Here is a 72,089-nt window from a genome sequence, read left to right as displayed (position 1 = left end):
GTCTTCCTCATCACAGGTTCGTACAAAGCTTATTTTCCACACACTAATAGATCATACATATTAGAGAGAAATTTTTATTGCTTGCACCGATGACAACTTACTTGAGGGATCTTATTCAATCCATAGGTAGGTATGGTGGACTCTCATGGCAAAACTGGGTTGAAGGTTTATGGATGCACAAGTAGTATCTCTACTTGGTGCGGGAGTTTTGGCTAATATGAGGTGGAAGCAATCGTCACATGCTAAGGGATCTCTAATCATATAACATTGTTTGGAACAAAGCAAACACAATTCATTATGTTGTCTTCCTTGTCCAACATCTACTCCTAAGCATGTAATAGTTTGGTGAGTGCTCACAATTGTAAAAAGTGTCTAAGATGATATATTTATATGTGAACCTCTCTTTCCTTATTACTTCTTATTAATTGCAACAACGACTGGGGTCTATGTTGATTTATTCTCAACAAGTTTCAATCATCATATGTGTCATATGTGAAGCTATCACTTTCGATAAGATCATCTCATGATATTTCATGCTATCGTTCTTTTCATACTTTTGATCACGACACAAAGCAAAGCCCTTGACTAAGATACTCTTTATTATATAGCTCGCAAGCTCGAATACATCGGGGGAGACACAAGGCAAAAGACTCAAACTTAAACACTAAAGACTTATTCTACTAGGAGAAGAAATAAAAACTGAAAAGGAAAGAACTAAAACAAAGGTAAAAGCAAAAGATATAAAGGTGATACGATACCAGGGCAACTCCCCCAAGCTTGGCAAAAGCCAAGGGGATTGCCCATACCAATGCTTAGTTGTCTTACTTTGGTGGTGATGGTGGTGGAGTTGTTGAAGCAGTCTGATTCTCCGTCTTCCAAGGCATAGGTGCTCCATCATGGCAAGATGAAGGAGTCGCCGGAATCCTCAAATCTGCAGCCAACCTTATTGATTTAAATCTATACTCATACTCACAGTTTTGGTTCTGCAGGTCATAGATCTGGCCCTGAAGTTGGTCAACCCTGTCATAGAGCCTGGAGAGGTGTTTCCCAATGTCAATGGCATCCATCTTGTGATTGCTGGTGAACTCCGTGATCATCATGTGGTTGGCGTTGAGTCCACGCTTCACCATCCCTTGGCACTTGAATACTTGTTGCTCCATTGCTTCGAGCCTCGTCTTCACGCTTCCGGTCTTCTTAGGCCCCTCAATATCACGGATGTGCAACATCCCCTCGCTCATCTTGATAGATTGAGGGTGTTTCAGCACTTCCGTGAGGTAGGGATTGATGACCTTCTTCAAGATCTTGTCCTTAGGAGCGTTTGGGGAAGTCATGATGATCTAGATCTGCCACAGAAAGAGGCTCGAAACGAAAACAGAGAAAACTACGCGATACGGAGATCAAAACCTTCGGGGTATATATAATGATTTTTTCTGGACCAGAAGGAGTGCTCCGCAAGAAAACGGAGTCCGGGAGGCACACGAGGTGCCCACAAGCCATGTAGCCGCCGCCAGGGGGTAGGTGGCGGCTACCAAGCTTGTGGCCACCTCGTGCGCTCTCCGGACTGCTTTTTATTTTTCTAATTTTCCAGAAATTCCAAAACGGAGGAAATTTCCTATTGGAAAAGCTTCGGAGTCCAATTACTTACCGAAACAGATACCTCTTCGTTTTCAGGGTCTGAAATAGGCTCATAAACATCCCTTATGTACTCCTCTGGAGTTATGATATTGATGATATTGGCCTCAACATTTATGGGAGTACCGGAGATATAATGTTTGATTCTTTGCCCATTTACCACTCTAGGAAAATGTCCTTCCGTGTTATTGATTTTGATAGCACCGGAACGATATACTTCCTCGATAACGTAAGGACCTTCCCATTTAGAGAGAAGCTTGCCTGCGAAGAATCTTAAGCGAGAATTGTATAGCAGGACATAATCACCTACATTGAACTCTCGCTTCTGTATTCGTTTATCGTGCCATCTCTTAACCTTTTCCTTGAACAACTTGGCATTCTCATATGCCTGGGCCCTCCATTCATCTAATGAGCTGATATCCAACAACCGCTTCTCACTGGCAAGTTTGAAATCGAAGTTGAGCTCTTTGATTGCCCAATAAGCTTTGTGTTCCAGCTCAAGAGGTAAATGACATGCCTTACCATAAACCATTTTATATGGCGACATGCCCATGGGATTCTTATAAGCAGTCCTATAAGCCCATAGTGCATCGTCAACTTTGCTAGACCAATTCTTTCGAGATCTATTGACAGTCTTTTGTAGGACCAATTTGATCTCCCTATTAATCAACTCCACTTGACCACTAGACTGAGGATGATAAGGACATGCAACTCTATGGTTGACATCATACTTAGCGAGCATCTTGCGGAAAACACCATGAATGAAGTGTGAACCGCCATCAGTCATCAAATATCTAGGGACTCCAAATCTTGGGAAAATGACTTCTTTAAGCATCTTAATAGAGGTGTGGTTATCAACATTTTTAGTGGGGATAGCTTCTACCCATTTAGTGATGTAATCCACAGCAACTAAGATGTGAGTGTACCCATTGGAACTCAGGAAGGGTCCCATGTAATCAAAGCCCCGGACATCGAACGGTTCAATGACAAGTGAATAGCTCATAGGCATTTCCTGACGCTTACTCATGTTCCCTATTCTTTGGCATTCTTCACAAGACAAGACAAACTTACGATCATCCTTGAAGAGAGTGGGCCAATAGAAACCTGATTGCAATACCTTATGAGCAGTTCTATCTCCAGCATGGTGTCCTCTGTAGGCTTCGGAATGACACTTCTGCAGGATCTGCCCCTGTTCATGTTTAGGCACACAACGTCTAATAACACCATCTACTCCTTCCTTATAAAGGTGAGGATCATCCCAAAAGTAGTGTCTCAAATCAAAGAAGAATTTCTTCTTTTGTTGATAGGTGAAACTGGGTGGTATGTATTTTGCTATGATATAATTTGCGTAATCAGCATACCACGGTGCACTATGTGAAGTGCGGATGACATTTAATTGCTCATCAGGAAAGCTGTCATCAATAGGTCGTGGGTCATCAAGGACGTTCTCTAGCCTGGACAAGTTATCTGCTACAGGGTTATCGGCACCCTTTCGGTCAACGACGTGCAAATCAAATTCCTGTAGCAGGAGAACCCATCTGATCAGCCTAGGCTTAGAGTCCTTCTTCTCCATAAGGTACTTAATAGCAGCATGATCAGAGTGAATAGTGACCTTGGAGTCAACTATATAAGATGTGAACTTTTCACATGCAAACACGACTGCTAAAAACTCCTTTTCTTTAGTGGCATAGTTTCTTTGGGCACTGTCTAGAGTTTTACTAGCGTAGTGAATAACATTCAATTTCTTGTCAACTCTTTGTCCTAGAACAGCACCAACAGCATAATCACTAGCGTCTCACATGATTTCAAAGGGCAAGTTCCAGTCAGGTGGTTGAACAATAGGTGCGGTTATCAAAGCCTTCTTAAGTATTTCGAAAGCTTCCTCACAATCCTCATCAAAAACAAAAGGAACATCCTTCTGCAAGAGGTTGGTAAGAGGCCTGGAAATCTTAGAGAAGTCTTTAATGAACCTTCTGTAGAAACCAGCATGACCTAAGAAACTCCGTATACCTCTGATATCTGTGGGGAAAGGCATTTTCTCAATTGCATCAACCTTAGCCTTATCAACTACAATGCCTCTTTCAGAGATTTTGTGCCCTAAGACGATGCCTTCATTAACCATAAAGTGGCACTTCTCCCAATTCAAGACGAGGTTGGTATCTTTGCATCTCTGTAAGACTTGATCAAGGTTGCCGAGGCAATCGTCAAAGGAAGACCCGTAAACGGAGAAGTCATCCATGAAAACCTCGACAATCTTTTCACAAAAGTCAGAGAATATAGCCATCATACATCTTCAAAACGTGGCAGGTGCATTGCATAAGCCAAAAGGCATACGTCTATAAGCAAAGGTACCGAAGGGGCAGGTGAAAGTGGTTTTCTCCTGATCAGATTGTGCAACAGGTATTTGCGAAACCTGAATAACCGTCTAGAAAGCAGAAGTGTGTGTGTTTGGATAGCCTTTCTAGCATTTGGTCGATAAACGGCAAAGGATAATGGTCTTTCCTGGTTGCCTTGTTCAGTTTCCGGAAGTCTATTACCATCCTATAGCCTGTAATAATCCTTTGTGGGATTAATTCATTCTTATCATTAGGAACGACGGTGATACCTCCCTTCTTAGGTACGCAATGTACTGGACTTACCCAATCACTATGAGCAACAGGATAAATGATTCCTGCTTCCAGAAGCTTTAATATTTCTTTTCTAATGACCACTTTCATCTTAGGATTTAATCTCCTTTGATGATGAGCAACTGGTTTAGAATCAGGATCAGTTTTAATCTTGTGCTGACATAGAGTGGGACTAATACCCTTAAGATCATCAAGAGTATACCCAATAGCAGCACGGTGCTTCCTTAGAGTTTTTAGTAACTTCTTCTCTTCGTGCTCTGAGAGGAGAGCACTAATAATAACAGGATATATCTCCTTCTCATCAAGATAGGCATACTTAAGAGTTCGAACACAGGATCACCCTTTGGTGGGGGAGGATCCCCAAGCAGTTCAACAGGCAGATTATTCTTGAGAATAGCATATTGTTCTAAGAAAATTTTATCTATCTCATCTCTTTCCTCCATATGCATATCATTTTCATGCTCAAGCAGATATTGCTCTAAAGGATCCGTAGGAGGTACGGCAATAGAGACAAGAGCAATGATTTCATCCCTACCAGACGACTCTTTTTCATGGGGTTGTCTTCCAAACTTGGAGAAGTTAAATTCATGAGACACACCCTCGAAACTAACTCTGACAGTGTGCTTAATGCAATCAATGTGAGCATTGACAGTGTTGAGAAAGGGTCTACCGAATATGATGGGATAAAAGCTATCTTGTGCAGTACCAAGGACGAGGAAATCAGTAGGATACTTCTTCTTACCACACAGGACTTCTACGTCTATCACAATTCCCAGAGGGCAGATAGTGTCTCTATTAGCTAGCGTAATAGTGACATCAATGGGTTCTAGCTCAGCAGGTGCAATCTCATCTTTGATTTCATCATATAGGAAACGGGGTATTGCACTAACACTAGCTCCCATATCACATAAACCATGGTAACAGTGATCTCCTATCTTGACAGAAACAACGGGCAGGCCAACTACAGGTCCGTATTTGTCTTTCGCGTGAGGTTTAGCAATTCTAGCGGAGTCCTCACAGAATTTGATAACATGCCCGTCTATGTCTTCGGCTAAGAGATCTTCGATAATAGCAACACTAGGTTCAACTCTAATCTCCTCAGGGAGTGCAAGTGGTCTAATGTAACCCCTACATATCACAGTTGGAGCTTTAGAATAATCCTTTTTCCTAGCAGAGTAAGGTGGTTTCTCAGCGTAGGCACAAGGAACAACAGGATCACTAAAAGCAATGACTTTCTCCTCAACTAGATTGGTTTTTACTATGTTGCTTTCTACAGGAGGATGATACTTAAACCACTTCTCTTTGGGAAGATCGACATGAGCAGCAAAAGATTCACATAGAGAAGCTACTATCTCAGAGTCAAGTCCATACTTAGCGCTAAAATCTCTAGAAGTGTTTGTCTCAACAAAAGATTTAACGCAATCAAACTGGAAATTCATACGTGACTCCTTACCTTCTTCCAGCTCCCAATCTTCAGAGTTACGTTTGATTCTTTCCAATAAATTCCACTTGTGGTCAATATCCTTCTTCATAAAAGAACCGGTGCAAGAAGTGTCAAGCATGGTACGATCTTCATGAGAAAGCCAAGCATAAAAGTTTTGAGTGATAATTTCTCTCGAGAGCTCATGATTGGGGCATGAATATAGCATTGATTTAAGCCTCCCCCAAGCTTGAGCTATGCTTTCCTTGTCACGAGGCCAAAAGTTATAAATAAAGTTCCGATCACGATGTACTAAATGCATAGGATAGAACTTTTGATGAAATTCCAATTTCAACCGATTGTAGTCCCATGATCCAGTATCATCACATAGCCTATACCATGTCAACGTGTTATCCTTCAAAGATAAAGGAAAGACTTTCTTCTTTACCTCATCCTCGGGCAAACCTGGAAGCTTAAATAAACCACAAACTTCATCTACATAGATCAGATGCAAGTCTGGATGTGAAGATCCATCTCCTGTAAAAGGATTAGCCAGCAGTTTCTCAAGCATACCCGAAGGAATTTCATAAAAGATAATTTCAGTAGGTACCTCAGGTTGAGGAACAACCCCTCGTGCTTCCGTTCGTGGTGAAGATACCCCGAACAAACTCCTCAAAGGAACAGTTTCCATAGTGACAAGTGACAATAAATTTCAGCACAGTATATAAATGTTTCCTTACCAAAAGCACTTTACCTCCCCGGCAACAGCGCCAGAAAAGAGTCTTGATGACCCACAAGTATAGGGGATCAATCGTAGTCCTTTCGATAAGTAAGAGTGTCGAGCCCAACGAGGAGAGGAAGGCTCTGATAAACGGTTTTCAGCAAGGTAATAACTGCAAGCACTGAAAGTAGCGGTAACAAGTGATGATGTAGCGAGGTGAAACGTAGCAAGTGAAAAGTAACGAGTAACAAGTAGTAGAAATGGTGCAGCAAGTGGCCCAATCCCTTTTGTAGCAAGGGACAAGCCTGAACAAAGTGTTATAGGAGGAAAAACGTTCCCGAGGACACAGGGAATTTCTGTCATGCTAGTTTCATCATGTTCATGTGATTCCCGTTCGTTACTTTGATAGTTTGATATGTGGGTGGACCGGCGCTTGGGTACTGCCCTTACTTGGACAAGCATCCCACTTATGATTAACCCCTCTTGCAAGCATCCGCAACTATGAAAGAAGAATTAAGACAAAGTCTAACCATAGCATTAAACTAGTGGATCCAAATCAGCCCCTTACGAAGCAACGCATAGACTGGGCTTTAAGCTTCTGTCACTCCGGCATCCCATCATCTACTTACTACTCCCCAATGCCTTCCTCTAGGCCCAAGTATGGTGGAGTGTTATGTAGTCGACGTTCACATAACACCACTAGAGGAAAAGACAACATACAACATATCAAAATACCGAACGAATACCAAATTCACATGACTATTATTAGCATGACTTATCCCATGTCCTTAGGAACAAAAGTAACTACTCACAAAGCATAATCATAATCATGATCAGAGGTGTAATGAATAGCATCAAAGATCTGAACATAAACTCGTCCACCAAGTAATCCAACTAGCATCAACTACGAAGAGTAATCAACACTACTAGCAACCTTACAAGTACCAATCGGAGTCGCGAGACAGAGATTGGTTACAAGAGATGAACTAGGGATTGGAGAGGAGATGGTGTTGATGAAGATGTTGATTAAGATGCCTCCCCTCCGACGAGAGGAGTGTTGGTGATGACGATGGCGACAATTTCCCCCTCCGGGAGGGAAGTTTCCCGAGCAGGATCGTCCTGCGGGAGCTCTAGATTGGATCTGCTCAAGTTCCGCCTCGTGGCGGCGGCGAAACCACGAAAAAACTCCCTCTTGATTTTTTCTGGAACGAAACACTTCATATAGAAAAAGAGGGGGCCAGTGGGCCGTCAGGGAGCCCACAAGCCTTGTAGCCGCCACCAGGGGGTGGTGGAAGAAATATGCCCTAGAGGCAATAATAAAATGGTTATTATCATATTTCCTTGTTCGTGATAATCGTCTATTGTTCATGCTATAATTGTATTAAGAGGAAACAGTAATACATGTGTGAATAAATAGATCACAAAGTGTCCCTAGCAAGCTTCTAGTTGGCTAGCTCATTAGTCAATAGATGATCATGGTTTCCTGGTCATGGGCATTAGATGTCATTGATAACGGGATCACATCATTGGGAGAATGATGTGATGGACAAGACCCAATCCTAAGCATAGCACTAGATCGTATTGTTCGTATGCTAAAACTTTTCTAATGTCAAGTATCTTTTCCTTCGACCGTGAGATTGTGCAACTCTCGGATACCGTAGGAGTGCTTTGGGTGTATCAAACGTCACAACGTAACTGGGTGACTATAAAGGTGCACTACGGGTATCTCTGAAAGTGTCTGTTGGGTTGATACGAATCGAGATCGGGATTTGTCACTCCGTGTGACGGAGAGGTGTCTCTGGGCCCACTCGGTAGAACATCATCGTGATCTCAATGTGACTAAGGAGTTAGTCACACGATGACGTGCTACGGAATGAGTAAAGAGACTTACCGGTAACGAGATTGAACAAGGTATGGGTATACCGACGATCGAATCTCGGCCAAGTTCTATACCGACAGACAAAGGGAATCTTATACGGGGTTGATTGAATCCTTGACATCATGGTTCATCCGATGAGATCATCGTGGAGCAAGTAGGATCCACCATGGGTATCCAGACCCCGCTGATGGTTATTGGCCGGAGAGGTGTCTCGGTCATGTCTGCCTGTCTCCCGAACCCGTAGGGTCTACACACTTAAGGTTCAATGATGCTAGGGTTATAGGGAATTGTTATACGAAGTTACCGAAAGTTGTTCGAAGTCCCGGATGAGATCCCGTACATCACGAAGAGCTCCGGAATGGTCTGGAGGTAAAGATTGATATATAGGACAGATGGTTTCGGACACCGGAAGTGTTTCGGGCATCACCGGTAACGTACCGGGACCACCGGAGGTGGCCCCGGGGAACCACCCAAGGGGGCAACGACCCCGGGAGGCTATATGGGCTAAGTGGGGAAGGGAACCAGCCCCTAGGTGGGCTGGTGCGTCCCCACCCAGCCCATGTGCGCCAGAGAAGGGGGGAAGGGGGGAACCCTAGGCGCGGGGGAGGCCCAAGGCCCACCTAGGGCGCCCCCCCCCCCCTCTTTCCCTGCCGTGGCCGTCGTCCCCCCTCCATCTGGTGGCTGCCGCACCACCTAGGGGGAACCCTAGGGGTGGCGCACCCCTCCCAATCCTCCTATAAATAGAGAGGAGTTTTGGCCCTTGGGAGACACACTTCTCCCTCTCCCTCGGCGCAGCCCTGCCCTTTCTTCCTCCTCTGTGCCGGTGCTTGGCGAAGCCCTGCCGGGCGACCTCGTCTCTCCATCGACACCACGCCGTCGTGTTGCTGGAGTTCTTCCCCAACCTCTCCCTCCTCCTGGCTGGATCAAGGTGCACGAGACGTCACCGGGCTGCACGTGTGTTGAACGCGGAGGTGTCGTAGTTCGGCACTAGATCGGAATCACACCGCGATCAGAATCGCTGCGAGTACGACTCCATCAACCGCGTTCTAGCAATGCTTGAGCTTAGCGATCTTCAAAGGTATGAAGATGCTCTTACCCCTCTCTCGTTGTTGGTCTCTCCATAGGAAGATCTGAATATGCGTAGGAATTTTTTTTAATTTATGCTACGTTTTCCAACGGTGGCATCCAAGCCAGGTTTTCTATGCGTAGATTCTATGCACGAGTAGAACACAAAAGTTGTGGGTGATGATTTGTCAATTTGCTTGCCTCTACTAGTCTTATTCTTTTCCGGCGGTATTGTGGGATGAAGCGGCCCGGACCGACTTTACACGTACGCTTATGTGAGACTGGTTCCACCGACAGACATGCACACCGTGCATAAAGGTGGCTAGCGGGTGTCTGTCTCTCCTACTCTAGTCGGATTGGATTTCATGAAAAGGGTCCTTATGAAGGGTAAATAGCTTTGGCATATCATCGTTGTGGCTGTCACGTAGGTAAGAAGGCGTTCTTGCTAGAAACCCAAATCAGCCACGTAAAACTTGCAACAACAATTAGAGGACGTCTAACTTGTTTTTGCAGGGTTTGACATGTGATGTGATATGGCCAAAGTTGTGATGTTGCATGTATGATGTATGAGATGATCATGTTATTGTAATAGGTTTCACGACTTGCATGTCGATGAGTATGACAACCGACATGAGCCATAGGAGTTGTATTAATTTATTGTATGATATGCAAGGCCATGTGCTTACTACTTTTACTTCATTGCTAACGGTTAGCTATAGTAGTAGTGATAGTAGTAGTTGGCATGACGACTTCACGGAGACACGATGATGGAGATCATGGTGTCACGCCGGTGACGATGATGATCATGCGATGCCTGAAGATGGAGATCGAAAGGGCCGAGATGATAATGGCCATATCATGTCACTATATGATTGCATTGTGATGTTTATCATGTTTTTCATCTTATTGCTTAGAACGACAGTAGCATAATAAGATGATCCCTCTTAAAATTTTGATAACGTATTCCCCTAAGTGTGCACCGTTGCGAAGGTTCGTTGTCTCGAAGCACCACGTGATGATCGGGTGTGATAGATTCTAACGTTCGCATACAACGGGTGTAAGCCAGATTTACACACGCGAAACACCTAGGTTAACTCGATGAGCTTAGCATGTACAGACATGACCTCGAATACAAGAGACCGAAAGGTTGAACATGAGTCGTATGGTTGAATACGATCAACATGAAGTTGCTCACCATGGTGACTAGTCCGTCTCACGTGATGATCGGACACGGGTTAGTCAACATGGATCATGTATCACTTAGATGACTAGAGGGATGTCGATTTAAGTGGGGGTTCATACTTAATTTGATTAAATGAACTTAATTGTCATGAACTTAGTCTAAAAGTTGTGTTTATAAATATTGTATATGGCCAACATCAACCTCAATTTCAACGCATTCATAGAGAAAAACAAGCTGAAAGATGATGGTAGCAACTATGCGGACTGGGTTCACAACTTGAAGCTCATCCTTGAAGCCGCTAAAAAGGCTTATGTCCTTGATGCGCCGCTAGGTGACCCTCCCGCTCCCGCAGCAGCCCAGGACATTCTGAATATCTGGCAAACGCGGAGTGATGACTACTCTCTGGTTAGGTGTGGCATGTTATACAGTTTAGAAACGGGCTCCAAAGGCGTTTTGAGCAACACGGAGCATATGAGATGTTCCAAGAGCTGAAGCTAGTTTTCAAGCTCATGCCCGTGTCAAGAGATATGAAGTCTCTGACAAGTTCTTTAGCTGTAAGATGGAGGAGAACAGTTCTGTTAGTGACCACATACTCAAAATGTATGGGTTACACGGTCGTCTGACTTCACTTGGAGTCGAACTTCCGGATGATGCTATAATTGACAGAATCCTCCAGTCTCTCCCACCAAGCTACAAAGGCTTTGTGCTTAACTACAACATGCAAGGGATGGAGAAGACCATTCCCGAGTTGTACTCGATGCTCAAGTCTGCAGAAGTAGAAATCAAGAAAGAGCATCAAGTGTTGATGGTCAACAAGACCACTAGTTTCAAGAAGGGCAAGGGTAAGAAGAACTTAAAGAAAGACGGCAAAGCAGTTGCCGCGCCCGGTAAGCCAGATGTCGGGAAGAAGAAAAAGTATGGACCCAAGCCTGAGACTAAGTGCTTCTATTGCAAGGGAAAAGGTCACTGGAAGCAGAACTGCCCCAAATACTTAGCGGACAAGAAGGCCGGGAACGTTAAAGGTATATGTGATATACATGTTATTGATGTGTACCTTACCAGCGCTCGTAGTAGCTCCTGGGTATTTGATACCGGTGCTGTTGCTCACATTTGCAACTCGAAATAGGAACTGCGGAATAAGCGGAGACTGTGCAAGGACGAGGTGACGATGCGCGTCGGGAATGGTTCCAAGGTCGATGTGATCGCCGCCGGCACGCTACCTCTACATCTACCGTCGGGATTAGTTTTAAACCTTAATAATTGTTATTTAGTACCAGCTTTAAGCATGAACATTGTATCAGGGTCTTGCTTAATGCGAGACAGCTACTCATTTAAGTCAGAGAATAATGGTTGTTCTATTTATATGAGTGATATGTTTTATGGTCATGCTCCGCTGGTGAATGGTTTATTCTTGATGAATATCGATCGTGATGTTACACATATTCATAGTGTGAGTACCAAAAGATGTAAAGTTGGTAATGATAGTCCCACATACATGTGGCACTGCCGCCTTGGTCATATCGGCGTTAAGCGCATGAAGAAGCTCCATACTGATGGACTATTAGAGTCTCTTGACTTTGAATCATTTGACACATGCGAACCATGCCTCATGGGCAAGATGACTAAGACTCCATTCTCAGGTATAATGGAGAGAGCATCCGACTTATTTGAAATAATACATACTGATGTGTGTGGTCCAATGAACGTTGAAGCTCGCGGTGGCCATCGTTATGTTCTCACTCTCACCGATGATTTGAGTAGGTATGGGTATATCTACTTGATGAAGCACAAATCTGAGACATTTGAAAAGTTCAAGGAATTTCAGAGTGAGGTCGAGAATCAACGTGACAGAAAAATTAAGTGTCTACGATATGATCGTGGAGGAGAATATTTGAGTCACGAGTTTGGCACACACCTAAGGAAGTGTGGAATCGTTTCACAACTGACGCCGCCTGGCACACCGCAATGCAACGGAGTGTCTGAATGTCGTAATCGAACTTTATTAGATATGGTACGATCTATGATGTCTCTTACCGACTTACCGCTATCATTTTGGGGATACGCATTAGAAACTGCAGCATTCACTTTAAATAGGGCACCGTCTAAATCCGTTGAGACGACACCGTATGAACTATGGTTTGGCAAGAAACGTAAGTTGTCGTTTCTTAAAGTTTGGGGCTGCGATGGTTATGTGAAGAAACTTCAACCAGAAAAGCTCGAACCCAAAGCGGAGAAATGCGTATTCATAGGATACCCTAAGGAAACTATTGGGTATACCTTCTATCTTAGATCCGAAGGTAAAACCTTTGTTGCCAAGAATGGATCCTTTCTAGAGAAAGTGTTTCTCTCGAAAGAAGTAAGTGGGAGGAAGGTAGAACTTGATGAGGTAATTACACCCCCTCTCGAACAGGATAGTAGCGCAGCGCGGGAAGTTGTTCCTGTGGCGCCCACACCAACTGAAGAGGAAGTTCATGATGATGATCATGAAGCTTCAGATCAAGTTACTACTGAACCGCGAAGGTCCACAAGGGCACGCTCCGCACCAGAATGGTACGGCAACCCTGTGATGGAAATCATGTTGTTAGACAACGGTGAACCTTCGAACTATGAAGAAGCAATGGCGGGCCCGGATTCCAACAAATGGCTTGAAGCTATGAAATCCAAGATAGGATCCATGTATGAGAACAAAGTATGGACTTTGGTGGACTTGTCCGATGACCGGCGAGCCATAGAAAATAAATGGATCTTCAAGAAGAAGACTGATGCAAACGGTAATGTAACTGTTTATAAAGCTCGACTTGTCGCAAAGGGTTTTCGACAAATTCAAGGAGTTGACTACGAAGAGACTTTCTCTCCCGCAGGGAAGCTGAAATCAGTCCAAATCATGTTAGCAATTGCCGCCTTTTGTGATTATGAAATTTGGCAAATGGACGTCAAAACAGCGTTCCTTAACGGGAACCTTAAGGAAGAGTTGTATATGATGCAACCAGAAGGTTTTGTCGACCCTAAGGGTGCTAACAAAGTATGCAAGCTCCAGCGCTCCATCTATGGGATGGTGCAAGCATCTCGGAGTTGGAACATTCGCTTTAATGAGGTGATTAAAGCGTTTGGGTTCATACAGGTTTACAGAGAAGTCTGTCTGTACAAGAAAGTGAGTGGGAGCTCTGTAGCTTTCCTCATACTGTATGTGGATGACATATTATTGATGGGGAATAATATAGAGATGTTGGAGAGCATAAAGGCCTATTTGAACAAGAGTTTTTCAATGAAGGACCTTGGAGAAGCTGCATACATATTAGGCATCAAGATCTATAGAGATAGATCAAGACGCCTCATAGGTCTTTCGCAAAGTACATACCTTGACATGATATTGAAGAAGTTCAATATGGAAAACTCAAAGAAAGGGTTCTTGCCAGTTTTGCAAGGTATGAGATTGAGTAAGACTCGGTCGCCGACCACGGCAGCAGATAGAGAGAAGATGAGTTCTATCCCCTACGCTTCAGTCGTAGGCTCTCTTATGTATGCCATGCTGTGTACCAGACCTGATATAAACCTTGCCATAAGTTTGGTAGGGAGGTACCTAAGTGATCCCGGTATGGAACACTCGACAACGGTCAAGAATATCCTTAAGTACCTGAAAAGGACTAAGGAAATGTTTCTCGTTTATGGAGGTGACGAAGAGCTCGTCGTAAAGGGTTACGCCGACGCTAGCTTCGACACAGATCCGGATGACTCTAAGTCACAGGCTGGATATGTATATGTTTTGAATGGTGGGGCAGTGAGCTGGTGCAGCAGCAAGCAAGAAGTCGTGGCAGCATCTACATGTGAAGCGGAGTACATAGCTGCTTCAGAAGCGGCTCATGAAGGAATTTGGATGAAGGAGCTCATCACCGACCTTCGAGTGGTTCCAAGCGCGTCGGGTTCAATGACACTCTTCTGTGATAACAGTGGGGCCATTGCCATAGCCAAGGAGCCCAGGTTTCACCGGAAGACGAAGCACATCAAACGCCGCTACAACTCCATCCAGGACCATGTCCAGAGTGGAGTAATAGATATTTGTAAAGTACACACGGATCTGAATATTGCAGACCCGTTGACCAAACCTCTTCCACGAGCAAAACATGATCAACACCATAATGCTATGGGTGTTCGATACATCACAATGTAACTAGATTATTGACTCTAGTGCAAGTGGGAGACTGTTGGAAGTATGCCCTACAGGCAATAATAAAATGGTTATTATCATATTTCCTTGTTCATGATAATCGTCTATTGTTCATGCTATAATTGTATTAACAGGAAACAGTAATACATGTGTGAATAAATAGATCACAATGTGTCCCTACCAAGCCTCTAGTTGGCTAGCTCGTTAATCAATAGATGATCATGGTTTCCTAGTCATGGCATTAGATGTCATTGATAACGGGATCACATCATTGGGAGAATGATGTGATGGACAAGCCCCAATCCTAAGCATAGCACTAGATCGTATTGTTTGTATGCTAAATCTTTTCTAATGTCAAGTATCTTTTCCTTCGACCGTGAGATTGTGCAACTCCTGGATACCGTAGGAGTGCTTTGGGTGTATCAAACGTTACAACGTAACTGGGTGACTATAAAGGTGCACTACGGGTATCTCTGAAAGTGTTTGTTGGGTTGGTACGAATCAAGATCGGGATTTGTCTCTCCGTGTGACGGAGAGGTATCTCTGGGCCCACTCGGTAGAACATCATCATGAGCTCAATGTGACTAAGGAGTTAGTCACACGATGACGTGCTACGGAACGAGTAAAGAGACTTACCGGTAACGAGATTGAACAAGGTATGGGTATACCGATGATCGAATCTCGGCCAAGTTCTATACCGACAGACAAAGGGAATCGTATACGGGATTGATTGAATCCTTGACATCGTGGTTCATCCGATGAGATCATCGTAGAGCAAGTGGGAGCCACCATGGGTATCCAGACCCCGCTGATGGTTATTGGCCGGAGAGGTGTCTCGGTCATGTTTGCCTATCTCCCGAACCCGTAGGGTCTACACACTTAAGGTTCGATGACGCTAGGGTTATAGGGAATTGTTATACGAGGTTACCGAAAGTTCTTCGGAGTCCCGGATGAGATCCCTGACATCACGAGGATCTCCGGAATGGTCCGGAGGTAAAGATTGATATATAGGACGGATGGTTTCGCACACCGGAAGTGTTTCACGCATCACCGGTAACGTACCGGGACCACCGGGACCACAGGAGGTGGCCCCGGGGGTCCACCGAAGGGGGGCAACGACCCCGGGAGGCTAGATGGGCTAAGTGGGGAAGGGAACCAGCCCCTAGGTGGGCTGGTGCGCCCCCCACCCAGCCCATGCGCACCAGAGAAGGGGGAAGGGGGGAACCCTAGGCGCAGGGGAGGCCCAAGGCCCACCTAGGGCGCCCCCCCCTTTCCCTGCCCTGGCCGCCGCCCCCCTCCCATGTGGTGGCTGCCGCACCACCTAGGGTGAACCCTAGGGGTGGCGCACCCCTCCCCCTCCTCCTATAAATAGAGAGGGGTTTTGGCCCTTGGGAGACACACTTCTCCCTCTCCCTCGGCGCAGCCCTGCCCTTTCTTCCTCATGTCTGTCGGTGCTTGGCGAAGCCCTGCCGGGAGACCTTGTCTCTCCATCGACACCACGCCGTCGTGCTGCTGGAGTTCTTCCCCAACCTCTCCCTCCTCCTTGCTGGATCAAGGTGCGGGAGACGTCACCGGGCTGCACGTGTGTTGAACGCGGAGGTGTCATAGTTCCGCACTAGATCGGAATCACACCGCGATCGGAATCGCTGCCAGTACGACTCCATCAATCGCGTTCTAGCAACGCTTCCGCTTAGCGATCTTCAAAGGTATGAAGATGCTCTTACCCCTCTCTCGTTGCTGGTCTCTCCATAGGAAGATCTGAATATGCGTAGGAAATTTTTTGAATTTATGCTACGTTTTCCAACATGTGGCGGCTACCAGGCTTGTGGGGCCCTGGTAGCTCCCCTCTGGTACTTCTTTCGCCCAGTATTTTTTATATATTCCCAAAACATTCCACGTAAATTTTCAGGGCATTTGGAGTTGTGCAGAATAGAGGACTCAGACGGTAAGAGCCTTGAGCTTCGCGGAGATAGGGATGAATGTGGCTTCTTCTTCTTCAGTTATCTTTTTCACGCAGTTTGAAATCCATGGGCAGGCGTTCCTCCCTAAAGCCTGGTAAAGGGTTCTCATTGGGTGGAGAAGTGCCGCGACAGTAGAACCAAGTCTTTGCCCAACCTTTGGGATGACTAGGCAAAGTAACAGTAGGGAACCCACATTCTCGCCGTCGCTGGATGTTAACTCCCTCAAGTTCTAGGCAGGGCCTGTTGGCAAACTCAGTCTGGCGGTTCAGGTAAAAGAATTTCCTAAACAAAAGCACAGTAGGCTCTATCTGCAGGTAAGCCTCGTAGAACACTTGGAATTGACACAAGTTGCTGATGGAGTTTGGCCCTAAGTCTTGAGGATGGAGGTTGAAAAAAATGCAACTTTGAGCCGGGCGGTGAGAAGCCTTACTCGAGGTGATCAGCAAAAACGACTACTTCTCCTTCGGTGGGTTGAGGAATTTTTCCCCAAAGTCAGTTCGCCACCCGATTGCTTCTTTGGGCTCAAGGTTACCCACTTTCACGAATTTTTCAAGACAAGCATCATTGACTTTTGTTGGCAACCAGTTGCACTTAGAAATGGTACCCATAATTGCAAAGTTAAAAAAATAGGGGACGAAGATCTACATAAGAAGGATTGGCGGGTTGTGAGGACCTACGGAATGGTAACTCACCGGCCAAATAACTCAAAGCATGACTAAAAGGGAATTGTGACTCGCCACAGCATTGAGGGCGGGTTGAGACTCTAAAAATTTCCTTGGAATATTCTTAATCGAGGACAAACATGTTTTCAATACCGAGAGATAATTTACGGATCTAAGGGTGGTTCTATTGAGGACAACAATACTTGCAAAAAATCAGGTACTAAGAACACGAAAACACTGTGAAACAGTGTGTGGATGTGTAAAACAATGAAGGAAGAATACAGCTTGCTGGAGATTATGATGGAACTACCACATTTTATTGCTGAGAGGAAGGATCTAAAACCATACTTAGACGGGTTAACGGCGCGAGGAACTAGCATTCATGGAGTTTTGATGCTACCCTAAGAAGGTTCGAGATTTAGGTCTAATGGATAAAGGGAAGTTACCTGAAGAAGGAAGAAGACGAGTGAAGAAGTCCGCGGAGGTTCTGCGCCGGAGTCCGAGCCCCTGATCAGCTTGAGAAGCGGCTGGTCCGCGACAGAGGTTCGGCGATGGCATGCTGGTCGTGACGCGAGCTCAAGGAAGAAGACGCAGCCGAGGAAATGGATAGAGGTAGGTGGGGATGCCCCTCCTCCCCCGTGCGGCTATTTAAAGACCTAGGGCAGAATCGAAACGGTGGGCGCGGGAATCGAGGAGCCACATTGAAAACCAGAAATGATGGCGCCTGGATTTTCGGGATGACAGGATAAGACAAAAGATCCGTTGGGACTGATGTCATCAAGATCCTAGGAATTGTGGGGAAGATGACATTACCAATAAAGGACCTGGCGACTCCAACAATTCATCAGAGTGGGCGTCTCGTCACTTATTGAAGAAGATTTAGAGATCGTGTATGAGTCACCAAAGACAAATGAGAAGGTTTATTGGCGTGAACAAATTCAAGTCAATCCGGGGCCTAATGTTGGGGATATTACCTGCCGTATAACCCGCCCTTTTGGGCAGGGTCAGGGAAAACGGCGACTCTACATTAACGGTCAAGATAAGCATTGGCCCAAGGTCTGAGATGCGCCAAGAGATCTTAACAAAGGGCTGCCAGGGCCCGTGAGCTAGATGGTGGTTCAAGATTAAGAAAGAAGATAAGTCGCCAAGGAGGTTTCCTCACTTGAGAGACACGTCGACTTAGAGATATGGAAAGCCACAGTTGTAACGTGGCTGGGACTTTGTAACCCCTAGGGCCTCGACCGGTATATAAAGGCGAGTCTCTAGGGAAGACATGCTAAGTTAGAATCCATCAAGAGCTAGGTCAAGCGAGTTACGCCCTCCTTGTAATCGAATCCATCATCAATATACATAAAGCAGGACATATGCTTTTACCTCCATAGGAGGGGCCGAACCTGGGTAAACCTCAGTCTCGCTTCCGCTCACCCTCTTTGAGTCGCCACCAAGGTGCGATGGCTCCATCACTAAGTCCTTTCACGAGGACATCTGCCGTGACAAAATCACGACAATACCCCAAGATGAAGTTTGTTCCCCAAAAGGAAAAGTATGATCCTAATCTCCTAAAGGGAACAAATGATCAAGATGACCTTCCACCACAAGACCACAAGCTCAAGGGTAAGGACAAGCTTCAAGAAGACATTGACTCATTTGAATAAGGATCCCAAGCCATGGTCAAGTGGGTTCCTAGGGCCACCACTAGCTCTACTTCATCAAGTGCTAGCTCAACTCCAAGGATCCCCATCAAGTTGGTGTGGGTCCCCAAGAATAAGAACTAGAGAAGTTCTTGAGGGGTGACTCCGACAACAAAATTCACTCACATTCATTCTTGGAAAGAACTAGTTGCAATCAACTTCAACCATATGCAATAGTTCAAGGAGTCACACATTCCCTCATAGGTAAGCAAGGAGCAAGGTAATTAATGTATCAATGGACATCATCATGCATGTGTCTCATTCCATGTCCATAGATATCCTTGTACTTGTTCCTTGTGTGGGACTAACCCATGTAGGTGAGAAGACTACAAAACGACAAGGATAGCTCCCAACTCAAGATGATCTTCATCAACTATGATCATCCACTACTACCGTTGCAAATATGCCCTAGAGGCAATAATAAAGTGGTTATTATTATATTTCCAGTTCATGATGATTGTCTATTATTCATGCTATAATTGTATTAATCGGAAACCGTAATACATGTGTGAATATATAGATCACAATGTGTCCCTAGTGATCCTCTAGTTGGCTAGCTCATTGATTAGTATATGATCATGGTTTCTTGATCATGGACATTGGATGTCAGTGATAACGGGATCGCATCATTGGGGAATGATGTGATGGACAAGACCCAATCCTAAGCATAGCACTAGATCGTGATGTTCGTTTGCTAAAGCTTTTCTAATGTCAAGTATCATTTCCTTAGACCATGAGATTTTGCAACTCTCGGATACCGTATGAGTTCTTTGGGTGTATCAAACGTCACAACGTAACTGGGTGATTATAAAGGTGCACTACAGGTATCTCCGAAAGTGTCTGTTGGGTTGTACGAATCGAGACTGGGATTTTTCACTCCGTGTGATGGAGAGGTATCTCTCGGCCCACTCGGTAATGCATCATCACAATGAGCTCAATGTGACTAAGGAGTTAGCCACGGGAAGTGCATACGGGATTGATTGAATCCCTGACATCGTGGTTCATCCGATGAGATCATCGTGGAACATGTGGGAACCAACATGGATATCCAGACCCTGCTGTTGTTTATTGACCGGAGAGGTGTCTCGGTCATGTTTGCATGCTTCCTGAACCCGCAAGGTCTACACACTTAAGGTTCGCTGATGCTAGGGTTATAGGGGAATAGTGTACGTGGTTACCGAAGGTTGTTCGGAGTCCGGGATGAGATCTCGGACGTCACGAGGAGTTCCAGAATGGTCCGAAGGTAAAGATTGCTATATAGGAAGTGAGGATTCGGTCAGCGGAATTGTTTCGGGCGACATCGGCAATGTACCGGGACCACCGGAAGGGTTCCGGGGGTCCACCGGCAAGGGCCATCAGCTCCAAGTTGCTACATGGGCTAAGAGTGGGTGGTAACCAGCCCATATGTGGGATTGTGCGCCTCCATAAGAAGCCCAAGGCGCAACAAGGGTGGAGAGGGGCAAAACCCTAGGCGTGGGGAGGCCACCCTGGGCCTCAAGGCCCACCCTAGGGCGCCACCTCCTTGTCCGCCACCCCAAACCCATCTAGGGCCGCCGCACCCTTTAGAGTGGGAAACCCTAAAGGGTGGGCACCTCCTCCCTCTCCTCCTATATAGATTGGAGGCTTTTGGGCAGATTTGAGACAACTTCTCTCTCTCTCGGCGCAACCCTACCTCTACTCCTCCTCATCCTCCGCGGTGCTTGGCGAAGCCTTGTTGGAGTTACCACGCAGCTCCACTGTTACCACGTCATCGTGCTATCGGAGCTCTCCCTCAACCTCTCCTCCAAGGTTGTCAGAATCGCGATTCTGAATCGGATCGGAACTCCATTGGTAGGATCGTGAATCGTAGAATCATAACTACCAGGATCGTAGAAACTTAGATTCTATGAGCAAAATCGTAGAATCGGAGGGGCTAGTTTGGATCGTAAAGTCGTAAGATTCTAAGACTTGAGTTGCGATTCTGACAACTTTGCTCTCCTCCCTCTTTGCTAGATCAAGGCGTTGGAGAAGTCACCGGGTTGCACGTGTGTTGAACGCGGAGGCACCAACGTTCGGTGCATAGATCGGAATCCACCGCGATCTGAATCGCTGCAAGTACGACTCCATAAACCGCGTTCTAGCAACGCTTCCGCTTAGCGATCTTCAAAGGTATGAAGATTCTCTACTCCTTTGCTCGTTGATGGTTTCTCCATAGATAGATCCTTGCATGGCGTAGGAAAATTTTGAATTTACTACGATACCGAGCAACTACAACACCTACATGAAGTCTTCAACGACAAACCCAAGGTTAGTTTATCCTTCTTAGGGGGGTGTACCATCAAGGAGGAGATTTACTCTAAAACTTGAGTCAAAGCATCTCACAAGATGTGAACACTTTAAAAGCTTTATGTAAAAGTGGAAACCACATTTGAGCTTAAACGATGAGTATGACCTATGATCAACTATTCTTTCTTGGATCCTAAGTCAATGTACTCATATATGGATGACAACCTGATCGGCAAAGTGCTTGGTAGATACTAGAGTGATTGTTGCATGTTTGCCATGTTTCATTTAACATCTTAATGTGTGAGCATGTTGGTATGCATTCTTCTCTTCATTTGAGGATATCCAATTGTTGTTATTTGGCTTTCATTTTCTTTGGCCATTTGGATATACAAGAATGCCTAAGTACCCCCTCTAGCTATCTATGATTTCTCGTCTCAAATTCTATTCATGGTTCATCACAAAATTTGAGCAAGCACTTTTCGAACCCTTTGTGTGAGGAGCCTCAAAGTTCGGTTTCGACAAGGGCTGGCTTCCAAAACCTCCCATGTGCCACTCTGTGTAACCAACTCCAAAAACTCGGTTTCACCGAAGCACAAGGGTTGGTCTGGTTTTTATTCTTGGTACCACCGATCCTAAAATCTCAGCGTCACCAATTTGCTCTCTCCTCACGCATTTAAGCTTCTCGGTGGAACCAAAATTTTCAAATCGGTATCACCGACAGCAGGAGGGTATATAAATCTGCGGACCCAAAATTTGAAATTAAATCGTCAAAAGTCGTCTCCCCACCCCATTGTTGTTGCCGCTCGTGTCTACGGACGTTCCACTTGCCTCCTATACGCCATCGCCACTCGAGTCCGCCACCGCCAACGGGAATCTTCTCCTCCTTTGCCACCATAGCGAAATCTTCACCGGGTTAGGGTAAGATTTCGATCCCTTATGAGCTCTAAACTCCGTTTCTTGTGCATTTTGATAAGTTCCACCTCCTGCCACTATTTGCAATGCATTTATCCATGAGAAAAATATGTTAGATTAGGCGAACTGTAAATTTTCGGTTTAGGTTTCCGTCATACACGTCTCGGAGTCACTTAGTGGAAATGAATCGGTATACCTATTCGGGTTTGAGGGTTCTAAGAACATTCTCGGTGAGACCGAGTCACTGTTTTCGGTGAAACCGAAAACGGTGACCAAGTCTGTGTTAAGGAGATTGTTTGTCTCAGATGCTATGAAAATTAAAACTCGGTGGAACCGAAACCCTTACAGTAGAAGTCAACTAAGATTTTAAGTTCATTTTTTTGCAAAATGGCTGTGTTTTATGATGCACACCTATTTCGCTCCTCTATATCCATTCACAGGGGCAGTTTGTGAGTGCAGCATGTCTGTTTTAGAGGATAGTGAGAACTACTTCAAGGAGCAGAGTTTTGATCTTGATCCAGGCACTAGCCGTGATGCTAGTTCTTTAGACCCTGGCACCCCTAGCTCACATGATTTGCCTAAGGCAGCCACCAAGACCAGGAGGAAGTTGAACTCCGATGAGGAGGATACAGACTTTATTTCTAAGGAGAATACCTCCAAAAGGAATAATGTAAGAAAGGAGTAAGCCAACACAGATGCAATGAGATCTCCTAAGTCTGTCAAAGGAGGAGCAAAAACTCCAGAGGCCCTACTTCCTCCAATGAGACAAAATCTTTGGCTAAGAAGTCTGGTAAGAAAATGCAGAGAACTTGGTTTGTAAAATAAGTTGTGCACCCTTCTACATGAGAGTACCCTGATGATTAGGAGAAAGAGGAAGAGGAGGTTCCTGCTACTAACCCACCCTCTTCCAAGCAAAGAAAGCTAATGAAGGATGCCATGCCAAGCAACCCAACTTCTAAGCCTAAACCATTTGTCCCCAAGGCCAAGGCTAAAACACCTAAGCTAGTAGCCTTCAAGGCAAAGAGGACTACGAGAGACATTCTAGTAGCTGAAAAGAACAAGGATTCTGTCTCAAGGGATGATGTTGAGGAAGAAGAAGAACTTGCAGTTTTGAGGAAGCTGAGACCTCACGTGCCAGAGCACAGTGACGATCATCCACTTGAAGAGGATATGAAGAAGAGGAAGCATCAAGGGATCAGGAAGTGGAGAGTTGTTCATCCCTATGCTATTAGGAGAAGGACAGTTGTTGATGCTCGCTTCCACACTAAGGAGGAGCAAAATTTATATGAGACTGTCTTGTTAGACAAGAGTCCGGTTGTTAGTGACATGCGATATGTTGATTGGAAGTTCATCAAGGAGAATGAAGACTAATCCCCACATGTACAAGATAACTTCAGGGCCATTGACATCGAGAACTTTGTTGGCGGAGAGATGACAGATTGGAATGATGAGATGTTCATGCAATTCTATTCCACATGGGAACATAACTTGGATGACTGAAGGCACCAGATACCAATCCTCTGTTGATGAGTGGGCCACCATCTTAGGAGGCCAGAGGTGGAGGATGGAGATCTTGATGTGTATGTTGAGACCAAGATGAACCCCAATTCCATCGCCAACATGTATAATCCAATTCCCAAGGAGTATCTAAAGTCAAACAAGTTAAGCTTTGTCTACTTCTTGCAAGCAGGACTACCCACCACCAACACCATTATGAGGTACACCTTGATGCCTAAATCAGGTAATGACAAGAAGATCAGGGGGTACTCCATCAATATGATGCATCATGTAGACACTGACACGAGGATAAGGGTGATGGATGTTATTGTAGAGACAATCAAGAGGACTGCTGCTGGCCAGAAGAGGTCATGTGGATATGCTCCATACATTCAGATGCTGATCAACTCCAAAGTTGGAAAGAGCATGTATCTACTTGATTGTCAACACCTAACACTCAAGCTAGATTTCGAGGACAATGTTGTTGTGATGGAACCCATTCACCCCACTTCAGCTACAACACACGCTGAGGTTGAGGCTGAGGCCCAGACAGGGGCAGCCAGAGCCACTAGTGCTCGAGTGCTAAAGATGAACATTGACCAAATGGCATACCTCATCAACGCCATCCAAGGGATGGAGAAGAACATCAACGGCATTCTGCTTAATGAGAAGAGCCTTGAGAGAATAGTGGAAACAAAGTTTCATGGCCTGGACATCAAGGTGATTAAGTTGACCTACATGGTCAACCAATTGAAGCTCTAGGTAGATGAAGTGCCTCCTCCCAACTCCAATGATGATGATGACAGTCTTCCTCTCCAAACTCACACTCACTTCAAGACACATGCTAGATCTTCTGCCAAGCCACTTCCAGAGATGAGACCATCTTCATCAGCACTTGCATAAGCTCGAGCAACTCCTTCGACACCTCCAGTGTCTACACCACCACCTGAGAGAACTTCACTTGAAGCATTCGCGGACGCTGTTCTTTTGACTCCTTCCACGACCACTAGAGGAGACCATGCCCAGAGCGACGCTTAGCTCTATACCTTCGAGCTTTTTGGTAACTTGTTGCCAAAGGGGGAGGAGTGTATAGGTCATAGGGCTTTGAGAAAGAGTGTTGCATTTTGGTTGCTCTCTTTGTTTTAAAAACATTTGGTTTATCTTTTGCTTGTCTTAAACTTTGTGGTGTTTGATCATACACTCTGTGATTGTTGATACTATATCCTTGTGATGTTTATATGTGCATTGTAATTCATTCATATCATTTTTGCGCACCACCAAGATGTATATGACATGGAAGAGTACCCCATGATCCTAATCCATTATTCACATGCATTAAAATGCAAATTTAAAATAGTGCACAAATTTAGCGGGAGCTCATGCTTATCACATAATTGCTAAATTGACGATGCTATTCATTTTTTATCCCCATCGAAGGTTTGATCTATCTGTTAACATCAATTACCAAAAAGGGGGAGATTGAAAGCACAACTTCTCTCTAGGTGGTTCTGGTAATTAAAAACAACATACACTTCATTGGACTAATGATTCTACCAAGTATATTTCAGGAAAAGTTCAATGAATGGATTGGCAAAGGATTGTGAGGAGATCCCCTAGATGCTAGGAACATCAATTGGCAACAAGCTTGAAGACTCTACATTTTACTTTTATGTGAGAAGTCACAGTTGAGTCCATAGGAAAGCCAATACTATTAAAAGGGGATGTGTTATCTATGATGATATGGTTGCTCAAGTGCTTATAGTTAGCCACCAAAACCCCTCCTGAAATTCTCCCCAATATATTTTGTCCAAAGCCTATTACTCTAATTCGGTGCCACCAATATTTCCAAATCGGCCTATCGAGTTTTACCGTAGAGAGAATCCACAGCCAACCCAACCATCTTGGTGCCACCATGTTTGGTTTCGATGCAACCGAAAAACAATGACCAACTCCCTCATTGCCATTTGCCCAAAACTGGAATTTCCGATTCTTGCAAATAGGTGGCACCGAGTTTGGGTAACTTCCTAGGTCAGCCAAATCGGACTCATCGAGATTTGTACATCGGTCTCACTGAAACGCCAAAAGTTGCCACATTTTGCACTAATCGGTGCAGCCGAGTTTTTGCTTCGGTTTCACCGAGTTGGGCAATAATGTTGTAACGGTTGAATTTTTGAAGATGCCCATATATACCATCCACTTACCTATCATTCATAGAGGAAGCACTTAGAACAAACAAACACTTGCCACATCTATTTTTTGAGAAAGAACCACCTACTCATGTGTTGAGATCAAGATATTCCACTCCAACCATATGAACTCTAGACATACTTCGGATCTTACAACACCATAGAAGTTTTTTCTGGCTTCGTCCCTCGCGTATGTGGCGGGTAACTAATGAAGGAAGAGGTTTTCGTGGTAACATAACATGTTACCATCACAAAGCGCTTCCTAAGACCAAAAAAAGTCTATGCGCTAATAAAATACAACCACCTAATATGACACTATCTCTATGATACTCCCTACTATGAAAGTATTAATATTTTATCATGAATAGACAAGATTGCATATCATTCCATTGATAAATAGAAAGAGAGGTGGTTACATGGGTGCAACTCTTGTTACCGTACACACGAATGGCGGTACCAAGATTGCAAAGGAGGAGATTGGAAGGTTGTTGAGTTACAAGTTATCTTAGTCAAGTTACATGCAATAAAATGTCTAGTCCTCTCGTGCCAGCCCTAGCCGAGCGTATGGCTTCTTGTTTGATGGTGCAGGTGACTAGGACGGGGTATGGCTGGGCGTCGTCGAAGATCAAGGTATTTTGATGCTTCCACATGGTCCAAGCTGCAAGGATAAAGATAGCCATATAACTAATGTCATATGCATGACATTACTCTATGTTGTTCCCTCTTATAATTAGTCTTACATGTCGCATGTACCTAGACGGAGGAAGAATACCGGACTAAAGAAAACTTGTGATGACCGAGGCCGTGGAGACTTCAAACAATATAAAATTGTCCCGTTAGTACATTTACGAGCACATTTTTAAAACTCAAACCTACTACGATTTCATAAAACAGTATCGCATCGACATGCAAATAGTATCAAACAAAACCACTAGACGTCACACACCATGCTCTTATGTGTGTTTGCATCTCATGGCATGGACCTTTTCCTCTCTTTTTTGCAAGTCGTGTAATTTGCTTTCTAAATTCTCCAAGACACTTGGTCGACCAAGGCCCAAACCATCAAGGCACCCTTGGTTCGTAGGAATTTTGTATGAATTCTAAATAATAGGAACATTATATGATTTTTCTTCTTCTTTGGAGCCCTTTTCAAAAAATAAAACAGTAGCTAGACTCAATAAAAAAATCTATCATTTGCCTCAAATGGCATCTCTTGTACAAATTCCATTTTTCCTTTTGGCTATCAATAAAAAATAATTGAAAATTGAGATGCATATCATCTCACTTTCTATCATTTTTCCATTTCTACACTACTCCAATTCTATGAACTAAAGGCCTAGTGGTCAAGCAAATTCAAAGGGTGAGATAATAGCATAACATTCCACTCCAAGGAAACGGCATCTTATCAGCCACGCGTATGAATGTTGATCGCCCGTAGTGCTCGTACGTGCTTAATGAGATCTTTAGAAAATACGGCACCTTACGGACCCTCGCAATCTTTATCCCTGCCATCTTTGTAACGGGCGGAGACCAAGTAGTACCATCTTTACTCTTCAAAATGCCATGTCGATCTGGTGTGCTGACTGGTTCGTGCGGAGGCATGGCGATATAAATAAATACGGTGATGATACGGCCGATGCACGGAGACGATTAACTGAAGTGACGAACGGGCCCCGCAGCCCACATGCCAGTACTTGCATCGGAACCATGAAGGAGGAAGACAGTAGTCTCGGGGCTGGTGGAGAAGGTCATGTTGCTTGCTGTTGGTTTGTTTTCAAAAGTTCGCGGAGGGAAAGATCCATCCAAGGAGTGCTACGATGCGGTTCCCTTCTTCCGTTTTGCAAGAGGAGAGCCGGCAAGTGAGCGACTGCGCGGGCCGGCGAGCGTTGCGTTTGCGTCGCGTCGCCTCCTCTCTTTTTTGCACCCGCATCCCTATGCGCGGCGAGCTTCTAGGCGGCGGCACTGCCCGCAGGCTGCATGCAACGGAGAAATTACTAACATGTGCATATATACACTGGCCAGCCAGTCGGTATCAGCCAAGAAGCTGAAGCTGAGTCTATACTGACGACTGCGGTGGTATTGGGCAGGATTAGAGCAAGTACAATAAGGTACAGTCAGCAGGCTGTAATGATTAAAATACTATATTTTTGCTGAGTTGGATGAGAGAGAAGAGGAGAGAGAAGGAAAGCGGGCTTTTCGTGAAAAGCCAGCTCTAGCACGTGCTCCTAAATGCTTTGTGAAAATGAAAGGTGGGTCATATATGATAAAAATAGTACTCTTTTATAGCTAATTATTATACACGCTAGCTATAAGATGAGCTATAAGACTGCTTATAGCCAGCAATTGGCTATACTGTTAACCATGCTCTTACACCCCAGCCGACGGCGTCACGGCGCCGGCGCGTCTGGGCACAGGATCGGGCGATGGATACCGGAGGATGTGTCGCGATGCGCGCGTGGAGCGAGTGAATGCGAACGTAACGAACGCGGTGCGGCGCGGCAACAAGGCGCGCACGAGCCGCATGTGAGGTGCGATTGGGACACGTACAGGGGTGCGCCCCCAGCACAGTACTCCTGCCAAGCTACCGCCCCTCACTCACGAGGCCGAGCTCGCCACGGCCGCACTAAGCGCAGGCGCAGTTTTTTTTTCTTTTCTCTTCTGAAAAGGGCTTAGGCAGAATACAGTAGTTAAGTGGAAACCATGCGTCGGAGCGGCGGCAGGACATGACGCATCACTGTTGACGTGACAGACCACGGAGGTAACGGCACAATCAGCACGCCTCCCGCGAATGCAGCACGCAGATTACTACTACCACTACTCCAGTAACCCGATGCCCCCCATTCATTTTTTTTCTCCTGCGGGGTCGCTATTCTACTGTCTGGCTGATCACGATTGTTGCCGCGATTGCACCCACCCAAGTATTACCGAACAGTAAGCTTAACCGCTGCTAGAGCTACAGTCTCTATAGGTTTGAATCCGTTTAAACAAACAAATCACCACAGTTTGCTTTCTGCGTCCGGGTCGTATTCTTGTTGCCCTCTCCCGGCGCCGAGCGTGATAAAAACAAGTCGTGAAAAGGAAAAGGAAAAAAGAAAAGGCCCTCCCCCCTGGCTACACATTCGAGACGGGGACACGAAAAAGGGAAGAGGAGAGGGACGCGTGAAAGGAGGCACGCTACGCCCTGCAACAGGTAGCATTAATAAACAGCGGCCATAAATAAATGAATCCTAGCGTAGGGTGGTGCGTGTTTTTATTGGTTTGCGGTGGGGCGCGTCGCCCGCCCGCGTAGCCATAGCATGGGGCTAGAGTGAGTGAGAGAGAGAGAGAGGATAGGAAAGAGGAGGCACCGTGCGTGAGTTTGGTGAGTGTAGCAGGGAGGAGCGGCGTCCATAGGTGTGAGGGGAGAGGAGGCAGCCGCTCTCATCTCGCCTTCCTCTTTTGCATCCTCGTGAGATGTGCGCGCATTGCTGCCGCTGCTGCTCAAGCTGACTGCCGCCTCTTCCCCCGCTTCTCGTCCACATCCGCATCTCCCTGGTCCTGCTCGCCGCCGCTCCTTCAAAACCCTACATCATCTCGCCTCCGTCGTCGCCGCCGTCCTCCCGCCGGTAAGATTCTCACGCTCCAAATCCCCCGGTTCTCTTCTTTCGTGCATAAATCTGGTTTTTTTTAGACTCCGCGCGTTTGTGCCTTTGACTTAGCTCAAAGTAACTCCCATTTTGTTCTCCCATCCGCTGCTTGCGTCTTCTTGTCCCTCAAGCCGGCCGGAGGTTTACGGATCTTGCATCAGTTCGCTGCAAAAAAGAGGGGGGAGAGAGAGAGAGAGCGAAACCCCACCTCACCTACCGCATCTATGTCCCTTTTGCTTTCGTTTTTTCTATAGTTTTTTTTTTCAAATTTTTACTACGGAGTGGGGAAGGGGGTGACAATGAGTACAAGAGCACCAAGATCGGCTCAAGCTCCAGTTTTGCCTCAGATTCCTGCGCTTTTTCCTCCACTATGTTAGTAGTGCCGATAAGGTTCTTTCTTGTGCCTGGATACCCGCACCATCTGATCCAGTTTCTGCTTACTCTCTTGCAGGGCCTCGTGATGCCGCTTCTTGATCCAGTTTCTACCTACTCTCTGGTCACCAAACTGCTGGCACCAACGGTCCTAACTTGAAGCGCATCACCACCCACCCAGATGCGGTTGCTGCTTGCAAAGCTCCGTAAGTCAATACTGTGCTAGGAGGGAGGAGTTCTGGAGGCGGTGGGAGCACCGGAGAGGATGGGTTCTTCAGGGTGCACGGAGATAGTCGAGCTGGTGGATGAGACGAAAGATGTCCGTCCGGGCGGGGTCACCCACCTGAGGGTGAGGGTGAAGCCGGTGGGGCAGGAGCATGGGGCTCGGTCGTGCTCGGTCGAGGATGACCTCGACCGGCTCCTCAGATCGTTCAACGTGCGCACCTCCGCGCGGGCTTCTGGGCAGACAAGCACGGACAAGAGGCTTATTGCGCTTGGGAAAGCGCCGATGTCGAGCTCGGAGATTGTGGAGTCTGTGAGCTTGAAGCAGGCCCTCAGGAAGATGTGCATCTCCCAGGCCTCGGAGATGGCCGCCATGAAGAGGTTGTCAAAACCCGCGGCTGTGTCGAGTGCTCCTGAATCTGGGGCAATTAAGAAGCTTTATGCCTCTGTTGTGGTTCCAACAGACGAGGACCAAGATGGGAAGAGCAAGGTTGAGAAGGCCGTTGTTGTGCCTGAGAAGGTTGTGGTAAGTTCAACGGTTAAGTTAGTCGAAGCTAGTAAAAACGTGCACAGCAAGGGTTCAGCTAACAAGCATGTGCGATCGGCTTCTCCAACCAAGGCCAAGGTCCAAAAAACCAGAATCCAAGATGTCATCAGTAACAAGTCACTGGAGGCAAGCGAAGATCCGTCTGCAGGAAGAACTGTGGCAAAGCAGAGAAAGGGTAAATCTCCAAAAGCATCCAGTCCGCGAGCTGTTCCAGTAGGAGGTTCACGCTTGGTGTTTCGCAGCAAGTCCGCCACTAAAAAGAAGGTTAAACCGGAACCAGCTGCAGCAGTGGCATTGCAGAAGCATTGCGAACCAAAAGGTTCCGCTTCTCATACTAAGAAGCAACAGGAGGCCCTTCAGGATGAACCCAAAACTCCAGCACCAACCAGCAAGAAGGGCGCTGATGGCTCTCTCAGTGCTGAAGGAGTTGATTTTGGCAAAGGATGCTATGTTAGTGGGATCCCTGGTTCACAGCCTGGTGAATTGTCAAGGTCGAAGGAAAAGGGTGAAAGCTCCCAAAGCTCAAAGAGCAGCATCGGTGACTACAGCACAAGCACCAGCATCAGTGAAGATAGTTACGGTAGCTTCAGTGCTAATGGCAGCAGGCCTCACATGTCAAAAGATGTCAGATGGGAAGCCATGAGGCGCATAGCGATCCAACAAGGGAGCCTAGGATTGAAGAACTTCAAGCTTCTCAAACAGCTTGGATGTGGAGATATTGGCACTGTTTATCTGGCTGAGTTGGTGGGTTCGGACTGCATGTTTGCACTGAAGGTTATGGACATTGAGTACCTAATAAGCCGAAAGAAGATGCTGAGGGCTCAAACCGAGAGGGAGATACTGCAAATGCTTGACCACCCGTTCCTTCCTACCCTGTATTCTTATTTCACGACAGATAATCTGTCTTGCCTAGTGATGGAGTATTGTCCAGGCGGTGACCTGCATGTCCTAAGGCAGAAGCAACCTACTAGATGTTTTTCAGAAGCCGCTGCTAGGTGAGTAACTTCAGCAGTGGTGTTTGTGTGTTATCTCATCGACCCATTGCACTTGAATTGCTAGCTGAAAAACATGTTTCAAGTTATTTAGCTCATAAGTATTATATGTCCCTTTGCAGGTTTTATGTCGCTGAAGTTCTCCTTGCATTGGAGTATCTGCATATGTTGGGGGTTATATATCGTGATCTGAAGCCTGAGAACATACTTGTTCGTGAAGATGGGCACATCATGCTCTCCGACTTCGATCTGTCCCTGAGGTGTTCAGTTAATCCCATGCTTGTGAGGTGCTCATCGGTAGGAAGAGATGAACCTCCTAGGCCTTCTGGACCTTGTGCAGAAAGCTGCATCGATCCACTGTGCATCCAGCCATCCTGGGCCAACTCTTCTTGCTTCACACCTCGGCTGGTATCTTCTACCCCTTCCAGGACACGGAGAGCTGAGCCCCTGAAGAAACCATCACTTCCGCAGCTTGTTGTCGAACCGACTGACGCGAGGTCAAATTCATTTGTTGGGACCCATGAGTACCTTGCCCCGGAGATCATCAGAGGAGATGGCCATGGCAGCTCCGTCGATTGGTGGACTCTTGGGATCTTTCTTTACGAATTGCTCTATGGCAAGACACCGTTCAGGGGACCTGGCAATGATGAAACACTTACAAATGTGGTCTCACAGGGGCTGAAGTTCCCTGATAGCCCAGCTGTGAGCTACCAGGCTCGCGATCTGATCAGAGGGTTGCTTGTGAAGGAGCCAGAGCACCGGCTAGGCTCGAGGAAAGGAGCTGCCGAGATCAAGCGGCATCCCTTCTTCCAAGGCCTGAACTGGGCCTTGATCCGTTGGACTGCACCGCCGGAGACCCCGAAAAGCATCGTCGAAGCCTCAACCCTTACGGCAGCCGTGGCACGGAAGAAGAAGGAAGGCAAGTGCCTCGAGTTCCGGATGAACGGAGACGACATCGAGTTTGAGCTCTTCTAATGGTGGCAGTAGTAGCAGTAGAAGTTGTAGTGGTAGTACGTTTCTGTTCTGAAGAATATCCATACCGTGGTAGCTAGAAGTAGTAGTCCCACAGTTCCCCCTGTCCCCACCCCCCTGCAGTTTTTCTGTTGAAGATGAGTTATCAGTTGTCACCTGCCAATGTTGGGATGTAGAGTAACTGAGTAAGGTCGGGTGTTGTGCCTGTAACTTTATTCCTTGTTAATACCATCAGATATCAGATGAGCCATGGTCTTCTGCAAGCATTTTTCTTTTGAATGCAGCCATGGTCTTGCAAGCAATTTGCATTGCAACTGTGCTGTACTGTATGCAATAGTAGTTCGTCCCTGAGTGACGTCTGAAAATGAGTTGTCACTGCTTGCAGTAGTCGTTGTAGCTGGATGGCAGTCGTAACTCAAATAAGGTGTAGCCAGTAATAAATTATGTAACATGTCTTCTTGTTCATTAATAATATCATCAAGTGAGGAGCAAAGATTTAGCAGTCATGTGTCTGTCACAGACATCACGATTATGTTATGGGTTTGTGTTGCTGAATGCTGTGGGACATCAGTAATTGCTTGGATGTGAACCATTTTATGGTGCTGGCCGGTGAGTAGCATAACTATGCATCTGAGCTGTGATTACATTGATAACCAATTAACCATAAACAGAATGACAGCGTCTCAAAGTGGGCATTTCCTCTAGACAAGTTTTCACTGTAATATGTACAAATCCTGGTGGTATATGTGCGATTCACACATAGAACTAAACACCACTACATCTTTCACCCCCCTAACACTGGAACTGCTGTTAGACTTACACAATGTAGGTCTTCTTCAGGGCTTTCCTGCCACGCTTCCTGTTCGGGTTGCATGAATCCGCCATGAGATTGAAAGCGTTGGCAAATTCCTCGTCTTCGTTATTGCAGAGTATTCTAGACTTTTCAGGGTTTTCGAGCAGCAGCTTGGCCACTAGGAAGCCAGCAATGGACCAAGTTTGGAATAGCCGAGCCTGTTTGCCGATGAACCGCCCACGCTTAGTATCGTAGTATTCAGGCCATTTATCCACCGAAATACGCCTCTCAGCCACCTCCACAGCTCTTGCCGCAATCTCAGGCCGGTTCATCTTGATACATGCCACCGTGAGCTGCAAAAACAAAAACAAGAAATTGATTGACATTTACAAGCAGTAGCAACTGGTGTCAAGTAATCCAACCAAACACTCGACAAGGTCTCGAAGTGATAAACTGGCCAAGGCACGTCACTTTGCAACTAAGTACATATCAATTTTTTTAATATAATGCTCAAGTCGCAAACCTGCCACAACAATGTTGGCCAGGAACCTCCGTTATGGTATGACCAAGGCCTTCAGCAAAACAAAATAAATGTTATGAAGAACTGCAAACGATCTGCAAGACTGTAGAAGTAGGCAACAATCTAAGACTCACGTGTTTTTAGGGTCGCTCCCTGTAATGTATTTCCACTCTTGATCCTCGAGAGCAGGATAACATATCTTCAACGGCATTTCTGCCACTAGATCAGACCACTTGGCTTCAACTAAATCCAGAATAGCATGAGATTGACGGGTTGTTGCCAAACTGCTTACTATAGACCACAAGTTCCCCAAAGAAAAGAATCGGAAATCCATGTGAGCTGGTTGCAGGTTTCCAATTAAGTAACCACCTTCCGGAGGGATCCATTCAACTAGCCAGGGAGGAATCTGATCAGGATATATGTTGAACTTGTTGACAGCATCATAAGAATATTCTTCTGTTTTGTATCGATATATCTCATTTAGCTTTCTCTTGTCAAGCCAGTAATATTCCCTAATATGAAAAGAGAGTGCCATAAGCCTGCTATTTAGGGCACGGATCAAGTCAGCAGATCCATCTTCCGGGGTCAGCATCTCACGTGCACACAAGAGGGCTGAATAGAACAGTGACTGCACAAGAAATGAAAATGATATATGAGAAAATCATGCATAACTAGCAGAAGGTAATGCTGACCCATCCAGAGAATAGCAGGGGAGGATCATGTGGCACCATTAGAAATCTTAGAATAACCATGTTTTAAAAGACAGGTGCTTCGGTTGGCCAATATTTGTGGTTTCAGACCAGAACTGTGCTCCGTGCAGTGAAATGAGTGACACCCAAAATGATTTAAGACATGTAAGAACTCTCTCATTCCTTGTGTAAAAATATACCAGACTCCATAACTGTATTTACTATTTAGTGTCCGCGCCATCGTCATATATGTTTCTGTTGCTATGGTTATGTGCTTTTTGCTGTTTGTTTCGTGTGTTTTTGTGATGTTTCGCTATGCTGCTACTTTCGGACATTTGTGCTACCTGAATCTCCAGTGGGTGTCCATGGATACCCATTCGACGATCCATCATGCAGGAGCCATCAGTGACTAGCAATGTGGGGAACATGTCAAACCCATCAGCTAAGCAGAGCTTCAAGATCAATTTTATTCCAGTCTGGACATCGATTCTCTCGTGAAACGTAAGGTCGCCTGAACATTTTCCATATGCCCTCAGTAATATGATCCACCATAGACCTGAAAACCATCATTAGGGCTCTTTATTTTTATGCTATATGCGTATTAACAGAGTCAACGTTACCTGAATTAAAAGGTTTATTAAAAAAATACCTGAATCAACTGGTGCCACACGGCCTATAGCAGCCTCCCCAAAATCAGGATCGAGGACTTCCTCAGTTGCGCCCTCATCATCACCTTCAAGCGGAACAACACGCACCTTGAAACTAGCTGGCATCAAGCCTTGCCCTGGACTGTGGCAGTCCATGGTTTTCTCCCAGCTCTATGGATGGTCAACAATCAGTTTTTACAAATTATTACAAGCTTCAATGCTTCATACATGATACGCAGTACATTGAGCAGAATGGTATCCTGATTTATTGCCCTCAACTAATAATTTCATATAGGTTGTTCTTAATCGTATTGGAACCGAGGAGCATCAACATACATCATCAATGATTCAATTGCATACACATTATTGACACCACTTCTGATTGACACAGGTAAGAGGAGCATAACCGAAACACTAGTATTATGAAGGGGTGACCTGACCTGGAGCTGGAGCGTGTGCAGGATGAAGTTGCGGACGATGTCGTACTCCCCCTTGAGCAGGAAGGCGATGCCCGAGGGCACGAAGTCCCGGATGAAGACCTGGTCGTAGTTGAGCGGGCTGGAGTCGTTGGGGTCGCAGGCGGCGATGGTGCCCACGGGGCTGCCGCAGTAGCTCACCACCGACTCCCGGAGGAGCCCCCACGCCTCCTCCTCCAGGTCACTCGCCGCGCGCCGCCTCCGCTGCGGTGCGTGGTCTGGCTGGCCTGCGGCGGCGCCGTTGAAGTCTCTCCCGTCAGCGTCGACGGTGGGGGCCTTGAGGGCGGGGTCATGGTCGTGCGCTCTCGGGTTGCTGCTGGGATGCAGCGAGCTGGCGGCGCGAGGAGGGCTCCGCCTCCTCCCGCCCTTCCTCCTCGCATGGGATCCGAATCCGAATCCGACCCCGACCCTGAGGGAGGTGGGCCGCGGGGGCGCCGCGCCGGAGCACCCGAGATGCAGCCGCAGCGGGGCGGCGGCCTGTGCGATCCCCATGCGCTGCTGAGAGAGTCGTCGAGAGTCGAGTCGAGCCGCAAAAGCGAAACTACCGGGATTGATTGGCTGTGCGTGGGGCACGAGGGGGATGCAAACAAGGCGTTCGAGTGGGCGAAGCGGCGTTTGGGTTCGTAGCTGAGGCTGTCAGTCACGGAGGGGGAGGGCGACGGGGCGTGGCCACCACTCGGTGCTTCTCCCCGTATACACGCCACGCCACGCCACGCCTCTGCCTGCCTCGATGCTCTCTTTTAGTTTTGCCTCTATCTCTACGAGCGTTAATCAGTTGTTTTTTCAGACCAACACAGGTAACCAAATTCAGAAGGCCATACATAAAAGAATATTCCAAAGGCTAGGCTAAATAAAAGAGTACTGAAAAGATTTTTGAACTTGAGTAAGAATGTGAAATCGTACTATGTTGTACAACAGGAAATGTTACATTCTCCCACAATGTTCCTTTTTGGGAAACATTCTCTCACAATGTTACATTCTCCCACAATGTTCTCCAGCCCTAGCAGCTGCTGTTAGTTAGGAGTAGATCCTAAAATGTCAATCAACCAACTATGTTCCAACCCAGGATGTTAAACTGCACAGCAGCCGCTCAGGAAAGACTTTCAGCTTCCACCTACATGCATCGCCAAGACTCCGATTTCAATGTCCGCCGTCATCGTGATCATTGTCATTGTCGCCTTCATAGTACTCGTCGTCACGATGAACCTGCTTGTCTTGGGTATGCTCTGCATGACATAATATACACTTCTGTAAGAAAAGAAAAATGATGACACGGTTCAAAAGGACTGGACACAATACCAGGCAAGGAACTGACTGGCTGAAGAAGAGTGCAACCAGTTTAAGAATAAATAGATAGCAAAACGGATCACATTTATTTCAGGGGGAATTTCTCATTATGTGGCGTGCATATGCTTCGAGAGGACAATGGCGAGTTTGCACGGAGAAATCATCAAGTTGTTACTCGTCCATATGAGCACGTAAGACATGCCATAGGTATTTCACTTACGGTCAACGCGTTCATCAGGATCCAGCTCGTCTTCATCAAAGTCTGGGACATAGAAATCTGGTGGAACCTGCAAAATAAATTCATCGTGTATCCGGTCACTGCTCAGAAACAACAAACTACACTACTCTGGTGGAAGCAAGAAAAAAGGAAGACAACAATAGATGCAAAGGCATAATCTAGTGTTCAGATACTATCCATCCCCAGTTTCAATTCGGAGATTTAAACATGCGAGTGGGAATACAAACTGAAACTAACCTCTTGCATCTGAACGCCAGGTGCATGTTGTATGGCCCGCAAACTCTCCATGACTTGCACTTTGATTGAACTGAGATACGTCTTACTATTCAGGTTGTCCTGTTCCATTCATCAATAGGAAGACAAATATCATTTGCACATCTACACATCTCTAATAAAGAAACAAAAGGATGTTCTAGTTGGTGGTACCCAGTATATAAAAAGCATGACGCACCAAACAGCAGTTAAATATTTCCACAACAGGCAGGCGTAGAATTAGAAAGTTCAATCAGAAAAGGTTCATACCATGTTCAGATTTGGTACTTTCAATGTATAATCTGGACCGAAGTACTTAATGTATTCATTGTCAGGGATCTCTGCAAAGAAAATGCCTTGTGAAACTCTGGACAATTGATAACCACCAAGGAAGAATTACTTGCAAAAAGTAGTCCTATAAGGGAAGAATATTAGGACAGTATTGGATTTATTTTCACTTTTCACCTTAAAAGATCAAGAGAATAAGAAAAAGAATACAAGAAAGATGTTGCTATATTGAAGGATTACTAGCTACTGTCACTCAAACCAACAAGGTTAATGGGAGCAGAACAAACAAATGAGATACCATTTGGGAGCTCTGTGTCTAGAAGAACCCCAGTTTCAACAGCCCAACAGCGTGCTACATTCTCTTTGGTGTACCCACCACCTCCTGTCACCTGCATGTTTGAAAATACATGAATATCCTACAAAGAGCAAAATTAATCATACTATAATATTTTTCTCCCTTACCAGCAGGGGGATTTTAAATTTCTTAACAAACTTTACACATTCAGCATGGCCTGTTTATGGAAACAGATCAAGTTAGTAAGTGTAATAATAAATTACTCAAGCGAGTTTAGCTCAATGAAAGTGAAGTCCAAAGGACTCCTAATACCATCAACACAAGAAAATTCTCAGAATACGCAATCTCAGAAGTGCAAACAAGGTTAAATAGGGGTTAGTCAAATATACATCTGGACGAAAGTTTTGCCAAATCTATAGTAGCACGTAATATCAGGTTTTAGAAAGTACCTTCAATTGAAAGATTAAAACACCCTAGGCGGTCCCGCGCCAATGAATCAGCTCCACACTGAAGAACAATAGCACCTGGCAGATATGTCTCAACAACTTTGGCAATAATCTACATGATAAGCAGTATTACATACCTCCGTAAGACTAGAGAACACGAACATCAATAACCATAAAGTAATGCACATCGACTTACCGTCTTAAAAAGCCGAGTAAAGCTGGTGTCATCTATGCCATCTTTAAGTGGGATGTTGATGGCATAATATTTTCCTTCCCTGTCTCCTATATCCTTCAAAATGACAGCCAGGTAAATCGATATGAATAGCACATCCATCCAAAATGAAGCTAAATTTTTTGAAGCACTCATCATTACTTAACAGCACGTGATATTCAACTATTTAAAAGCAAAGCAAGATGCGAAGCGTGTAAATGCCAACTTTTTCCAGTTAATAAATAGAAAGGCACATGTTTCTGCTCATGTTGAACCTTGTTTTTCATCTAGTATGTGAGTTACAAACTCTAGTTGATGGGAGAATTTTGATTCGAGAACTCACAAATCAATTAAATATAATTGCATAAAGAAACCATTCCACTCATGCAGAACTACACATAGAACATGTGCAAAAATAGCATCACCAGCAAAAGTAAAGACCCGTCGCAAAAACAATAAAGAGAAACTTCAAGTGATAGTTCAAGCATGACCGCGAGAGTTGTGTTGGTCAGTTAGCAGCTTCTATTCTTCTAAGCTCGGATGATAATACATGCATCATGATGAAGAACGCCCTTTGTAGCACCACTGTTTATCATGTATAGATCATAAACCTCGACTATTCCCAAATATGATGCTGGGTATTTGGATAGAATACCGTGCCAAGAGTCTACAGTAAAGGAACCCAGAGTTCAATGATAAAATGTTGCATATTCAGAAGTCCTAGGACAGGAGACAGTGAAGAAAAGAAGAAACTGAAGTACGGAGTATGTCACAATAGTCCCTTGAGCTATAATTATCTCCAGTACCATCAACTTTGAGTAATATTATGCCAAAACCCATTGTAACTCACTTTTGTAAATGTCTCTTCTGTTTCAGACAATTCAGAGTTCACATTTCAACTAATAGTAAGCATGAAGATACAAAATGGAAATTATGGCAATGAACTAACCTGAGAAATTAGGCAACTACATAAAAAGTACATTCATAAAGCTTGCCAAAGCAACATTACCTTAATATCACCGGTGCCAGGAAAGAACATGTCACCATACTTGTGGAAACTTACAGTCATTACCCTGCAAATATGTATATACAAAATCAGGTTTGAAATCTAAAGGCTCTTGAAGAGACGGCGGCATGATACAGCACCCTCACACTACCCGTATTATAAGACAGAGTCAAAGATAGCAATTAACTGAATATATGGTGATAACAAAAGAATAGACACCTATAGAGGTTCTGAAGATCAGTGAGACACATCCTATCGACAATTACAGTCATGTATTTTATCCACAAAAGCACGAACCTGTCTGTGAAATAGAAGGCTTCTTCTACTCCATCTCCATGATGAACATCAATGTCAATATAGAGAACCCTAGCATGATACTTGAGAAGCTCCAGAATTCCCAAAACCAGGTCATTAATGTAGCAGAAGCCTGACGCCTCACACTTCTTTGCATGATGCAGCCCACCAGCCCAATTAATAGCAATATCACATGTTTTATGATTTAGTCTTCGAGCCGCATCTGAACAATAAAGAACAGCTTAGAGAGATCACACAATAGAAAGAAGCATCGGTAATTTTCCTATTACCTAGAGTTCCCCCGGCATAAATTTGGCAGAACTCAAACAAATCATCAAATACTGGGCAGTCCTCTCCAAGATTGTCTGGAACAATGATTAAAAAAATTAACTGGGTACAAATCATGAAGAAATCAGATAAGTGAAGTAAGAAAACTCCAAATAAATGGAGAGTTGGTTTATAGCTATTTCATTTAGTACAGTGGGCATACTGTGCAAAGTATAGCATACTGTGCAAAGTATAGCATACTGTGCAAAGTATAGCATACTGTGCAAAGTATAGCATATGATTCTTCATTTAAGTGGAAGCTAAGCTTCCATTTGCATAAAGCAATTCGTTGAGAGGTCAGACCATCTTAATGTGTTCTGCTTCTATTTTAAGTATGCATCCGAGGACCTAAGCTAATATAGCACTAACTTAGATTCAAGTAAACCATTTTGCGAGTTTAAGGTTCAGTGCCACTCTGAAGTTACGCAAGTTTGACCAACTGCTGCTGGCTTTTGGTTTATATAAACAACTGTGGCGAGCCACAAATTCTTAGGCACATGGTCCACTCGCCATACACATGTCCTAACCAAGTGTTGACATTATTTTTACAGATAAATGTGAGCAAGCAATATATGCGGCATGTATTTTGTTGTGAAAACAGGCAAAGCCTGGGAGAGTGGCTTGTAGAAGAGAAAAAATGCCATCATTCATACATCTAGTTAATTCACTTGCATACAGGTGTTGGGTATCAGGAGTTATCCGGTGCAAGAACTCCACATAATCAGCAGAATGGAACTGCGCAAGCTCCGTTGGATATGCTTTGTGCGGTCTCTGCAAAATCCAATGGGAGCAAAATAAGGTAAAAGACGCATTTAAACAATTCATAAGTAAAAAAATAAAGGGAATGAACATAATTCAATACCGACATATATCTCCATTTTCTTGTGAAGTTCATATGATAACACAAGATGATGTGTCATGCAAAGGCGATGCGGTTTCATCGGGTGATTTGGCCCAAAGTACACATTACCCACATCCCCTGAGATGCTCAGCCACAGAAAAGTAACCAAGTAAGACAATCATAAAAAGGTTGAACAGCGAAAATCTTATACAGATGTTGAACAAGGTGTGTGGATTTTTCTACAAACAACACAGTTAAGGAACTAGTCATGAGAACCAAATCAAATAAATATCGCAGCAATTTTTACCATTTGACTTCCTTATCTGACCTAGAATGAAGCGTACACTAACGCACTGACTGCTAGGTTGAACAACTCAAGGAAATAGTAGGCCAAAGAACAGGGTCACGCCAATTCTAGTTGAAAAGATACCAATGGTACATAGCATCAAGAAATTTTCCTTCGTCGTATAGCCATAGCACAGGCTTCGACCGCAATGAACCATGATCACGTCTTGCCATTACAAATCGGCGAAACGAGCACAAAATACCACTTTGCCCACACAGTATTTCCCCCTACTATCGAAATTGCCAGATGGGACACCTAGGAGGAGTAAGAGTAGCGACTTGCGACTAGGGCAGAACTAGGTATGAACTAGGTTGGCGGGGAGGGGCAGAACTAGGTATGAACTAGGTTGGCGTAGGGAACATACCATCGTAGAAATAGGATATCCTGTCTTTCTCCAACATGACCTCGCTCTCCAGCAGCCGCCTGCCTCTGCAGGCGGAGGCGGCGCTGAATGGGGGGCGCCGGGGAAGCCGACACCGAGTTCGCGACGGCGGAGGCGGAGGCGGCGGCGGAAGTTGAGGGCGGTCGTGCGTGAGGAGGAAGGGGAAAACCGAGCGAGGCGACGACTCTGGGGAACATTCCGGACCGGCATGGACAGTCAGGATCATGTTGGTACCATGATCGGACGGTCAAAGTTATTGCGCGGGTGAATTATCTCGACTTGATTTTTTTGGTATACTCAAAAGCTACGAGCACCATACTGGGACACAGATATGACCATACAGGTAGGACGACACGTGATATGACAATTTTTAAAAACAGCAATATACGATACGACAAATCTATATCTCTCCCTAATAATAAAGCAAATATGGTTTTTGGTCGTCCGTCATGGCATGTTTGCAAAAAGGCCCTTCCGTTTTCTGATAATAAACCCGCAGTCCTTTCTTTAGTGAGGAAAACGTTTCACTTTTATGATTAAGACCCTATATGTTTTTTGAGGCGAGGAGCCAGATCCAATCGGCGGCTGCGTGGTAAACTTCGGCTAGGCGGCTCGGCTCGTCGGCGCAGAAGGTGCCCGCCTCATTGGCCGGCGGCCATCTCGAAATCCCCCCGCCTCCGTCCCTCCCGGCCTCTCCAGGACGGCGTCAACGCGAGCGAACACATCTCCTCCGCCTCGCTCGCAGTGGCCGTCAGCGCCGACGACCAGGAATGGGGAATGGCCCAAGGTGTCGTGGCGGAGGCTGATAAGGCGACCGGCGTGCTCGCTTGGGGCCCCCGTACGAAGCACGGCAGCACTGGCGGGGCCGTCGTGGGGGCTGGTGCTGATGCCCACTAAGTCACCACCAGCACCGGCTGGAAGATGGCCGTGCTGCTCGGGCACCACAGCGGCAGCAGGGCCCTCCACCGGCTGCAAGATGACCGCGCTGCTCGGGCGGAATAACGGAAGTAGGGCCCGGGCGCCACTGGCGCTCCTCATCGTACTGCCCCGTGTTGGCGGCTGCGCTGCACACGGAGGTGGCCGCGTGAAGACTGAAGATGCCCGTCATGTTTCGTGTATCCTGCCACTCCGATGGTGTGAAGTTAGCTGTTGTGATTGTTTGGGTGGTGCACAATAAGTGTTTGTTGGAATGCATATGGATAATGGGTAAGTGATTGACTTTGCAGCAGTAATTAGGAATGAAAAGGAAAAATCCTAATGAAGATTGCGAGCATGTTTTTTGCATTTGCACCTCATGCACCAGGATTATAATTTCCGCAGTTCTGGTCAAGCCAAGCAATCTTTAGCAAGAACTGCATCCACTCATCTGGTCTAACTTCCACCAATGAAATTCTGCATCCACATCTTTCTCTCTGTCCGAGAAAGCCCTTGCTGAATTTGTATGACAAGAGTGCTACCTCATGTTACATACATTCCATTGGGTACCAAATAAATTGTTTTCTAGCTAATTGCAGTAGAATTTAATTAGGAGGGCAAGTAATTATGGGTGATAACTACTTACTTTATTTTTGTACTCTTAGAGTCCTGTAGGGTTTTGTAATTGGGCTGAGATTTGTTGTGTGAATCTGATTTTTACTCTTAAGAATCTTTGTCCATGAACACCATCTGTTGTTCGCCCATGCTCCACACTTTGCCGGAAAACATGAGGTATGTACGAAGCTAACCTGGAATTTTCTGATGGTCGTCTGCATGTCCATGTTTCATACTCCTTTAGTATAAGTGTTTATTACATTTTTGCTGGGAGGATTGACGATGTAATCTTGGAGATGCTCCTTCCTTCACTTACTTGCCCCAAATCTCTTCTAAGCTAATCTTTGGCTATGGATACAAAAAATAATAGCAAGGCTCATTGCAGGAAGATGTCGAAAAAAAGTGCAGCAACTCCTGAGCTAATCCTTCAAATGGAGTTACCCCAGGATAAGCCTGTCAAATGAGAAAGATAGAGAACTTTGTAATCTTCTTTCAACCAGAGGGTTGTGGTCGCGAGAAGGTGCTAGATGTCAACTTTAGTTATAGAAATGTCTGCAACCCCGAGCATATTGTGCGCATGGTCCATCACCGGGTTTGGTAGTTGTTGATTTCTCAAGTATGCATTACTTATCTACGGTATCTATGGTATGAAAGAACAACCCAATCACTAGGACTTCAGTTTATTTTATTTTATTTTTCTTCTTACTTGGTGAACATGCGTTTGTAGGCTCAGTCTATATGTAATAACTACATTCCATTTGATTCTGACCGTGCAGCTCTACAGCAATGGTAAGTCGGAGAATGCGGAGATGTTTTCTCTCCCGTTGCAACGCACGCACATGTGTGCTAGTCTATACCTCTAATAATAAAGAGGCTATTGCTTCCGTCGGAAAACCCACCACGGCTTTTTTTATAAAAAAAACCCTGTAATTTTTGTTATTCAACCTGCGCTCCATCATTTATCTGCAATGCAAAAGGAAAAAACGATTCACTACAAAAATTATACTCGTACGCATCGCCTCCTCCCGTCGACCCTGGGCCACCCTGGCCTGTGCCCAGGATGCCGCCACACCACTCGCCGCCGCGGCCGACCTCAACCGCCATCGCTGCCGATCTCAACCCACCCGCCCTCGCGGCCGTACCTCTCCCCGCTCACTGCCCCCGTTGCGGCGCTCAAGCACATCGCGTCGACCCTGGTCCACCCTGGCCTGTGCCCAGGCCGCTGCCACACCACTCGCTGTCGTGGCCGACCTCAACCACCACCGTTGTCGATCTCAACCCATCCGCCTCCGCGACCGTACCTCTGCCCACTTGCTGCCCCCGTTTCGGAGCTCGAGCACAACTTCTGGATCAAATCAACGCGACAGCTACAGTGACTGGGGATGATGCGTCTGCTCGATGCAGAACGGCGGCGACGCGCGGATAAGGCGCTGCGGAGCGAAGTACTTGCAGGTGGAGGCGGCCCTCCATGGCTCACACGGGGAACTCCGAGGTTATGGCGCGGCAACGACGACTCCTTATGGCCAGATAGAGGCGCCTAACCCTTGCTCCCCTCATCGTATCCCCTCCTCCGGCAGGAACTCATCATCTGGTGGCATCCCCTCCCCATGCCTCCAACCTTGTGTCAAGCACCGGCAAGAAATTTTGTTTTGTGGGGATTTGTTTGCTGATGAATGAATGTATTTAATGTAAAATTGTATTGTTGTAGAGACAGAGAATGGAACACCACCTTCAGTTTGTCATCTGATCCCACATTCTCTATCCAATGAGTGAAATAAGATAACAGTCCATTGATCAATTCACGTAGCCTTTTTGTTTTGCTTTGCTTGTCCCACTCAATTTCTCATCATGGTGGAATTAACAATGGACGGGTTGATTTCTTAACAAAATAGGATAGGACTGACTACATTAGTTAGTTAGCTCATTATTTTAATAAATCAAAATGATTATAATTTTTTTTAAAGCATATGGTATTTTTTTCCCGTTGCAACGCACGGGCCCTTTTACTAGTATATATAAATAATAATAAAATGACATGTAATAAAAACTAACATAATAAAATGTGTGATATGAGAATAAAATACCGTCGCGCTAGTTGCCTAATTGATTTCATGTCTTCTTGTCTCCCATTCTGAACAACATCAACAAGCAATTTTATCCAACAAGTAGCAACCTTAGCAGTCACTTTTATCCAACTATTACGTCGGTACACTATCAGTTCACTACCTATATGAACGGATCAACGATACATCAAGGCCGGAACAATACCGAACGACGACACTTCGAGGATACCTATATCGTCATTTTTTCTTCTATTATTAAATTGAAAAAGATGATACTTCGGGATACCCGTATCGAAGTCGTATCTTTCGTATTGGGTATCAACGAAGTACTGAACGACGATACACAGACTTCTGAAGTATCGATGCTTCGTAGCTCAAAAGTATTGCTATTTTCCTTTCAAGAAGGTTACTACTTTTCTATTTTGAATCTATAAATATCGAATGTGTCATGCTTTTGCATCTCGTCTCGAACGCATTTCATGTTGCTAGATTGCACACGAACTCGCCACATCATCCCAGAGCCATCCTCTGCATCGAGGGGAAGTCTCCTGAACGCTTTTTTCGGCCCACCCACCTCCCAGGACACCTCATCCATTCCCTCACTCGCTCACCATCTTCCGTGCCAACATGAGCTCAATCCCAAGCAAACATGTCGCCTCTTGCGTGCCTTCGTCAGGTTCCTTCCAAGCTGCCATGTGCTGCTCCTATTCTCTCGCGCCGCTCATTGTCTCCCTATAGTCTATCTTCTCCATTGCGTACATAATGACGTCTTTGCCGTCCATAGTCGGGGATACAACCTTCGACAAGTCGTCTTCTAGATTCGTCTGTTCCCCCCTGATTTGCAAGTCCTGCCACACGCCAGAGTGCTACGCAACCATCACCATCTTCCTCCGCCGTGTCGTTGCTATGACCTTTTATCCAGCTGCATGCGAAGATGGCGGACATGGCTCCTCGGCAACTCACCGAAGTTGACGGGGCATGGAGGCGACAGAGGCGATGGCCGCAGCCGCATTACGGTCGGACGACACCGACTTGCGCCACCAAGCAAGTACGCTCGCCCAATGACATGCAGTAGCCTCAAGCGCGTACATTCCTCGGTGACGCATGTCACCTTCGTGGATCGAGACGTTGGGGGCCCATATGTGCCGTCGCCTTTCTTCCTGGGCGTCGACAAGGTGCTTGGGGAGGAGCAGCGACGGATGTTCGTGGGGCGATGCTCCGGTGGTATCTATGATCTCTGTGTTGTTCTTTATGATTGCGTATACTCTCTCATCAGATTATATGTAGTGTTTTTTGCTTCATGCTTGGGTTTTAAGTTTTTATGAGTGATGAATTCACAAAACATCATGACAAATTAGAGACCTTGTAATGGTTACAGGACAAGCTCATTATTTCTATTTTGATTTAAAGAATATTGGCATTTTTTCGTGTAAATTGGATGGACTCGTTTGATGTCAACTTTAGGTGTAATTGTGTTCTTTATATATTCCCATGGTAAATTTGCCATTTTTTGCTTTTACATTTGATTAGTGATTTGGATTAGTTACTACAGGAATCAATAGAGTTCTCACATCATCATGGCATATTTACAAAGTTTGTAAGTACTTGCACGACAAACTCACAAAAAATGATTTATAGCACATGACAATTTTGTGTACATTGAATGGACTATCACACAACAGTTTTAGGTCTAATTCATGTTCTCTAATATTTTACCACGACAAATTTGCCATTGTTTGAGGAATAAACAAATTCATTAATAGATATAGGTTTACAAAATTATGATGTGTTTTTTCCACGACAACCATGGGCACATGTCAAATGTACATTTGTTCTTCTCTAAAACATGGCAAATTCTGAAAATTTCTAAAACATGTCAATATTGCCATCCTTCAAATAGTTTGCCACCATTTTTCTTCAACTGTATGTTAGTTTTTATTTCCCTATCATGGCAAACTTATTATATGGACGATGCAAAATTAATTGATGGACCATGACAAGTTCAATTCAAGTACCATGGAAAAATTCTTTTGTCATATCAGAGGCACATTATTTTACATAAATGATTTTATTTCCTTTATTGATTTTACATAGCAAGTTTAACTCAAGTACCATGTATAATTTTTCCATGTTTTTAGACATATCTAAAATTGCCATGACAAAATGATCACTAAAACATGGCTAATTCTGAAAGTTTTTAAATCATGAAAAACTTTCCATCTCTAAAATATTTTACCACCCTTTCCTTTAAATGCATTTTATTCTTCATCTCTGTTAACATGGCAAAAATATTTTATGTGTCGTGGAAAAATTAATTTATTGGCCATGGCAAGTTTAATCCATGTACTATGGCAACTAACATATACTTTTACCATGGAAAATTAAGATATGTTTCTGCCATGAAAAATTAAGATGTGTTTCTATGGTGTGTGTTTTCCATGAATAACATGGAAAATTCTGAAAGTTTCTAAAACATGGCAATCTTGCCATCGTTCAAATAGTTTGCACCATGTTGTCTTCAAATGTATGTTAGTTTTTATTTCTCTAGCATGGCAAACTTACTATGTGGACCATGGAAAAATTAATTGAGGACCATGGCTAGTTTAACTCAAGTACCATGGAAAAATCTTTTGTCGTATCATGACCAAATTATTTTACATAAATGTCATTTTTCTTTATACTTTTTACATGGCAATTTTATCTCAAGTACCATGTCTAAATATGTATCCATGTTCTTAGACATCTCTAAAATTGCCATGACAAAATTATCACTAAAACATGGAAAATTCTAAAGTTCCTAAATCATGGCAAACTTGCCATCTTTAAAATAGTTACCACCATTTTCTTCAAATGTATATTATTTTTTTATCTCTTTTAACATGGCAAACTTATTTGATGGACCATGGAAAACTTAATTTATTGGCCATGGCATGTTTAATCCACGAACCATGGCAACCATGGAAATTTAAGATGTATTTTCCCATGGAAAATTAAGATGTGTTTTACGGTGTGTTTATCCATGCAAAACTAACGTAAATTGTGAAAGTTTCTAAAACATGGCAATCTTTACATCCTTCAAATAGTTTGCCACCGCTTTCTTTAAATGTATATTAGTATTTTGTTTCTCCAACATGACAGATTTACTATATGGACCATGACAAAATTAATTGATGGACCATGGCAAGTTTAATTCAAGTACCATGACATTTTTCTTATATTTTTTACATGGCAAGTTTAACTCAAGTATTGTGTCTAAATTTGCATTGTTTTTTGAGATATCTAAAATTGCCATGACACAACAATCACTAAAACATAGCTAATCCTGAAAGTTTTTAAGGCATGTCTACTACTTGATGTAGGTGTTGGGTTTTTCCACGAAGAGGGAAGGATGAAACAGTATAGTAGCATATGGTATTTCCCTCGGTGAAGAAGCAAGGTTATGAAACTAACAATAGATACCACACAAATAAAGTCAACAACACTCGCACACACACTGATACGTCTCCAACGTATCTACTTTTCCAAACACTTTGCTCTAGTTTTGGTCTGTGACTTGCATGATTTGAGTGAAACTAACCGGGACTAACGTTGTTTTCAGTAGAACTACCTTGGTGTTATTTTTGTGCAGAAATAAAAGTTCTTGGAATCGAACTAAACATTTTGTGAATTATTTCTGGCATTTATAAGGATTTATGGAATGGAGACCTACCAGAGAAATGTTGGCAGGGAGCCACAAGCCAACAGGGCGGGCCCTGGCTGCGCCGTGATGGCTTGTGGGGCCCACGTGGCTCTTCCGACCCTAATTCCAGTCCTATAAAATCATATATTCGGAGAAAAAATAAGAGAGAAGCTTTCATAGCATTTCATGAGACGGAGCTGCAGCCACCTCCTGTTCTTCCTCTCGAGGGCTAATCTGGAACCCGTTTGGGGCCCCGAAGTGGGGGATTCGTCACCGCCGTCATCACCAACCCTTCTTCATCAACACCGCCAGGATGCTCACCACCGAGAGTGAGTAATTACTTTGTAGGCTTGCTGGAAAGCGATGGGATTGGATGAGATTGATCATGTAATCGAGTTAAGTTTGATAGGGCTTGATCCCTGGTGTCCACTATGTTTTGAGATTGATGTTACTTTGAGTTTGCTATGCTTAATGCTTGTCACCAGTGCCCGAGTGCCATGATTTAAGATCTGAACCTATTATGTTTTCATGAATATGAGATTTATTTGAATCCTATCTTGCAAGTTGTAGTTACCTATTACGTATCTTGATTCGCATACCCTAAGGTGACAATAATTAGGATTCTTTCCGGTGATTGCCGTAGTTTGAGGAGTTCATGTATTCACCATGTGTTAATGCTTTGTTCTGGTTCTCTATTAAAAGGAGGCCTTAATATCGCTTAGTTTCCAATAGGACCCCGCAGCCACGGGAGGGTAGGACAAAAAATGTCATGCAAGTTCTTATCGCAAGCATGTATGACTATATACGGAATACATGCCTACATTACATTGATGATTTGGAGTTAGTTATGTGTCGCCCTAGTGTGTAACTATTACATGATCAATGCCATTTAAATCATTATCCATCACTGATCCACGTGCCTATGCTTTAAATATACTGAATCTTGCTAAGTTAGTATTGTTGCTGCTATTGACACACATGCTACTCAATTGCTACGGTTACTACCGTTACTACTGTTACCAAAATTGCTGCTATCACTATTAGTGTTATTACTATCATTTGTTGTGCTACTAAATCATGTCACAGAGAAATATCGCTGGTGCAGTTGAATTGATAACTCAACTGTTATAGCCAATAAATATTCTTTGGCTCCCCTTGTGTCGAATCAATAAATTAGGTGAAATACTACCCTTGAAGACTGACGCAATTCCCTATACTTGTGGGTTATCAAGACCTTTTTCTGGTGTCGCTGCCGTGGAGCATAGCTTTATTTATTGTGTTGACTTGAGGATATCCAATTGCCACTATGAAGAATCTGAAAGATATCGAACTAAGATCATCCCCTCTCGCACGAGAGGAGGTAAGGAACTCTCATCTAGCTCTGCTTTTGATTCACCTACTGTTTTGAATAATATTTTTACACGACCACCTATTGATCATCCTGATATGTCCCATGAACTTGATGATGCTACTTCTGAAATTAATCATGATACTATTCCTAGGCGTGTTGAAACTAAAACTGTGCCACTGAGTGAATTTCTTGATGCTCATATTGCTAGAGTTAGTGAACTTGAAAATACTGAAACTGGTGAAGATCTCGAATTGCCTCTTACACCTCGTCCTCATAATAGATATGAATTACCTTATGTACCTAACAGTTATGTTATGGATGGTGGGGTAGCTAGAGACTTTCTCTCTTGACATGATATAGATGATTTGAAAAAGTTACTATGCAAACTAAAAGAAAAATATTTGATGGAGAAAATTAAACATGATCCTAAATTTGCTACTTCTCATATATTTGTCATTGATAAGGACTATGAATTTGCTATAGACCCTGAATTAATTCCTATAGTAGAGTCTGATCCTTTTCATGGTTATGAAAATGAAACTATAGTTGAACACCTTATGAAACTGAATGATATTGCTGCTTTGTTCACCAATGATGAAAAGATACACTACTATTATACCCTTAAGCTTTTTCCCTTTCTCGCTGAAAGGCGAGACCAAGGAATGGTTTCTTTCTCTTGCTCGTGGTTGTATGCGTAGTCCCCAGGATATGCTTTATTGCTTCTGTGAAAATATTTTCCTGCTCAAAAGAAACAAGTTGTCTTACAGGAAATATTTAACTTCGTGCAAATTGAAGAAGAGAATCTCCCTCAAGCTTGGGGGAGGCTTCTCTAGCTAATTAGAGCTTTGCCTAATTGTCCTCTTAAGAAGAATGAATTTCTTGATATCTTTTATAATGGACTAATCGATGCTTCTAGGGACTTCCTAGATAGTTGTCCTGGTTAATTTCCAGGGAAAGAATAGTTGCACAAGCAGAAGAGTTACTAAATAATGTATTGCAAAATGTCGATGACTGGACACTCCCTGAATTACCACCGGAACCTATTCAAAAGAAGAGATGTATTCTATTCCTCTGCCCTGAAGATATGCATGAAGCAAAAAAGATCTATGAAAGAGAAAGGTATTAAAATTGAGAATGTCAAGAAATTACCACCGATTAAAGAAATACATGGACTTAATACCCCAACACAGGTAGTAGAGGTGAAATCTCTCCGTTACTTTACTTAAAATGATATACCTTATGCTAAGACTCCCGATCAATGCATGGCTGAATTTGACAACTACATTGTTAAACAAGACCACCTCAACAACTATGTTAAGAATCAATTGAATAATAATGCCATGATGGTAGACCGCTTAAGTGAATTGATGTTTAGAATTGCTAATGATGTGAAAGGTCTAGGTAAACATGCCTCTATGGTTCACACCAAGCTAGATCAAGTAGATAAGTCACAAAATGATTTGCTTGCTGAGATGAATAATATTAATGATCATGTTGTTAGAGTGATGACTAGAGGATGTAGAATGACTCAGGAACCTCTTTATCCTGAAGGTCATCCTAAAAGAATAGAACAAGATTCTTAGAGGATTAATGATGAAACTCCTAGACCCACTAAGAAGAAGAAAAAATGATAGGACTTTACATGCCCCTAGTGAACCCGATATTGAAAAACCTGCTCAGAATCATAATGATGTTTCTATTTCTGATGCTGAGACACAATCTTGTAGTGAACATGAACATAATGATAATGGTAATAATAATAATGATTTTCATGTAAAAGATCCACTAGGTAGTAATAAGGAACATGATAATGATGTTGAGATAAAACCTGCTAAGGATCTTGATAACCCACATCCTAAAAATAAACGTTATGATAAGAGAGACTTTGTTGCTAGAAAACATGGAAGGGAAAGAGAGCCATGGGTTCAAAACCCCATGTCATTCCCTCACAAGTCTTCTGAAAGTAGGGACAATGAAGATTTTGAACGCTTTGCTAAAATGATTAGACCTGTCTTTTTGCGCACTCGCCTGACTCATATATTGAAAATGCCTCTGTATTCTAAGTACATGAAGGATATTATTACCAATAAAAGAAAGGTACCCGAAACTGAAATTGCTACTATGCTTGCTAATTACTCTTTTGATGGTGGAATACCTAAGAAGTTGGGAGACTTGGGTATACCCACAATACGTTGCTCTACTAAAAGAAATTATGTTAAAACTGCTTTATGTGATTTAGGAGCTCATGTTAGTGTTATGCCTTTCTCCCTTTACAAAAGACTTGAATTGGATAATCTTACACCCACTGAGATATCTTTGCAAATGGATGACAAATCAACTTCCTTACCTATTGGAATTTGCATGGACGTCCGTGTTGTGGTTGCAAATGTTACTATCTTAACAGACTTTGTTATTCTTGATATGCCCGAGGATGACAATATGTCGATCATCCTTGATAGACTTTTTCTAAATACTTCTAGGGGTTGTTATTGATTGCAACAAAAGCAAGATCACTTTTCATGCCAATGGAAAGCAACATATGGTACATTTTTCGAAGAAGCAAACTCTGGCTAACAATATTAATGTCATTGAGCCTATTCCCATGGTCATCATTGCAGATTCTATAATCCATCTACCTACTACCAAGAAAAATAAATACTATAATCTTATTGTAGGGAGATGCAAATCCCCATTGAGGTAACCTAGTGATGTACAAAAAAACTTTGATTTCATGTTAATCGGAAATGATTATTAATAAGACTTATTCAAACTTATTAATGGATCCTTTTTGAAAGACATGTGATTGATGAATTGAGTATTCACAACTCTCTGTACCCCAAGTTTATCCTCTATTCTATTAGGTATAGAAAAATAAAATGCCATGATTACCCTGCTTTCAGATTTTCCATATTATAGAAAAATGACCCAAAAATAAAAGTATCAGAATGGTGTAAAGTTTTAACATGATTTTTTCTGGAATAAATGAGAATTTTTGGCATAAAAATAATAACAGGGAGACGCACCTGTGAGCCATAGGCCAACAGCCCCCCCGGCCGCGCCTTGATAACTTGTGGGACCCATAGGGACCTTATGCCTTATCCCTTCATCTCACATCATACCCTACCTCCAAAAAAATTGCCTAGCTCTTCCCTCCCGTGTTCTTCCTCCAGAAACTGAAATTTTCAATCTCTTTGCTCGGAAACCCATTTTCGAAACTGTTTTGAGGAAGTTGCTCCTTGGTATGTGACTCCTCCATCTCTCCAATTAGTTTTTGCCTTATTGTTTTGTATTTTGCATAAATTGCTACACTTGGTGCTATGAAAAATGAGCTTGCATATTAAAATCTTTTAGTTCCAAGTAGAAAGAATGTTTGATATAGTTTCCAAGTAGCCATATGAGTAGTCGCTATCATTCTCATAAAGTTTATTGACATATTTTTGTGGCCCAAAAAATTCATAAATTTGTGCTTAAGGAGATGAGTTTCTTGAGGAGGAGTTCCTTGAGAAAGCGCACTTCAGGTGAATCATCGAGCAAGGGCTCGATACGACAAGCTTACATCGAGCCTCGGCCCAATCAGATACTCATGGCTGATGCCAAATCCTACCGATGGCCAAGCGAAGAGTTCATGAGGAATGCAGATAAGCTCGCCAGAGATACTACATTCTTGAGAACGAAGTGCGGGAGTACATTGTTGAAGTAGAGGTTGCTCGCCTGGTGGAAGAAGCAGTCAGGAATGCCCCAACAAGCTACCATCTCAACCACTTCCCAGCCTACGAGTGGTGATTACCAAGCTAGGCAAAAGCCTAAGATTTGGGTGAGGGGTACGTATTTCCCTCCGACATTACATTCATGCTCACACACTTCATATAAATTGTGGGTGTTCATCCTCTTTCATTGTATATTCATGATTAGCTTTATTTTTCCGCTTTCTTCTTGTGTGTTTGAATTTTTTAGAAAATCTAAAAATATTTCTCTCTTCTTTTTGTTTTTTATTTTCTATTCAATTAGTGGTAGCATTAAAGGAAAACCCAAAAATATTTCCTTCTGCTTGTCAGGAGCTTTCTCGTGTAAATAGTTTTTCTCGTTCTTGTTTTCCCTTAGTTTATTTTGCTTGCTTAAGAAAAACAAAAACTCCAAAAATATTTCAGTGTGTTTCTCTTAAATTCTTTTCCTGTTGTTGAGTTATGAAAATGGAAGACCATGATGAAAATAATGAGTGGCTCTCATATGCTTGGTTGTTGATCCAGCGAAGAGCCAATATTACCATGTCTTCCCCTTTGTTTAAAATTGTCGTGCAGATCCGAGCTTAGTACGCGGCACCACCGCACTTTATTATTATCACATCATTCGGTCATGCAAGTGAATGGAAATAATGATGATATTTGATGAAGTGATCATGGCAAAGGAAATGGGTCTGAACTATTCTTGCTTTTCGTTTTTTGTAAATATGTTGGCTCGTTCGATCTTGATTGAGTATATCATGAGTGAACATGTTTGTGATGACAATTAGATATCATAAATTTTCATGCCATGCTTAAATAGATAGGAGTTTATAATGATTTACCTTGTGTGTCAAGATGCATTAAAATGGATATGATGTGATATGATAGTAGTGTATTTTCCTCTGAGTAATTTGAGTGGTTTGACTTGGCCCATGTGCAAACATGTAGTTGATTCAAAACCAATGCAACCTTCATGATATATAAATTCATAATGTTTATATCCTACTCATGATTTGTCCAAAGTTGATTATTTTCAATGCATATTCATGACTATTGTTGCTCTCTAGCTGGCTGCTTTGCAATCTTTTGCTAACCTTCACTTGTACTAAACAGAAATGCTGCTTGTGCCCCCAAAATCCTTAAAACCAAGTTATTCCACATGAGTCCACCATGCCTACCTATATGCGGTATTACCCTGCCATTCCAAGTAAATTTGCATGTGCCACCTCTAAATATTCAAACAGGCATCTATTTTGTGCACTCGTGCCGCTCATGAAGCGACGGGGCAATCAGTATCTTCCATGCTAAGTAAGTTACTCTCACGATGGGCGTTTATTCATTGTCATTGCACAATATAGGTTGGTAACAAGGATGCCCAGTCCCGCTTAATCAAAATTAAATTAAAACAAAACTCTTTGGGGAAGTTGATATTTTGGAGGGCAGCCATGAATCCCGCTAGCCATGGTTGTGTATGGATGGTGGATGGGAGTAAAACTTTACAATTCTGTTTGGAAACCACCAATAATGTGTTTAGGATGGAAGATACTGAAAACCTTTGTCCTAACGGTGATAGTAAAGAACACCACTCAAATTATATTTCCAATCCTGCTTTAAAAACTTGACCTCTGGCACCTCTGCAAATCAATGTTTCCCTCTGCGAAGGGCCTATCATTTACTTTTATGTCGAGTCATCACCCTCTTACTTACAACACCAGACTAGACAACACTATTGTCATTTTATGCATTAGGTCTAGTCAATGTTGGTTATGAGTATGACTAGGATGTTTTTTATTCTAAATTATAATATTTAGTCACTGCTTGAGGTGCTTTGCATTTATGTTTTGTGGTCTCAGAAATGGCTAGCAAGATACCATGTCACCATGTTATATCGTGATTGTTTCGTAAAATTGTTGGCATGTGAGATATATTATTATTGTTTGCTAGTTGGTTATGTATTGCCATGATTGGATGTGATGCTTAAATTATTATCATGGATGTGTTTATTTATATGCTGAAAATCTGAACACTAGTATACATATGTATAACAAAGAGAACGAACGAGTTTGTAAAAGTTTTCTTTATCACTTTCAGTTTATCAACTGAATTTCTTGAGGACAAGCAATGAGTTAAGCTTGGGGGAGTTGATACGTCTCCAATGTATCTAATTTTCCAAACACTTTTGCTCTCGTTTTGACCTCTAACTTGCATGATTTGAGTGAAACTAACCCGGACTTGACGTTGTTTTTAGCAGAACTACCATGGTGTTATTTTGGTGCAGAAATAGAAGTTCTCGTAATCGAAAGAAACTTTTTGTGAATTATTTCTTGCATTTATAAGGATTTATGGAGCGAAGACCCAACGAAGAAATGCACCAGGGGGGCACAAGCCAACAAGGTGCGTCCCCTGGCCGTGCCCTCATGGCTTGTGGGGATCACGTGGCTCCTCCAACCCTAATTCGAGTCCTATAAAATCACATATTTGGAGAAAAAAATAAGAGAGAAGTTTTCATCGCATTTCACGAGACGGAGCCGCCGCCACCTCCCGTTCTTCCTTCGGAGGGCTGATCTGGAGCCTGTTTGGGGCTTCGAAGAGGGGGATTCATCGTCATCGTTATCACCAACCCTTCTTCATCAACACCGCCATGATGCTGACCACCCGGAGTGGGTAATTCCTTTGTAGACTTGCTTGATAGCGGTGGTATTGGATGAGATTTATCATGTAATCGAGTTAAGTTTGATAGGGTTTGATCCCTAGTGTCCACTATGTTCTGAGATTGATGTTACCATGACTTTGCTATGCTTAATGCTTGTCACTAGGGCCCGATTGCCATGATTTTGGATCTGGACCTATCATGTTTTCATGAATATGAGAGTGATTTGGAACCTATCTTGCAAGTTGTAGTTACCTATTACGTGTTATGATCCGCATACCCCAAGGTGATAATAATTGGGATTCTTTCTGGTGATTGCCGTAGTTTGAGGAGATCATGTATTCACCATGTGTTAATGCTTTATTCCGGTTCTCTATTAAAAGGAGGCCTTAACATCCCTTAGTTTCTAATAGGACCCTGCTGCCATGGGAGGGTAGGACAAAAGATGCCATGCGATTTCTTATTGCAATCACGTATGACTACATACGGAATACATGCCTACATTACATTGATGAATTGGAGCTAGTTCTGTGTCGCCCTAGTGTGTAACTATTACAGGATCAATGTCATCTAAATCATTATCCATCACTGATCCACATGCCTATGCTTTACATATACTAAATCTTGCTAAGTTACTACTATAGTTGCTACTGTCACACCTGCTACTCAATTGCTAGTGTTACTACCGTTACTACTGTTACCAAAATTGCTATTATCACTCATACTGTTATTACTATCATTTGTTGTGCTACTAAATCCTTGCTGCGCAGAGATATCCCAGGAGCGGTTGAATTGACAAGTCAACTGTTACGGCCAATAAATATTCTTTGGATCCCCTTGTGTCGAATCAATAAATTCGGGTGAAATACTACCAGTGAAGAATGTCGCGATCCCCTATACTTGTGGGTTATCACACACACACACACACACACACAGGGAAAGTAAATGCTCGCACCTAACAAAGACAAGAGGGTTGTCAATCCCCTTGTTCCCGCCAATTGCGATGACTAAATCTGATAGTGATAGGTAGATAATAAAATAAAATGAAAAGTAAATGATAAAAACAAGGTGTTTTATTTTTTATATTCAATAGGAAAAATGGACGCGAGGGCCATAACGTTCACTAGAGGCATCTCTCTCATAAGCATCATACGGTGGGTAGACAAATTACAATTGGGAAATCGATAGAACAACACATAGTTATGATTGTGGTTCTTCATGGTGATGCCTACTATGAAAATTTATTCCTGTGGACGTTGTTGGGCCTTGCTACGGTAACAAAAGTCCTTCCTTGGCGCTAGGAATTCTTCTTGCTACTTCTCTTGTTTGCGTCGGTTTTTTTCTTGAAGAGGAAAGGGTGATGCAACACAGGAGCACTAAGTATTTCCCTCAGTTTGAGAACCAAGGTATCGATCCAGAAGGAGGGTCTCGTCAAGTCCAGAGTACCTGCGCAAACACAAACAAGCTTGCACCCAATGCTTCAAAGGGGTTTTCAATCCCTTCAAGATTGTTTGCAAAGTGAGATATGAAGGCGGAAAGTGCAACGAAGTAAAAAGTGTAAGGCTGAAAATATGGTGTGGAGTAGACCCGGGGGCCATAGTGTTCACTAGAGGCTTCTCTCAAAATAGCAAGTATCACGGTGGGTGAACAAATTACTGTCGAGCAATTGATAGAACCGCACAAAGTCATGACGATATCTAAGGCAATGATCATACATATAGGCATCACGTCCGAGACAAGTAGACCGATACTTTCTGCATCTACTACTATTACTCCACACATCGACCGCTATCCAACATGCATCTAGTGTATTGAGTTCATGATGAACAGAGTAACGCCTTAAGCAAGATGACATGATGTAGAGGGATAATCTCAAACCAATGATGAAAAACCCATCTTTTTACCCTTGATGGCAACAACACGATGCGTGCTTCGCTACCCCTTCTGTCACTGAGTGAGTTCACCGCACGGTATGAACCCAAAACCAAGCACTTCTCCCATTGCAAGAATCATAGATCTAGTTGGCCAGACAAAACCCACAACTCGAAGAGAATTACAAGGATATGAAATCATGCATAAGAGAGATCAGAAGAAACTCAAATAAGATTCATAGATAATCTGATCATAAATCCACAATTCATCGGATCTTGACAAACACACCGCAAAAGAAGATTACATCAGATAGATCTCCATGAAGATCATGGAGAACTTTGTATTGAAGATCCAAGAGAGAGAAGAAGCCATCTAGTTACTAGCTATGGACCCATAGGTCTATGGTGAACTACTCACGCATCATCGGAGAGGTCATGGTGTTGATGAAGAAGCCCTCCGTGTCCAAATCCCCCCTCCGGTAAGGCACCAGAACGTGCCCCAGATGGGATCTTGCGGAGACAGAAGCTTGCGGCGGCGGAAAAGTACTTTCGATGATCTCCTGATTTTTTTGGTATTTTTAGGGAATATATAGGCGCGAACCCTAGGGCAGAGGGTGCTCAGGGGGCCCACAAGCCTGTGGGCCGCGGCCTCCCCCCTGGCTGCGGGGTGGGGGCTTGTGGGGCCCCTGAGTCCCCCCTGCCTTGGCTCTCAAGCTTCCCGATCTTCTTCCGTCACGGAAAAAAATCTTTTCGAGGATTTTCTTCCGTTTGGACTCTGTTTCAAAATCTCCTCTGAAAGGGGTCAAAAACATGGAAAAAACAAGAACTAGCACTTGGCACTGAGTTAATAAGTTAGTCCCCAAAAATATATAAAAGGCATGCAAAACATCCAAAGTTTGACAAGATAATAGCATGAAACCATCAAAAATTATAGATACGTTGGAGACGTATCGGGCCTCCAAGTGCAGAGTTTTGTAGGACTGCAAAAAAAATCCCTCAAGCGGATGACCTAAGGTTTATCAATCCGTGGGAGGTGTAGGATGAAGATTGTCTCTCTCAAATAACCCTGCAATCAAATACAAGAAATCTCTTGTGTCCCTTGTTGGAAATATGCCCTAGAGGCAATAATAAAATGGTTATTATCATATTTCCTTGTTCATGATGATCGTCTATTGTTCATGCTATAATTGTATTAACAGGAAACAGTAATACATGTGTGAATAAATAGATCACAATGTGTCCCTAGCAAGCCTCTAGTTGGCTAGCTCGTTGATCAATAGATGATCATGGTTTCCTGATCATGGACATTAGATTTCGTTGATAATGAGATCACACATCACATCATTGGGAGAATGATGTGATGGACAAGACCCAATCCTAAGCATAGCACTAGATCTTATTGTTCGTATGCGAAAGCTTTTCTAATGTCAAGTGTTTTTTCCTTCGACCGTGAGATTGTGCAACTCCTGGATACCATAGGAGTGCTTTGGGTGTATCAAACGTCACAACGTAACTGGGTGACTATAAAGGTGCACTACAGGTACCTCTGAAAGTGTCTGTTGGGTTGGTAAGAATCGAGATCGGGATTTGTCACTCCGTGTGACGGAGAGGTATCTCTGGGCCCACTCGGTAGAACATCATCATGAGCTCAATGTGACTAAAGAGTTAGTCACACGATGAAGTGCTATGGAATGAGTAAAGAGACTTACCAGTAACGAGATTGAACAAGGTATAGGTATACCGACGATCGAATCTCGGGCAAGTTCTATACCGATAGACAAAGGGAATTGTATACGGGATTGATTGAATCCTTGACATCGTGGTTCATCCGATGAGATCATCATGGAAAGTGTGGGAGCCACCATGGGTATCCAGATCCCGCTGATGGTTATTGGCCGGAGAACGTCTCGGTCATGTCTGTATGCTTCCCGAACCCGTAGGGTCTACACACTTAAGGTTCGATGACGCTAGAGTTATAGGGAAATGTTATACGAGGTTACTGAAAGTTTTTCAAAGTCCCGGATGAGATCCCGGACATCACGAGGAGCTCCGGAATGGTCCGGAGGTAAAGATTGATATATAGGATGGATGGTTTTGGACACCAGAAATGTTTCGGGCGTCACCGGTAGCGTACCGGGACCACCGGGACCACCGGAAATGGTCCCGGGGGTCCACTGTGAGGGGCCACCAGGCCCAAGAGGCAGCATGAGCCAAAAGGGGAAGGGCAACCATCCCAAAGTGGGCTGGTGCGCCTCCCACAAGAGGCCCAAGGCGCAGGAGCGAGAGTAGGGGGGAACCCTGGCGCTGGTGGGCCTAAAGCCCACCTAAGGGGTACGCCACCCCCTCCCCATGCCCTAGGCGCCGCACCTCCCATCTGGGGGGGCTGCCGCACCACCTAGGGTGGAAACCCTATGGGTGGCACCCCCCTCCCCTCCTCCTATAAACAGAGAGGGGTTTGGGGCTGTTTTCTACACGATTTCTTCTCCTCTCGGCACAGCCCTGCCCCTCTCCTTCCTCCTCCTCCCACGGTGCTCGGCGAAGCCCTGCCGTGAGTCCTCGTCTCTCCATCGACACCACGCCGTCGTGCTGCCGGAGATCTTCCCCAACCTATCCCTCCTCCTTGCTGGATCAAGGTGCGGGAGACGTCACCGGGCTGCATGTGTGTTGAACGCGGAGGTGCCGTGGTTCGGCACTAGATCAGAATCACACCGCGATCTGAATCGTCGCGAGTACGACTGCATCAACCGCGCTCTAGCAATGCTTCCGCTTAGTGATCTTCAAAGGTATGAAGATGCACTCACCCCTCTCTCGTTGCTGGTCTCTCCATAGGAAGATCTGAATATGCGTAGGAATTTTTTTGAATTTATGCTACGTTACCCAACAGTGGTCTCAGAGCCAGGTTTTCTATGCGTAGATTCTATGCACGAGTAGAACACAAAAGGTTGTGGGCGATGATTTGTCAATTTCTTGCCGCTACTAGTCTTATTCTTTTTCGGCGGTATTGTGGGATGAAGCGGCCCGGACCGACCTTACACGTACGCTTACGTGAGACTGGTTCCACCGATAGACATGCACACCGTGCATAAAGGTGGCTAGCAGGTGTCTGTCTCTCCTACTCTAGTCGGATTGGATTTGATGAAAAGGGTCCTTATGAAGGATAAATAGCTTTGGCATATCATCGTTGTGGCTGTCATGTAGGTAAGAAGGTATTCTTGCTAGAAACCCAAATCAGCCACGTAAAACTTGCAACAACAATTAGAGGACGTCTAACTTGTTTTTGCAGGGTTTGACATGTGATGTGATATGGCCAAAGTTGTGATGTTGCATGTATGATGTATGAGATGATCATGCTATTGTAATAGGTTTCACGACTTGCATGTCGATGAGTATGACAACCGACAGGAGCCATAGGAGTTTTCTTGATTTATTGTATGAGATGCAATGCCATGTGCTTACTACTTTTACTTCATTGCTAACGGTTAGCTATAGTAGTAGTTGGCGTGACGACTTCACGGAGACACGATGATGGAGATCATGGTGTCACGCCGGTCACAATGATGATCATGCGATGCCTGAATATGGAGATCGAAAGAGCAAAGATGATAATGGCCATATCATGCCACTATATGATTGCATTGTGATGTTTATCATGTTTTTTATCTTATTTCTTAGAATGACGGTAGCATAATAAGATGATCCCTCTTAAAATTTCGAGAACGTATTCCCCTAAGTGTGCACCATTGCGAAGGATCGTTGTCTCGAAGCACCACGTGATGATCGGGTGTGATAGATTCTAACGTTCACATACAACGGGTGTAAGCCACATTTACACACGCGAAACACCTAGGTTGACTCGACGAGCTTAGCATGTACAGACATGACCTCGAATACAAGAGATCGAAAGGTCAAACATGAGTCGTATGGTTGAATACGATCAGCATGAAGTTGCTCACCATGATGACTAGTCCGTCTCACGTGATGATCGGACACGAGTTAGTCAATATGGATCATGTATCACTTAGATGACTAGAGGGATGTCTATTTAAGTGGGAGTTTGATTGAAATCTCTGGCGATGGCTAGACAAATGCTGATGACAACAAACCTTCCCCTGCAACGGCACCAGAAGAATGCTGCTAGCACTCCCCGGCAACGGAACTAGAAGAATGTTGTTGATGGCCCACCAGCGCGTGGGTTCGCAGCAGTTTTCGAGGGTAGAGTATTCGACCCAAATTTGCTGGTATGCTAGATAGGAGGTGAGAGAATACTCTCGAGTATTAGCTGCTGAATTTGTCAGATTCAACCGCACCTGAAAGATTAGTATCTGCAAGCAAAGTAGTAATAGCAAAGTAGCGAGTAACGGCAGTGTAACAAGCAATAGCAGCGGCAAGGAAAAGCAGTAGTGACAGCAGTAGCAAGTAGCAACAGTAGCAAGCAACAGTAATGACAACAATAGCAGCAGAGCAAGACAAGTAACAGCAGTAGCAACAGTAGTAGCAGCAGCAGCAGAGCAAGACAAGTAACAGCAGTAGCAACAGTAGTAGCAGCAGCAGCAGAGCAAGACAAGTAACAACAGTAGCAACAGTAGTAGCAGCAGCAGCAAAGCAAAACAAGTAACAGCAATAGCAACAGTAGTAGCAGCAGTAGGACAAACTCGTAGGCAATGGGTCGGTGATTTGTTTGGATGATATTCATCATGCAACAGCTATAACACGGAGAGATATGTGGCTAGCTCCCGTTCGTCAATGTGATATAGGCATGCATTCCGTGTGTCGTCATACGTGCTTAGGGAAAAGAACTTGCATGACATCTATTGTCCATCCCTCCCGTGGCAGCGGGGTCCAAAAGGAAACTACGGGATATTAAGGTTCTCCTTTTAATAAAGAACCGGACCAACGCATTAGCACTTGGTGAACACATGAACTCCTCAAACTATGGTCATCACCGGGAATGGTTCCGGTTATTGTCACTCTGGGGTTGCCGGATCATAACACATAGTAGGTAACTACAACTTGCAAGATCGGATCTAAAACACACATATATTGGTGACAACATAATAATTTCAGATCTGAAATCATGGCACTCGGGCCCTAGTGACAAGCATTAAGCATGGCAAAGTAGTAGCAACATCAATCTCAGAACATAGTGGATACTAGGGATCAATCCCCATCAAAACTAACTCGATTACATGATAGATCTCATCCTATTCATCACCGCCCAGCAAGCCTACGAATAGATTACTCACGAACGACGAAGAGCTTCATGGAATTGGAGAGGGAAGAAGGTTGATGATGACGATGGCGACGATTTCCCCTCTCCGGAGCCCAAGACGGACTCCAGATCTGCCCTCGAGATGAAGAACAGGTGGTGGCGGCGCCTCCGTATCGCAAACGTGACGAAAACTTCTCTTCTTTATTTTTTCTAGGACGAAAGGGGACTTATGGACCCGAGGTTGGGGGCGGCAGAGCCGTGTGGGCCCCACAAGCCTGCCCATCACCACCAGGGGGGTGGTGGCGGAGCCAGGGCTTGTGGCCCACTGGCCCACCCCCTTAGGTGGAACTTGGCGCAGATATTTTTTATATTTTCCAAAACTGCTCCCCGTAAATTTTCAGGACGTTTGGAGAACTTTGATTTCTGCACAAAAATAACACCAAGGCAATTCTGCTGAAAACAGCGTCAGTCCAGGTTAGTTCCATTCAAATCATGTAAATTAGAGTCCAAAAGAAGGGCAAAAGAGTTTGGAAAAGTAGATACGATGGAGACGTATGAGAGTTCATACTTAATTTGATTAAATGAACTTAATTGTCATGAACTTAGTCTAAAAGTTGTCTTTTATAAATATTGTAGATTGCCAACGTCAACCTCAATTTCAACGCATTCCTAGAGGAAAACAAGCTGAAAGATGATGGTAGCAACTATGCAGACTAGGTTCGCAACTTGAAGCTCATCCTTGAAGCAGCTAAAAAGGCTTATGTCCTTGATGCGCCGCTAGGTGACCCTCCCGCTCCCGCAGCAGCCCAGGACATTCTGAACGTCTGGCAAACGCGGAGTGATGACTACTCTCTGGTTAGGTGTGGCATGCTATACAGTTTGGAAACGGGGCTCCAAAGGCGTTTTGAGCAACACATTGCATATGAGATGTTCCAAGAGCTGAAACTAGTTTTTCAAGCTCATGCCCGTGTCGAGAGATATGAAGTCTCCGACAAGTTCTTTAGATGTAAGATGGAGAAGAACAGTTTTGTCAGTGAGCATATACTCAAAATGTGTGGGTTACACGGTCGTCTGACTTCACTTGGAGTCGAACTTCCGGATGATGCCATAATTGACAGATTCCTCTAGTCTCTCCCACCAAGCTACAAAGGTTTTGTGCTGAACTACAACATGCAAGGGATGGAGAAGACCATTCCCGAGTTGTACTCGATGCTCAAGTCTGCAGAAGTAGAAATCAAGAAAGAGCATCAAGTATTGATGGTCAACAAGACCACCAGTTTCAAGAAGGGCAAGGGTAAGAAGAACTTCAAGAAATACGGCAAATCTGTTGCCGTGCCCGGTAAGCCAGATGTCGGGAAGAAGAAAAAGAATGGACCCAAACCTGAGACTGAGTGCTTCTATTGCAAGGGAAAAGGTCACTGGAAGCGGAACTGCCCCAAATACTTAGCGGACAAGAAGGCCGGCAACATTAAAGGTATATGTGATATACATGTTATTGATGTGTACCTTACGAGCGCTCGTAGTAGCTCCTGGGTATTTGATACCGGTGCTGTTGCTCACATTTGCAACTCAAAGCAGGAACTGCGGAATAAGCGGAGACTGGCCAAGGACGAGGTGACGATGCGCGTCGGGAATGGCTCCAAGGTCGATGTGATCGCCGTCGGCACGCTACCTCTACATCTACCGTCGGGATTGGTTTTAAACCTAATAAATGTTATTTAGTACCAGCTTTGAGCATGAATATTGTATCAGGGTCTTTCCTAATGCGAGGCGGCTACTCATTTAAGTCAGAGAATAATGGTTGTTCTATTTATATGAGTGATATGTTTTATGGTCATGCTCCACTGGTGAATGGTTTATTCTTGATGAATCTTGATCGTGATGTTACACATAGTCATAGTGTGAGTACCAAAAGATGTAAAGTTGATAATGATAGTCCCACATACTTGTGGCACTGCTGCCTTGGTCATATCGGTGTTAAGCGCATGAAGAAGCTCCATACTGATGGACTATTAGAGTATCTTGACTTTGAATCATTTGACACATGCAAACCGTGCCTCATGGGCAAGATGACTAAGACTCCATTCTCAGGAATAATGGAGAGAGCGACCGACTTATTGGAAATAATACATACTGATGTGTGTGGTCCAATGAACGTTGAAACTCGCGGTGGCTATCGTTATATTCTCACTCTCACCGATTTGAGTAGGTATGGGTATATCTACTTGATGAAGCACAAATCTGAGACGTTTGAAAAGTTCAAGGAATTTTAGAGTGAGGTCGAGAATCAACGTGGCAGAAAAATGAAGTGTCTACGATCTGATCGTGGAGGAGAATATTTGGGTCACGAGTTTGGCACACACCTAAGGAAGTGTGGAATCGTTTCACAACTGACGCCGCCTGGCACACCGCAACGCAACGGAATGTCTGAACGTCATAATCGCACTTTATTAGATATGGTACGATCTATGATGTCTCTTACCGACTTGCCGCTATCATTTTGGGGATACGCATTAGAAACTACAACATTCACTTTAAATAGGGCACCATCTAAATCCGTTGAGACGACACCATATGAACTATGGTTTGGCAAGAAACCTAAGTTGTCATTTCTTAAAGTTTGGGGCTGTGATGCTTATGTGAAGAAACTTCAACCAGAGAAGCTCGAACCAAAGCGGAGAAATACGTATTCATAGGATACCCTAAGGAAACTATTGGGTATACCTTCTATCTTAGATCCGAAGGTAAAACCTTTGTTGCCAAGAACGGATCCTTTCTAGAGAAGGAGTTTCTCTCAAAAGAAGTAAGTGGGAGGAAAGTAGAACTTGATGAGGTAATTACACCCCCTCTCGAATAGGAAAGTAGCGCAGTGCGGGAAATTGTTCCCGTGGCGCCTACACCAACTGAAGAGGACTAAGGAGATGTTTCTCGTTTATGGAGGTGACGAAGAGCTTGTCGTAAAGGGTTACGTCGATGCTAGCTTCGACACAGATCCGGATGACTCTAAGTCACAGACCGGATACGTGTATGTTTTGAATGGTGGAGAAGTGAGCTGGTGCAGCAGCAAGCAAGAAGTCGTGGCAGCATCTACAAAGGAAGCGGAGTACATAGCTGCTACAGAAGCGGCTCATGAAGGAATTTGGATGAAGGAGCTCATCACCGACTTTGGAGTGGTTCCAAGCGCGTCGGATCCAATGACACTCTTCTGTGATAACACTGGGGCCATTGCCATAGCCAAGGAGCCCAGGTTTCACCGGAAGACAAAGCACATCAAACGCCGCTACAACTCCATCCAGGACCATGTCCAGAGTGGAGTAATAGAGATTTGTAAAGTACATACGGATCTGAATGTTGCAGACCCGTTGACTAAACCTATTCCTCGAGCAAAACATGATCAACACCATAATGCTATGGGTGTTCGATACATCACAATGTAACTAGATTATTGACTCTAGTGCAAGTGGGAGACTGTTTGAAATATGCCCTAGAGGCAATAATAAAATGGTTATTATCATATTTCCTTGTTCATGATAATCCTCTATTGTTCATGCTATAATTGTATTAACAGGAAACAATAATACATGTGTGAATAAATAAATCACAATGTGTCCCTAGCAAACCTCTAGTTGGCTAGCTCGTTGATCAATAGATGATCATGGTTTCCTGATCATGGACATTAGATGTCGTTGATAATGGTATCACATCATTGGGAGAATGATGTGATGGACAAGACCCAATCCTAAGCATAACACTAGATCATATTGTTCGTATGCTAAAGCTTTTCTAATGTCAAGTGTCTTTTCCTTTGACCGTGAGATTGTGCAACTCCCGGATACCGTAGGAGTGCTTTGGGTGTATCAAACGTCACAACGTAACTGGGTGACTATAGGTGCACTACGGGTACCTCTCAAAGTGTTTGTTGGGTTGGTACGAATCGAGATCGGGATTTGTCACTCCATGTGACGGAGAGGTATCTCTGGGCCCACTCGATAGAACATCATCATGAGCTCAATGTTACTAAAGAGTTAGTCACATGATGACGTGCTACAGAACAAGTAAAGAGACTTACCGGTAATGAGATTGAACAAGGTATAGGTATACCGACGATCGAATCTCGGGCAAGTTCTATACCGACAGACAAAGGGAATTGTATACGGGATTGATTGAATCCTTGACATCGTGGTTCATCCGATGAGATCATCATGGAACGTGTGGGAGCCACTATGGGTATCCAGATCCCGCTGATGGTTATTGGCCGGAGAACGTCTCGGTCATGTCTGCATGCTTCCCGAACCCGTAGGGTCTACACACTTAAGGTTCGATGACGCTAGAGTTATGGGGAAATGTTATACGAGGTTACCGAAAGTTGTTCGGAGTCCTGGATGAGATCTTGGACGTCACGAGGAGCTCCGGAATGGTCCGAAGGGAAATATTTATATATAGGATGGATGGTTTTGGACACCAGAAATGTTTCAGGCGTCACCGGTAGTGTACCGGGACCATAGGGACAACCGGAAATGGTCCTGGGGGTCCATCGGGAGGGGCCACCAGGCCCAAGAGGCAGCATGGGCCAAAAGGGGAAGGGCAACCAGGCCAAAGTGGGCTGGTGCGCCTCCCACAAGAGGCCCATGGCGCAGGAGGGAGAGAAGGGGGGGGGGGGGAACCCTGGCGCTGGTGGGCCTATGGCCCACCTAAGGGGTGCGCCACCCCCTCCCCATGCCCTAGCCGCCGCACCTCCCATCTGGGGGGGGGGCTGCCGCACTACCTGGGGGGAAAACCCTAGGGGTGGCACCCCTCCCCTCCTCCTATAAATAGAGAGGGGTTTGGGGCTGTTTTCTACACTGTTTCTTCTCCTCTCGGCGCAGCCCTGCCCCTCTCCTTCCTCCTCCTCCCACGGTGCTTGGTGAAGCCCTGCCGGGAGTCCTCGTCTCTCCATCGACACCACGCCGTCGTGCTGCCGGAGATCTTCCCCAACCTCTCCCTCCTCCTTGCTGGATCAAGGTGCGGGAGATGTCACTGGGCTGCACGTGTGTTGAATGTGGAGGTGCCGTGGTTCGGCACTAGATCGGAATCACACCGCGATCTGAATCGCCGTGAGTCCGACTCCATCAACCGCATTCTAGCAACGCTTCCGCTTAGCGATCTTCAAAGGTATGAAGATGCACTCACCCCTCTCTCGTTGCTGGTCTCTCCATAGGAAGATCTGAATATGCGTAGGAAATTTTTGAATTTATGCTACGTTACCCAACATCCCTAACACACCCAATACAATGGAAATTTTTATAGGTGCACTAGTTCGGCGAAGAGATGGTGATACAAGTGTAGTATGGATAGTAGAACTAGAATTTTATAATCTGAATAAATAAAAACAGCAAGGTAAAAAGTAGCAAACAATGAGAAAAATGTTATATAAATGATTGGAAACAAGGCATAGGGTTCATACTTTCACTAGTGCAATCTCTCAGCAATGCTAACATAGTAGAATCATATGGTCATCCCGCAACATGCAACAAAGAATCACTCCAAAGTCCCTATTAGCGGAGAACATAATAAGAAGTTGTTGTTGGCAGCAAACCACCTCAAAGTTATTCTTTCTGGTTAATCTTTTGGTCTCTTCCTAAATGTGTCCCAAACAGCCCTAGAGTTCGTACTAGAATAACACGTATGATACATATCATTCAACCCTAATGTCACCTAGATACTCTAGTGTCACCTCAAGTATCCGTGGGTTAATTATTCAACATGCACCAAACAATTTCAGATTCATCATATTCAATCCAACACAAAGACCTTCAAAGGGTACCCCAAGACTTTTATTAGAGAATGTAGGATGAAAACGTGCAATCAACCCCTATGCATAGATCCCCAAGGTCACTGGAATCCGCAAGTTGATTCCATAACATATATCAAGTGAGTCAATAGAATATCCCCATTGTCACTATGGGTATCCGCATGCAAGACATATATCAAGTGTTCTCAAACCCGAAGTATTCAATCCAACATAACAAAATCTCAAAAGGAAAGATTAAATTCATCACATCAAGATAGACAGGGAAGAACACCATATGGACCAACTATATCAACAAAGCCCGTGATGCAGCAATATCATGCCATCTCAAGAACACGAGAGAGAGAGAGATTAAACACATAACTACTCGTACATACCCTCAACCCCGAGGGTGAATTACTCCCTCCTCGTCATGGCCTCCGTCGGGATGATGAAGATGGCCACCGGACATGATTTCCCTCTCTGGAGGGTACTGGAAAGGCTCAGATGGATTTTTCTTTGATATAGAGAGTTGCAGCGGCGGAGCGGAAGTTCTAGGTTAAATTTTGGGGTTTATGGGATTTATAGGATTTTTCAGCGTTGGAATCACGTCAGCGGGAGCCACGGGGGCCCCATAAGCTATCACAGCGCACCCAGGAGGGGTGCGCGTGCCCTGTTAGTTATGGCCCACAGGTGGCTCCCCTCTGGTGGTTCTTCGCTCTGGTATTTCTTATTTTCTCCAGAAAAAAGTCATAAAAAGTTTCGCACGATTCCGAGAACTTCTATTTTCTGCACAAAAACAACACAACAGTAATTCTGCTGGAAACAACGTCAATTTGGGTTATTTCTAAATAAATCATATAAAGTGCATCAAACCCATATAAAAGTATTGTAAACATAGGCAAATATGGCATGAGTACTTCATAAATTATCGATACGTTGGAGACATATCACATGGCATGATTCATATATAGGCGTGACATCCGTGCTAAGTCGTCCGTTCTACTTAGTGACGCCTACTACTCTTACTCCACATGTATACTCGTGAACTGCATTGCGTTTACCGTGAAGAGGAACAAATTATCACAACACAAAGGGAGTAAGTATTTCCCTCAGTTATGAAACCAAGGTTTATCGAACCAATAGGAATATCAACCACAACCATCTTCAGCGGTTGCACACAAAAGAACAAACAATTTGCACCCAACGCGGGCAAGAGGGCTGACAATCCTTTTGTCTTGTTTTTTGCAAGTAAGTGAGATGTGTAGTTGATGCTTTATGGTTTACTTGGTGGAAGATTATATGTTTAGATCCATTATGCTATTCAACACCTCTCTGATCATGAACATGTTTATCACTTGTGACTAGTTACTTTTGTTCTTGAGGCCACGGGATAAATCATGTTGCAAGTAGTCATGTGAAGTTGATATTCGTTTGATATTTTGATGATATGAATGTTGTGCTTCCCTTGTGGTGTTATGCGAACGTCAACAACATAACACTTAACCATATTTTGGGTCTAAGGGAATGCATTGTGGAGTAGTAATTGGTGGGTGGGTTGCGAGAATGATAGAATCTTAAACGCCAGTCTATGCACTACTTTGTAAGGGGGTGATTTGGATCCTTATGTTTAATGTTATGGTTAGAATTTATTCTTAATACTTTTCTCATAGTTGCTGATGCTTGAGGGAAGGTTAACCATAAATGGGATGTTTGTTCAAGTAAGAATAACACCCAAGTACCGGTCCACCCACATATCAAATTATCAAAATACCAAACGTGAATTAACACAACATGACGAAAGTGGCTAGATGAAATTCCCGTGTGCCCTCAAGAATGCTTTACCTATTATAAGAACTTGTTTTGGCCTGTCCTTTGCCACAAAAGGATTGGGCTACCTTGTTGCACCTATTGTTACTATTGCTACTTGTCACTTGTTACAACTATCTTGCTATAAAACAACTTTTTACCACTATTTCAGTGCTTGCAGAAATTACCTTGTTGAAAATCGCTTGTCATTTCCTTCCTCTCCTTGTTGGGTTTGACACTCTTACTTATTGAAAGGACTACGATTGACCCCCTATAATTGTGGGTCATCAAGACTCTTTTCTCACGCCATTACCGAGGAGTGAAGCGCATTTGGTAAGCAGAATTTGGTAAGGGATTTTTTTATTATGTGCTGAAATTTACTGTTACTTGTCACTATGGAAAGTAATCCTTTGAGGGGCTTGTTCGGGGTATCTTCACCTCGACCGAAAACACCGAGAGTTGTCCCTCAACCTGCTACACCTAATGAAAATGTTTATTATGAA

General features: G+C 44.2%; 3 protein-coding genes across 4 annotated transcripts; 1 reads left to right on the top strand and 2 right to left on the bottom strand.

Annotated features, from left to right (window-relative positions):
- Positions 1-29,100: 29,100 nt before the first annotated feature.
- Positions 29,101-32,843, top strand: LOC123426645 (serine/threonine-protein kinase D6PK-like). Its single transcript, XM_045110510.1, has 3 exons — positions 29,101-29,471; positions 29,944-31,628; positions 31,748-32,843. The coding sequence occupies exons 2-3, from the start codon at positions 30,130-30,132 to the stop codon at positions 32,598-32,600; spliced, it is 2,352 nt and encodes a 783-aa protein (XP_044966445.1). The 5' UTR covers positions 29,101-29,471; positions 29,944-30,129; the 3' UTR covers positions 32,601-32,843.
- Positions 32,844-33,211: 368 nt separating this feature from the next.
- Positions 33,212-36,354, bottom strand: LOC123426646 (neutral/alkaline invertase 3, chloroplastic-like). The gene is made up of 6 exons (XM_045110511.1): positions 35,687-36,354; positions 35,249-35,417; positions 34,944-35,155; positions 34,045-34,538; positions 33,914-33,962; positions 33,212-33,743 (listed from the first exon to the last, which is right to left on the bottom strand). Exons 1-6 carry the CDS (start codon positions 36,212-36,214, stop codon positions 33,414-33,416), a joined length of 1,782 nt encoding a protein of 593 aa, XP_044966446.1. The 5' UTR covers positions 36,215-36,354; the 3' UTR covers positions 33,212-33,413.
- A 219-nt stretch (positions 36,355-36,573) lies between these two features.
- LOC123426647 (histone deacetylase 9) lies at positions 36,574-42,134 on the bottom strand. 2 transcript variants are annotated; one of them, XM_045110512.1, is made up of 14 exons: positions 41,918-42,134; positions 41,233-41,345; positions 41,020-41,137; positions 40,330-40,404; positions 40,043-40,262; positions 39,749-39,812; positions 38,725-38,817; positions 38,532-38,640; positions 38,250-38,299; positions 38,086-38,176; positions 37,770-37,840; positions 37,485-37,583; positions 37,230-37,296; positions 36,574-36,948 (listed from the first exon to the last, which is right to left on the bottom strand). In XM_045110512.1, exons 1-14 carry the CDS (start codon positions 41,952-41,954, stop codon positions 36,863-36,865), a joined length of 1,293 nt encoding a protein of 430 aa, XP_044966447.1. In that variant the 5' UTR covers positions 41,955-42,134; the 3' UTR covers positions 36,574-36,862. The 2 variants fall into 2 exon arrangements, with proteins under 2 accessions (XP_044966447.1, XP_044966448.1); XM_045110513.1 differs by lacking the exon at positions 41,918-42,134 and having other exon boundaries at positions 41,229-41,314.
- Between the last annotated feature and the right edge of the window lie 29,955 nt (positions 42,135-72,089).

The sequence above is a fragment of the Hordeum vulgare genome, chromosome 2H (genome assembly GCF_904849725.1).
Source record: "Hordeum vulgare subsp. vulgare chromosome 2H, MorexV3_pseudomolecules_assembly, whole genome shotgun sequence".
NCBI classification, from domain to species: Eukaryota; Viridiplantae; Streptophyta; class Magnoliopsida; order Poales; family Poaceae; genus Hordeum; species Hordeum vulgare.
The sequence above is the reverse complement of the archived record's forward strand: the minus strand, read 5'-3'. Positions and strand labels throughout refer to the sequence as shown.

Coding starts and splice junctions, on each gene's coding strand:
- LOC123426647 (XM_045110512.1), bottom strand. CDS start 41,954: ATGTTGGAGAAAGACAGGATATCCTATTTCTACGATG. Junction 40,405..41,019: donor TGCAAGTGAATTAACTAGAT/GTATGAATGATG, acceptor TCATTGTTCCAG/ACAATCTTGGAGAGGACTGC. Junction 38,300..38,531: donor TTTTAATCTTTCAATTGAAG/GTACTTTCTAAA, acceptor TTCCATAAACAG/GCCATGCTGAATGTGTAAAG.
- LOC123426646 (XM_045110511.1), bottom strand. CDS start 36,214: ATGGGGATCGCACAGGCCGCCGCCCCGCTGCGGCTGCATCTCGGGTGC. Junction 33,963..34,044: donor GGGAGCGACCCTAAAAACAC/GTGAGTCTTAGA, acceptor GTTTTGCTGAAG/GCCTTGGTCATACCATAACG. Junction 33,744..33,913: donor GGCCAACATTGTTGTGGCAG/GTTTGCGACTTG, acceptor TTGTTTTTGCAG/CTCACGGTGGCATGTATCAA.
- LOC123426645 (XM_045110510.1), top strand. CDS start 30,130: ATGGGTTCTTCAGGGTGCACGGAGATAGTCGAGCTGGTGGATGAGACG. Junction 31,629..31,747: donor TTTTCAGAAGCCGCTGCTAG/GTGAGTAACTTC, acceptor GTCCCTTTGCAG/GTTTTATGTCGCTGAAGTTC.